Raw genomic sequence first — 70046 nt, 5'->3', positions numbered from 1 at the left:
AAGACAGAAAACTTGGACTTAAAGAAAAATTTTTTCTCAAAAAAGCTGACATCAAATTGCTGAGTCCACCTTTTGAATTAATAATCGTAATAATTATAATAACAATAATAATAATAACAGCTCCATTCATTCATTCATTGCTCTGGTCTTCTCTCACTCAGGGTAAGCTAACAGTCAGCCAGCTTCACTGACCCCCATCCCACCCCCTTCACCTCTCACCCACCCCAGGGTAAGACCATGGCTGGTCTCTACATTTGGTCTGTCTTCACCTTTCAAATTCAAATATGAAATGTGCAGATTTTAATCCTATGAGTTCACAAGAAAATGAAAGGGAAATCATTTAATGTGGATTCTATAATTACTGTTAATAGGACTGGGTATCGCAAAACAGCATCAGTGCTATGCTGATAAATGGTCCAAATGTATTGATTTTAAGGCTTATGGTTGCATTGAAAAACTCTTGTGTTCTTATTTATGAAATGAGTAAATCGACTCAGTGTTATGTTGTTTTAAGCAAAGAAGCATGTGCTTTCACTTTTGAAAAATGAAAAATGATACCCAGCCCTAGCGGTCCAGCCTCTGTATTTTAAAAGGGTGATGAATGAGTTGGTTTGGGAGATCATTCACACTCAGTGGTTGAAAATCTGTCCGCAAACACATTTCTTGACGCTTTAAATGTGATTCCGCACTTTCAGCTCTTAAAGTTTTGTGTTGAATTAATATTTGGATGGTTTTTTCTTTTTTTTTTTTTTTTTTGGTTTGTTTGTTTGTTTGTTTTTTTCATTCAACCTTCAGTAACTTTGTGAAAATGTCACCCTTTCTTCTTCGTTTGTGTTAATGTCTCTCATTTCTTCCTGCCACCCTCTTGTTTTCAGGACTGAACGGCCAGCTAACTATTCAAATTTCATCATTCTCTCCTTCGCTGCTGTCCAGGATCCATCGTCTGCGTTTAAATGTGACACTATATGTCCGTATATGCTGTGTATACTGTATATATGTTTGCATTGTACATATATACACATACTCATCGGAGCACTAATAGTAACTGTGCGGATGAATAAATATGTACACAATGCACACACTGTATGGCAGAGTAGCAGATCTTCCATTATAATCTGTATTTTTAGCTTTTCCAACTCTGTTTCTCTTCAGTAAATGTATTTTATTGCCTCATCCGTCCTGTTTTCTTTACATTTCTTCCTTCCTCCTTCCTTTTTCTTCCTCCACTTTCTTTTTCATCTGCTGTTTTTCTCTATTTTCACACTATTCCCTCATTTATCCTCTTTCTTACCCCATCTTCTGATTCCCTGCTTACTTTCCTTGCTTCGTTCCTTCTTTCCACCTTTCCCTCTGTTGTTGTTTTTTCCCTCTATTTGATGTCCCGTCTTTTCCAGCCCGCTCCCTCGTTCACGGCTGTCTCTTTGTATTACTATCCGTACCATCCAGGCCCGGAGCCTCCTACCAACCTGGTGTTCAGTGAGCTGACAGAAAACTCCCTGACGGTGTCCTGGACCAAACCCAGCAGCGCCGTCAGCGGCTTCAAGGTCACCTACACGCACACGGAGGACGGTGAGAGCTCAAACTCCTGGCCGGCTTCCCCGCCTCGCCACTTAAACCTGCAGACATTTGGTGTTCGAGCTGCACCAGGCAGCTTTGGTGGTTTGGACTGTGTGTTTGACTCTTTGAAGGTTTGAAGAACTTCATTTCCCAGAATCAGCACGATGACACCAGAGAGCTGCACATCCCACGTTTGTTTTTTGAGCTTTTATTTCACCAGGATAGTTCCAGTGAAACTAAAAATGTAAACAGAGATGTATGGCACAAATTAGCAGCAGCGCATGAGGTTTCAGACAAGAGCAAATGAGTTACAGGATCCAAAAGTACAGGAACAAACATGAACGAACACCGCTGTTTGATCCGTTTTTGGCTTGACTTCTCAGTTCACTTGTTTGCAATCCGATTTTAGGAACAATTGTTCTACATTGAAACAATTTAAGTTTGTAAATCACTACTTGGATCAATGATTTAATTCTTTTTTCGGCCAGAATTTAACATCCATCCAGCAACATGTGCAAAAATGTAAGAATATCAGTTTTAATCCAAAATGTGAAATAAAATCTGACAATAGAATTACTTTAACATTTAAAAAATAATCTGTTGACAATTTGTAGTGTTTCTTTAGATCAATGCATTCAATCTTTAACATGAATCGATGCAAAGCATTTCATAACCATTCAGCCAAAAGTCAGCGCGATGATGTCTCTATATTTTTTTTATTTAGTTATTTATTTATCACAGATCGATGCAGTTGAATCAGCAATTTATAACCAATACATCAATGCAATGAATACAGTCTATCTCTCAAAGTCCTTAAGCACTGACTGAAAAACTCCAGGGACAGTTTGATTAAGTTTCTTTTTCTTCTTGGCAAGTTTTAGAAAAAAACATATATTTTCTCAGCAGGTTCAGGTGTGGTGAGTCCAGCTTCCTATCTAAGGAGCGTTCAATATGTTGTGTTTTGTTCCCAAGTTAAAAGAGGATTTTCTGCCTGAGACCACAATGGACTGAATTCAGCGTGGCTTATTAAAAAATAATTTCGATTTATGGTTTAAAATGTCATGACAGGTGTGTTTTCATGTGAACCTCATGGCTGACGTCAGTAAGCCGCTGCAGCCTGAGACGGATTAAGCTCTCAGGGAAAATGAATGATGGATAAATGACTCATTCCTGGTTATTTCTGTGTTTCCTCTGTCCCGTCCCTGCAGGGGAGCCGGTGTCCGTGTCCGTGGACTCGCAGGACTCCACCCTCGGCCTATCACGGCTCGCCCCGGGCTCCTCCTATGAGGTCAGCGTCATCTCCGTCCTCGGATTGGACGAGAGCGACCCGATCAAAGACTTTGTCATGACTCGTAAGTGTGCGGGCGGTTTTTAACCAGTAATACCTTGTTTGGTTTTACTTTGTTGTGTAAGGCTCGTTTGAGTTTTAACAAATTGAGAATGACAAACACGCATGTTTGGGAAGTCTAATTTAATACTCGACAGGCCAAACTGCGGCCACTTGACGCCTGTTTTGAATTTTAGACTTGGAATATCTGAGCTTTTGCTTGACTTTGCCCAGACCTTTCCTTTGTGTAAACCAATTTTTAAACTCATGCAAGGAAATAGTATTTATAATCACATTTACCCCCCTTCACTTGATGTCTCATTTGCCTTCTCTTGGATCCCCAGTAACCACCGGCTTTTAGTTTTTAAAGAGTTTAAACTGTTTTCATGAATATGGACTAATATCTTTGCTCTGCAGAGAAACTGAAGGCTTCTGGTTTTCTTTTCTTTTTTTTTTCTTTTCTTTTTTTTTTTGCATAGAGCTTTACAGAATTAATTTTTGGGGCTCTGTGTTTGGGTGTCCAGTATCAGAACTCTGACCCGTGTGTTGACGTGAGTGTCCTGCCCTGCAGTTTGATGTGTGTCATTTCAGCGTTTTTATGAGTTGTGCGCTTGCATAATGGCCGTAGCAGGTGCAGGATCTGGAAGAGCTCAGTGCATTTTTATATTTTCTCTGAGGATTCCCCTGGATCTGCTCGGTTGCTCTGTGTTGTTTCAAAACATTTTCCCTGCATGTGATTCCCATCGCTGCTGATGAACCTGCACACAGAACAATAGTGTTTGTGTGTCACCATGTGATAATAATTCAGATTTCGATTTTTCCTCTCTCTCGCCCTCCCCCAGTTCCTGACCCACCTACGGACCTGCGGGCCATAAACGTCACCGAAACCAAGGCCCTGTTACTATGGCGACCAGCACTGGCCACGGTCGACAAGTACGCCATCGTTTACGGCACGGGGAAAGGTGAGCGGTGCTGCGACGGTGTTTGTTGAGTATCCATAGCTGCAAGGCCTCATGGGATGGCTCGATGTCCCAGCTCATTGATAGACACTTTATTTTGCCCCAACACAGTTAAACTTTGTGTTTCTGAGAGTCTCTTGCTGTGATATTTTGTCCCTCACTTGCTCCTGTGCACCAGCTAGAACTTTATTGAATTGGATGGTAATATCTGAACATTATTTTCCCATATCTGAAGCTGCTTAAGCTGTCAATTAAACTAAATCTGAAGCTTTTCAAAAAGACAATCTAGACAACATGAAAATAAGGCAGCCCTCAGTCAACATTACAACTTACAAATTAAAAAATTATGAATTACAAACAAATTACAGGCAGTGATGATGATGATGATGATGACAGTGATAAAAAAAAAAAACAGGCAAAATGCAAAAAGCAAAGTTTTAAATGAGTATGAAGTGTTTGCAGAGCAAAAAAAAAGGAGAAAACAAGAGAAAAGCAACAACAAGGAAAAATCTATTTATTTTATTGTCCTCTACGCTTTTATGCTGAAAGGGACAGTAAAGTCAGTTCTCTGTGTCTCCTACTGGCAGAGCTGTAAGTCTGAGATACTGAGATGTACGATATTTTCTTGTCCCTTCAAAGCAGCATGCATGTTCAACAACACTTCACTGGCTAAATAGAAATAAAAAAAGTTAGTTGCATGATTACAGACTTTAAGCTGTGTGTCCGAAACAGTGTGTGAACATTAATCCACTCGTTCACATCGTTTTCTGAAAGGCTGCAGGCTTTTTCAGGCTTTTTCACACTCAGTACCCCGTTCAACTCTGCCAGTCCCGGGCACGGCGTCTGTTCTTATAAACTCATGTTTATGTTAAATCCTAGCAGAGATCCCGAGGTTTCCAAAGATCCCAAACGTGATCTGCTGAATTCCAGGGAAATGTGTCTGAAATGATGCACGAGACATGCTGATCTTTTCTATTTCATCTGATTCTGCAGCCATAAAACAACAGCATCTTTTGGATATTTCCCTCAGTATCAGTGTGATGGAGCTTCAGCAGAGACACAGACTCTATCCTCCAATATAAAAACACATATATGGCAAGAATCAGAGATCACAGTGGCATTAAATAATCTGTGTGTTTACTGACCTCTGCTGGCAGGAGGAGGCATGAGAGTCCTGAAAAGTTTTGTCTTCCTACACGACAAAGTCACAGTTTCCCAACAGAGACAACAGGAATGTAAACTGAAGAGGGAGTAAACTGCTGTGCATGTGTGTGTGTGTGTGTGTGTGTGTGTGTGTGTGTGTGTGTGCTGGGGGCGGAGGGACCTAAAACTCTAGTGGACGGGAATATTTAGTTCCAAAACAAAGTTTGGGGCCAGACATTGAGTTTTGAAATCCAGAAATGTCAGCAGCTGGTGAAGCGATCGTCGATCATCAGTGTTGATCAGCAGCAGTTGATCTATCAATAGACCACAGAAATCAGACGCAACCTTAAAACCACAAACCTCTGCCGAAATCTGGAGTTTCCGACCCAGCACATTTTCTCTGTGGGGAAAATACATGTTGTTTTCACATCATCATCATCATCATCATCATCATCATCGCCGTCGGCGTCACAGTGTGTGATTTCAGCTGATGTTTCAGACTTGGACGTTTCTCTCTTAAATGGAACTGGATCCACTTTCCAACACAAATCATTAAGAGCTAACATTACGGCGCACGTCATGGCTAGAATCCCTCTCCAGGTCAGCAGCGACCACGTCCACCATGTTGTCTTTGTTCGAGGACGACAGCAAAAATATTAAGAGAAGAAGAATCACTACAACTTTATTCATGTGCTCTCAGCTGTTAGTGCTTACGGCTAACGGCAAAAAAGAAAGTGTACCATTGTTTTTTGATTTTTTTTTTTTTACTTAATTTGTCAATTTTTTTGTGTGCTCAAAGCAATAACAAACATGTATTTTTTCTCTTTTTTATATACTATCAATATCAATATCAATTCACTATCAGTCTTGTAAATATCATAGATTATTTTTTGAGAATTTAGGGAAACCCCATTATGTCTCCCATATCTAATAGATTCTATGAGAAAAGTCAACAATGCCAACAAATCAGAGAAAAAAATGACAAGAGGCTGTTCCTCTGCAGGTATAGATCACTGTCTTTGTGTGTGTGTGTGTGTGTGTGTGTGTGTGTGTGTGGCTCCAGAGTCAGACCTGAGGATCACCGTGTCTGGAAACGCAGCCGAGCAGCAGCTGAGCGGCCTGGAGGGCTCCACCACCTACACCGTGACCATCACCAGCCAGCTGGGCAGCCTGAACAGCGCGCCCGCCACCACCACCTTCACCACCGCCAGCGGTCCGCACACACACACACACACACACACACACTCTCCTGTCAGCACACCAGCATCCTCCTGACGTGATGTTCTCTGCTGACCTTTGACCTCTCCAGGGTCTGGGAGAGATGGCGAGGGGCCGCGGGACCTCCAGGCCAGCCAGGTGACCCCTCGCACCGCCCTGTTGACATGGAAACCTCCCTCGACCGCCGTGGGCAGCTACAGGCTGACCTATCAGGCTGAAGGTCAAGAGATGAAGGTGAGATGTGTTTTTTTTCCCACCTGATTAAACTTAACACAGCTCTTGCTCCAGTTGGGACTCGATCCCAGGTTTCTTGGGTACATCTGGCTCCAGGGTCGAGGACAGGGATCGAGCAAACGTTGCGTTAAGTTTCCTAACCTTAACCATGGCGACAACCTCCTTCCTAACCTTAACCAGGTAGCTAACAAAAGCGACAGAGGTAATGTTTGACTGGTTAAGACAGACTGATGATAGGAACAGATGCTAACAGCTTCTAACCCACTGGATGTTGCAGTAGGGAATGGACTTACTGTGGAAAATATTTGTACTGAACTGATATAGTTATTCAGATAATACAATACACAAGCATAAGATGTCATCATTTTTACTAAATATTAGTATTACTTTTTCATTTAGGAGTGTCAATCCAAGACACCGTTATGTTGAGGATCATGCATCAGAAAGTTAGCATTGACTGCATAAATAAAAAGGGCAGAAAGGGGTCCAAACTTGGGGCCGAAGGTATAAAAGGCGACACAACAGAAGCTAAACTGAGCGCTTGTCGATCCATGGAGCAGATTGGTTTATTGTTCTCTTGCTGAGGCCAATAAACCTGCTCACTGCACCAGATTCAGAGTCGACTTTGAGTTATCACCAGAATCTATTTGGACATGACAAGTGAGGAGGAAGACCACCACCCATCTGGCCCAGGTGGGGTCTTCTACACCTCATAACCCAAAACCCAACATCCACTCAGTGCCGTGATGACAGTCAAACACATCTCAGAGCAGATATTGTGTCTTCCCTGGCGAGGCTGCAGCTGTTTATGAGCAGAAGTCTCCAAGCTGCAGCAGACGTTTTGAATCTGCCTCTCGACCTCCTCTGTTCTCCTCCGACAGGAAGTGATCGTCGACGCCACGGCGACGGAGTACAAACTGAGCCGGCTTCACCCCGGATCCAGATACACGGTGCAGCTGCAGGGCGAGAGCGGCGGACGCTACACCGCCGCCGTCTCCACAGAGTTCACCACAGGTCAAACCATCAGCTGTTTGAGCTGTTTGTGTCCCGTAATGTTTGAAGATGGTTAACAAACCGTTTCCTAAAGGCTTAAAAATCATTTGGTATTCATTCGCAAATACTTAACATCACATTATTCATTATCATTTCATTGTTTGTGAGCTGTACAAAAACTATTCACTAACGTTTAATCAGCTGTCACTTTACCATTTGTTAAGTCAAAGTCAAAGTCAGCTTTATTGTCGATTCTACAAAATGTACAGGACATTCAGAGGATCGAAATTGTGTAACTCTCAGACCCTCGGTGCAGACAATAAACATTTAAGACACAATAAACATTATCTACAAATCTAAATATATATAAATAGGGGCATACAAAAACTAAACTCAAAAGAAGGTATTAAAAAGTAGAAAGGCAAATCCAAAATACAAATCCAAAAATCTAAACAGTGCAATATGAATAACAGTAGTGTTTTTAATCAAAATTTTATTTTCATTTTCATTTTGAATAACAAAGAGAGCATGAGCGAATAACACAGAGGCACAGGGAGGTAAAATAACAAACAACAAAAAAGAAAAAACAGAGGAAATTAATAATAATAATAAAAATAATTAATTTAATAAAGCAAGGGCATTGCAGTTAAGCTTTGCTTTTAACAATCTCAAGGAATTCTATATACTTTTTATATTTTAAGTTTATCATTAGTAACAATTATTAGGGGTGTGGGACTCTCATGACTTAATTCAGATTATTGGGTGTCTAATTTGATTTAGAATCGATTTTTGATTCGGAATGATTCCCGATTGTAAACTGATAATCATCTGAGTAAATGGAAAGGAGGCACTATTTTTGTGTCCCTTATTTTATTTTATTTTTTAACCACCCCTATTAATTAATTATTAATTAGCTTTATTCCTAATTCTCTACCTTGTGTTCTTAAGTTTGAATTTGAATTTGAGAAAGCTTATAGACTGGTTAAAGTGTATGTGTGCGTATATGGTTCAGAGTTCAGTGATGATGGTTATTATTATCCGCTCACGCTCTTGGTCCTCCCTCCCCCTCCTCAGGCAGCCTGCGGTTCCCCTTCCCCACCGACTGCTCCCAGGAGCTGCTCAACGGCATCACCGAGTCGGGGGAGGCCGAGATTTTCCTCCACGGCCAAGACGGCACGCCGCTGCCCGTCTACTGCGACATGGAGACGGACGGAGGCGGCTGGACGGTAAAGAGCCAGCAACACCACTATAATATTAACATCAATAATAATAATAATAATGAAAGAATATGTTTCTCTGCACAGGCCAAACAGTGACTAACATCATACATTTAAAGGTGCAATGTGCAAAATTGCATTGAAACGAGGTTTCAGGACTTAGACTCAAGAAAAATGAAAAACAGTGGAAGAAGAGCAAAATTTCTCATCATTAGATTCCCCACAAGGACTGTTTAGACTCTAATTTAACAAAAAAAAAATAAAAAAAAAATAAAAAAAAATTGTGGAATAAATGCAGAATTTGATGGCTCATTGTACATGGTTCTCAGCATCAGTCTGACTCTCATTGATAAATTACCTGCTTTTATTTATTTTTTATTGTTTTGTCAGTTGAGTCTTAACAGTTCTCACTCCAGTCAACCATCAGGTGCACCTAGAACGTAGTATATTGATAACATAAGCCTAAGACAAATTCAGTGAGACAGTTATGTTGTATCGTATTGCATTCATATTCACATCAATATTCATCATATTCATATTATATCAAATCAATACATATTCATCATATCATATTTCTGTACCCATAGCCTTATTCATATGCATTCTTTTCCTTGTACAGCAATGGAATTTTTTACATTTTCAGTGCTCATTTTGGCTTTTTGGTTAAGGTTATCATTAGGCATTAGTTGGTTATGGCTAACATTAGGGAAAGGCTGTGGAGAATGAATGTAAATCTATTAGAAACTCCATCGCTGTCCTAGGAAATGCAAACTTCCATCCCTATTCCTAGACTGGTGGGTTTGCTGCCCCCTTGTGGAACTTATCATGTGTTGCAGAGCTGTTGCAGAGTGTTTATCCGCTCTATAAAGACAAACTCAAGTTCCCTCGTGGAAATGGGTGCACAACCCTAATCCTAATCCTAATCTGAGGTGTGAGACGTGCTGATGGCGGATGTTCGCTCTGTGCAGGTCTTCCAGAGGAGGAAGGACGGCTCGGAGGATTTCTTCAGGAAGTGGAAAGAGTACGTCAAAGGATTTGGAAATCGGAGCGGGGAGTTCTGGCTGGGTGAGAGCATGACGCTGAAACTTCATCACACACCGTCCGTCAGTGTAACACTGGAACATCTCAGCAGTTGTTACAGTGGAGGCTCTTATTCTGAAACAGCATCATAATTTAAATGCAAGTTAATTATAATAACCATTGGTATGACACCTTTCATGCTGCAAGCCAATCAATATGCCAGCTGTCACTCAAAATAAATGGACTGGAAACAGAAGATTTATTATTTCATTTCATTTTATTTCAAATCCACATGATCCACTGTGTAAGAGCTGCTGTAAGGTTTATTTTTTCACTTTGACAGAGCCAGGCTAACGACTCCTATAGACTTCAAGTATTTATGCTAAGCTAACAGGAAATGCTACCCATAAGAGCTGAACCACTGGACATACAGAGGTGAAAATGGTGTCCAACATCTGGTCTCAGTCTGGGGAAATCAGAAACATTTTGGCCAAAACGTTGGAGTATTCCTTTAAAGGTGCAGTATGCAAAATTGCCAAGGAACAGCTGCAGGCGTCAGTGGTCGACGCGGCTTGGCGAGAGCGTTTGAAGCAACACACAACACCTTCAGTGAGAGAGGCGACAGTTTGATCTGGAAATCAGACGTGAAAAACAAAACCGCGAGACACTGAGCAGGAGGCGGTGGTCCAGGGACGATTCGGCCGTCACAGAGTGAATTCTGTCTCATTCTGCAGGACCGCGGCTAACAGACACAGTTTGTCTGGGATCGCCATTTTAAATAGCAACAGAGTAATTTTGGAAAGAGGGGTAAAAATAAGTAATACCCGTCCATAGATACCCTTAAATTGTCATTGAGCAAGGCACTAAACCCCTAGAACCTTCTACTACTGACATACTGCAAAAAATGTCCATGTTAAGAAGTTATTTAGCCTCAGATTGAACCTTAAAATCTTGTTTGTCTTCAAACAAGTTAAAAAAAGACTAAATCTGCCAGTGGGATGAGATAATCCCATTTATTTCCAATACCATGTCACTTGTTTCATTGTTTTTTCTGGAAACAAGAATAAATGTGTTGAAATGTGTGAACCAAGGCAGAAAAAGGCAGATCAGCTCACTAGGATCAAGAAAAAAACACTTGATTGAAGAAAATTCTGGAAACAACTTGATTAGCATTGGAAACAAGTGGGATTATCTCGTCCCACTGGCAGATTTTTTTACCAGTGCATTTCTTGTCATTGATCTGTCATCTGATTCTTTTTATGTATGAAAAAGATACTTGAAATCTCGACCAGACGACCTGGTAAAGATTCAGTCACATGACAGTAACCAGGAGGGCTGATCTGTGTTCGTAGGCCTTGACGCGATCCACAACCTGACAGCCATGACCAGGATGAGTCTGCGCGTCGACCTGCGAGCCGCCAACGACTCGGCGTTCGCCAAATACTCCACCTTCGAAGTCGGAAGGAAGAACTACAAGCTGACTGTGGGCGGGTACAGCGGCACTGCAGGTGAGGAACACACACCGAGTACTACCACTGCTGCTACTGCAAGTACTACTACTACTGATACAACTGATAATACTACTACTGACACTGACACTACTACTGCTGCTACTACTACTACTACCACTAACACTTCTATTACCACTGCCAACACTTCTATTACCACTGCCAACACTTCTACTACCCTTGCCAGTACCACTACTACTACTACTGCTGACACTGCTATTACTAAGATAAGATAAGATAAGATATTCCTTTATTAGTCCTACAGTGGGGAAATTTCACGTATTACAGCAGCAAAGTGGATAGCAAGATATGAAGCATAATTTACACTATAAACAGTATATACAGATAATAAGTACCAAAACAGTACTGTTGCTCGTACTACTACTACTACTACTGGCACTGCTTCTACTACTGTCAATACTACTGCAACTAATACTACTGCCGACTCTGCTACTACTACAGCCAGTACTACTATTACCACTACTACTACTCCTACTGACACTACTACTACCACTGCCAGTACTACTAATACTACTATTACTACTACTACTACTACTACTACTGACAATGCTTCTACTATTGCTACTACTACCTCTACTACTACTATTGACGCTTCTATTACCACTGCCAATACTACTACTACTACTATTATTAAATCCCTTCTCAAAACGTATCTTTTTAAATGGTAACTACACAGTAGAGGTATACAGGTCAAGATGTGGTTTGAGGAATAAGTACTCTTCTGTGTAGTAAACCTTCCTTCCTCTGCCTCTACTCTTTCTCTCCCCGTCCCGCCCGGTCCCGCCCCGTCCCGTCCCGTCCCGTCCCGTCCCCTCCCCTCCCCTCCCCTCCCGTCCCGTCCCGCCCCGCCCCGCCCCGCCCCGTCCCGTCCCGTCCCGTCCCGTCCCGTCCCGTCCCGTCCCGTCCCCGTCCCGTCCCATCCCGTCCTGTCCCGTCCCGTCCCGCCCCGTCCCGTCCCCGTCCCGTCCCGTCCCGTCCCCGTCCCGTCCCGGCCCGTCCCGTCCCGTCCCGTCCCGCGGCTGCAGGCGACTCCATGTCCTACCACAACACCCGGCCCTTCTCCACCAAAGACCGCGACCTGATGCCCTTCATCACCCGCTGTGCCATGTCCTACCGGGGCGGCTGGTGGTACAAGAACTGCCACGAGGCCAACCTCAACGGCCGATACGGCGTCGACGTCCAGCATCAGGTATCAGTGTCGAACCTCGAAATAACACACAGTCCAGTCGGTCTTATTGATTTGATCGGTCATGATTTTAAATCCGACCGAGCTGTTACCTCAGCTTGCTGCTGTTTTCCTCCCAGTCCCCTCAAACTGATGACTGTCATGTCGTTTCCACATCCAGACAGTGGATCCAGTTCTGGACGTTTTGTTTGGGTTTGGGTTTGGGTAGTGCCGGGCGGTATACTGGTTCATACCGAATACCAGTGTTACTTTTTTTTTATTATATGAATTTTTCAGATACCCCAATACCAGTGTGTGTGTGTGTGTGTAGCATACGTAACGTTGGGAATAGCACGCGGAACGTAGCGCCGCGGGACATTGTTGGAGGGGGGACTGTTTTTGCAGTTGCACTCACTAAGTAGTGGGGACTCAGAAAATGAAGCTGAAGAACTTTTCCCAAAAAGAGGAGTTGGTCGGCTGTTTGGAAGTTCTTCGGCTTCAAAAAATCCGTCTGGCAAAAGCAAAGACACTTTCCAGGCTACAGCAGCGCACTGACATAGATTGTGTAACAAAGTGAAGAGTTGGTCACTCCGCTCTGTTTTCACTGGCTAACAGCAGCACACTGGCTTAGCTTGTCTATTCAGAGAAGAGGTATCACTTCGGCTTATTTTTCAATCTATGTTATCACAGACATACTACTGCTCATTCATTGGTAGCTGAATTGTTGGGTCTATTTGATAAGTAATTCACATTTTTAAAATAATAATAATAATTTAACATATTGTTAAATCAGTCAAAGCAGTCTGCATATTAATGCAAGTGGCCTTAAACCTGTATTAATACTAGGGGGACAACTTGGACATTAATGTCCAGTATTCATTCCTCATGACAGTAAAATAGGTCATTCTAAGTTAATTTACTGCAGCAATTCTTCTCTAAATCATTAGAAAATGTGGTTAACACCCAGCCGTGCATGAAAAAAGAAAATACCGTCAAATACCGTGAAACCGATATAATTTTGAAAAATACCGTGATATACATTTTTGGTCATACCGCCCAGCACTAGGTTTGGGTTTGGGTTTGGGTTTGGGTTTGGGTTTGGGTTTGGGTTTGGGTTTGGGTCGTGTCAGTGCTGGGATGAACCCTCTCTGTAACGTCTTCTTTAAGCTCCTGTGTACTCAGGTGTACTCAGGTGCTGACTGCGGCCGCTGTCACGCGTCTGTTTCAGGGAATCATCTGGACGACCTGGAAAGGAAAGGAGTTCTCCATCCCCTTCGCTGAGATGAAGATGCGGCCAGCGGCCTTCTATCCCCCCAGCCGAGGATAAGAGAGAGAGGGAGAGAGAGAGAGAGAGAGAGAGAGAGAGAGAGAGAGAGAGAGAGAGAGAAGGAGAGAGACGCTTTCTTCATCAACACAAAGCCTTATTATGAACATTTTTTGAACCTACAAACACATGCATGGACTGGAATGTGGACATTTGTGCGTGAATGCAAGTGCAAGCAAATATAACCATGTGGACACACACACACACACACACACTTACAGACACACACACACATACACACACGCACGGCTTGGGATTGATCCACTTTCAATCAGCTGAAAAGGAAAAACAACGGCAATATTTTATTTTATTCCAAATCAGATACATTTTGCATTTTGAGCTGTTTTTTTTTTCTTCCTTGCATTTAACATGAAACACTTTTCCTGTATTGTTTGAGCTGAAAGTGACACACACACACACATACACACACACATAGAGCTGACTACACATACACACACACACACACACACACACACACACAGATTGCAGATGTTTAACAGGAGCCTCTCACTCCTGACAAGAGCAAGAAGTCGTATTTTTCATATGTATAGAGGACAGTTATCAGTATGTAACTGTAGATTGTACAGTTTCTAAGATTCCTTTGTCATGTTCCCCGTTTGGTTTTATATATAATGTGCTTTTTCTAGCAGGGCTGCCCAATATTTTTTTTCCCTCCAGCATCTCACAGTTCACCACGAGCTACTCCATTTTCTGTAAAAGTCCAAATCCACAGCTTCAGATCCTCCACCAGAGACAGAAACCGTCTCTCCTCCGCCGCTTTGCTGTGAACGAGTGGAGGTGTGACTTGTTTTTGCAGCACTTTAGTCTTTTTTTTATTTTTTTATTTTTGTCTTCAGGAAGGTTAATGGACCAAAAGTTCAGCTCAATAAACTGGTGCAGAGGCGACTTCCTGTCATTTTTGTGTAAATCCTTTGGACGGTGGAGGGTTAAAACACGGCGAGTTATTCATTCTGTTTGTACGATAACGACAATATGAGATTATAAAGAGCTATGAAGCCGTTAGGTGAAAACCTCATATCTCCAAACTGCCAACAGCCTTGTTTTTATCTTGATAAGAGTGAAGTTTTCTTTTTTTTTTTTTTTTTTTGGTGGTTTCTAAGCCCAAGAGATCAAGGAATTTTTCAAATCTCCATGTTAGAGCAGAGATAAGGATTTCAACCCACTTAGTGCAATTTACACTGACTAATATCAGAAAATGTGTGTATATCCTTATTTCTGCTTTAATTGTCTGATCTTCCTGTGCCTTACACAGCTGGAGGCAGTGCTCCTACAAAACCTCCACGTTAACAAGTCTTATGTTTAATCTTAAAAAGGTTTTCTTCAAATAAAACTGCCAGTGGGATGAGATTATCCCTCTTGTTCTCTAGTGCAGTTTCACTTGTTTAAGGATTTTTTTTTTCTCCAGGAACAAGTAGAAATGTGTTGAAACAAGGCAGAATAAGGCAGATCAGCCACCAGGATCAAGACAGCGGATTAGAGAGCTGATTGGAAACAAGTGGGATTATCTCCTCCCACTGGCAGTTTTTTATTTTATTTTATTTTACCTTGTAGCTCTTGGCAGAAAAACAACATTTTAAGGCTGCAGATGAGACTAAATGACCATAATGTTAACATGGAGATTTGTTTTGTGCAGCAACCCACAGACAAGAATGAAATCCCTCATTTAAAATGTAATCAAGATGAATAAATCACGTCAAAGAGACCGAGGAATCATTCAAATCTCCCCTTTAACCAGTCATTTAGTCTCATATTCAGACTTAAAAATCTTGTTTTCAGTGCAGTTTCACTTGTTTTATGGATTTTTTCTGGTGCCAAAACCAGACAGAATAAGGCAGATCAGCCACGAGGATCAGGAAAATGAAACTTGATTTTTTTTTTTTTTAACCTTGTGCCTCTTTGCAGAAATACAAGATTTTAAGACTGAAGACAAACTGATTAAATGAGGCTAAATGACTTTTTTACATGAGATTTTTTGAGCTGAAACCCACCAAGAAGATAGATAGATAGATAGATAGATAGATAGATAGATAGATAGTAGAATACACAAACTGTTCCTCTCATCACCAGGAGAGACAAATAAATATCTTTAGAAAAATAAAACACAACAAAAACAACAATATAAATACAGTGCATCAATACAAAGAACATGAGAAAAAAGAGAAACCCTTGTGTGAATCTGTAAGCCCTTTGCAGGAGTCAGCTGTCCTGACTAAATCCCCTGAAAACAGCCTCAGCAGAGGAGCTGAGGCAGCCCTGCGGCGCCCCCTGTTGTTGTTCAGCTGTAAAATCTCCTCCCTGCTCTCTGCCATGGAGATTCTTGTTTGTTGTTGACTTGTTTGTCCCGTGTCTCCGTGTTCGTCCCGTGTCCGCCTCTCGTCTTTTTGTTTATTTTCCTTTTTTGTCAAGGATACAGTAATAAAACGATTGAAAATGATGGTGTCGCTTTCAATCCTTTCACAAAACAGCAGCTTGTGCCTCATTTCTTTGTCAGCTGCTGATCTGAAGTTCATTTATGTGTTTTATTTCCTGTAAGAAATTCCTCTATTAAGGAGAACTTTATTAACTCTTTACTGACACTGCAGTTATGAGTATACTGCGTGAACAATTATTAGGCAAGTGAGTATTTTGACCTTATTGTTATTTTCATGCATATTTTCCAACTCCAAGCTATATAAACTTGAGTGCTAATTGGATTGAAGCATTATCAGGTGATGTGTATTTGTGGCCTGAAGTGATCAACCATCCCCATATCAAGGTGTGCATAATTATTAGGCCTGGCACTCCTTCCACCTCCTCTGGCTCTCCTTCTGAGCTCTTTGGGCCTGGCTGACGTGGCTCAGGAGACCTTCATTCTCCTCTGTGAGGGCCGCTACAGTTTTGGTGAAGGAGGCAACCATCGAGCGTCTGAGCGTCCTCTCCATGTCCAGCAGAGAGCTCTTCTTCTGGCAGCTGTCCTCCAGGAGAGAGATCTGGGACAGCAGGTGGCTCTCGGAGGCGTTTGATTCCTCCTCCTGCTGTTTCCTCTGGTTTCCACTCTGAGTTTCCTTGTCAGCCAGACTCTTTTTGCTGCTCAGGCGTTCTTGGAGTCACTTTTTTCAGGGCCTCCTCAAGCCAGGCCATCTTTTGCTGGCAGGCATCTTCCTTTGTGGTGGTGTTTTCAGGAGCCTGCAGCGTCACGTCAGCCTGGTCCAGTTTAGCCCGTCAGAGACGGCCTGGTGTCTGGTCGCCCAGTCGGTCTCATCACGGGGCATTTTGGCCCAGTCAGGGATAGCCACTTCTGTTTCAGACCAGTCTGGGACGTCCTGCTCCATGATGGTGGCCCAGTCCATCGTTTCCTGGTCCACAGGGTCCTGGCCTGTGGCATCCTGTTGAAATATCCACATTTTCCAGACACACTTTAATAAGCTTAAGCTACTGTTAATATCGTCCAGATTGTTACCAATGCCAGAGGTGGAACAAACAAATTACATTTACTGACGTTACTGTAACTGAGAAGCTTTTCTGTGTATTTTGTGAGGGATATGGGAAGGAGGGATGTGAAGTGTGTGTGTGTGTGTGTGTGTGTGTGTGTGTGTGTGTGTGTGTGTGTGTGTGTGCAGACATGCGGGACAGGGTGCGGGCTGTGAGTCTCCAGGTAGTGAAAGAAAGCGGACTCTTGGTCACAAAATGACAAATATAAACATCAAACTGTATCTGACTGTGTTACTGTCCTGACATAAATTCACGGCATGAAAGAGCATAAAAGTGCCACAAAAGTAAATTTAAAACATGTTGAATATCTGCAAAAAGTGGAATAAACAGTGATATGAATGCAGATTGCTATGGATTAATAAAACAAACAGCATCACAACTAATTTGGTGTTTTTGTTGTGGGATAAAAAGTGGCATGTGCCCTGTGTGTCGAGTGAGAAACGACATGGTGTTCAGCCTTTTTTTAAACAACATATAATGTTCATTATAATCCAGTAGAGGGCGCTCTGCCTTCACGTATGACACCCAGGAGCCTCATCCGCTCCTCACTCCACCGACAAACACAAGAAACGTCATTTAACACAGAAATCAGGCAAAATTGGAGTTTTTTTCTCCCTGTTTGCTCTCGGTTTGACAGTAAATATGTCACAACATTCAATCTCCATCATCTTGTTTTTTCTATACTGAGCATCCAGTGAAAACAATAATTAAAAACTGACCACCAATACAGGCATTTTTTTTTTTTTTTTTTTACAAATTTGATGTTGCTCCTCAGTTGGCATGATACCCTACTTTATTATAGCCTATTTATAATATTTGGGGTGCAAAATACATCTTGTTTTATATTTTGGAGGTCTTTAGAGATGATTTATTTTAGGTTTATCATATTTAGGCTACTATGACCAACTTTACAGTGTGCTGCTGAAATGAAACTTCATGGTGATTTTTTTGTTTTGTTAAAAGTTTCACTTGAGCCGCCATTTTAAATCTCCGGGAACCAGAATCCATTTCGACAGTTTGACAAATTTTAATACACTGCAAGAAGAGTCATTAAATGAAACAGGCGATCACTGTGTGTTCCAGTCTGACCTCTTTTTAAGCAGCTCAGGACATCCAGCCGTCGGGGCGAGAAAATGCTATTTATTGCCCATATAAATTAGTTTCGTCCCTTGCTGACATGTGTGAGTTCAGTTTTTCTCAGCCAGGTGTGCAGATTGGCTTTAATTTCCAAACACACACATTCACTCTGATGTCTGGAAAAGCAAATAAAACCGAACTGATGTCAAAGGTGGAATAATCTCACTTCTTTTGGCGGAATCTCTGACTTATTCCCACATAAATCACTCTGTAAAAGCTTCAAATGAGACCAAATCAGTCAATGGGACGAACTGTTTTTTACAGTGTGCAAAGCGAGGCCATGATGCTGCAGATGTGAAAGTGAAAGTAAAAAAAAAAAAAAAAAAAAAAAGCTGACGCACTGAGCCGGGAGAGACTTTAGCTCCATGTTCATCTGAAAGCTCCATCAGCCGCAGATTCATCTTTTCCAGACATTTTTATTTTCTTTCGACAAGATGCTCAACGCGCTGAAGAGCTGCGAGTTGCAGGCCGGAGGCTTTAACTTTGAAAACTGTCGCAGGTAAGGCGGATTTAGACACTTGGACAGGTGAGCTGCTATAAGGCCTCCATTAGCCTCTGTTACACCATCATACTTTAAAATAACCCTATAATATCTCTACAAGGAGCTCATAATGATCTAATCCAACTTCCTCTGACTCCTCACCTCCTCTGGTGTTACTACAACACTTAGTTTAGGCCTATTTGCAGTTTATTACATTAGTTTATTAGTTTATTTATAGTTTGATTTGTGTAGCAGCTTTCACACACAAAGCAGCTCAAATGGCTCTACAGAGGTGGAGACGTACAGGCGGGACAATAAAACACTGAGAAAACATGAAAAGTTCAAAATAAGTAAAAGTAGAAAAACATTAAAAGAAAAAACAAAGCTGAAAAGTCTTAAACGATGAAAGCAGAAGCAAAACAAGAACAACGAGAGGCCTGTGGTGTAGCCTACTGAAGTAGAGCTATGGAAAAATGGAAATACTGCTATTATTCATGATTTTACTGTAGTGAGAATAATAATACTTGCATTATCGGGGGCTATTTCTCATTTGCACTGGAGAAAAAAAGGATTAAAGTGATGATGATGATGCGATTTTTGTTGGATCTGAACCAAACACTCTGGTCACATGTCCTGTGGAGTCCCTGTAATACTCCAGTAATATCTGTAAGGGGTTTGTGTGATGTCGAAACAGTGAAATTATGAAATTTCAAACAAAAACCACTCGGTTACTAATTTATTTCTCTTGAACGTGCCTCCATTTGTCAGATGTGTATGGGAGAGAAATGCAATGCAACAAGCAGTGTGACAAGAAATCAACATTGTCATGAGGCCTTCTGTGTGTGTCTGGATGTGTGTGTGTGTGTGTGTCTGTGTGTGTGTGTGTGTGTGTGTGTGTGTGTGTGTGTGCTCACTCATCGTTCACAGAAATGCAGTGTTGGAGTCCAATTTGTCAGACTTTGGCTACAAGGCTCCCAACGCCAGGAAGACGGGGACGACGATCGCCGGGCTTCTCTACAAGGTGAGAACAGCCGTCCGAAGGAGCTGCACATTTCATTTTTACTCAGATATTCATGTGTTCATCATCTTTACTGTGACATCTTTTTGTGATCAAACCGGTGAGATCATGAGGCAGCCGGCAGTCAGCCTCTCACCTCACACCAGTGTGTAGTTAGTGTGTCACACTCATTAAACATGAGATGCACCTGATGCACCGCCGGCAGACATGAAACCCCAGTTTCCAAAGTAAATCACATCTAAAATCAGAATCACGATCAGAAATACTTTATTGATCCTTGAGGGGGAATCTGGTTGGTTGCAGCTCTTCAGGTTCTCAAGAGAAGAAATTATAGAAAAAATATGTGCATCCTACAAAAATATTACAACCATAAATACAGAATTAAGAAACTGAGCATATGTAAAAAAAAAAAAAAAAAAAGTCTCACCATGCACTCAGTGGCCACTTTATTACTGCACTAAGTAAAATAATCTAATCCAGCTGTTATGCCATAAAGTTTCCTCTCCTGCTGCCCATAATGCTCAGCTTGTCTTGTTGTCACGGTAACAGAGGTGTTCATTCACTTCTGTGTTTGACATTGAGCTCATAGTTAGTGCTGCACTTTACTGACAGCTGTTTCCACTATTTTGTCCCCCCTCATTGAATATAAATAGGGAGGACAAAAAACTGGAAACACCTCTCAGTATAATGTAGTCCAGTAGCAGACCTCTGCAAACTACAACCTCAGTAATAAACACAGAATTAAAGTGACACATTCTGCACAATATCAACACAAACTGAACATTTTAAACTTTGTTAAAAGTTTACAGGTGGAGCTGATAAAGTGGACGCTGAGTGGATATTATGGTTTTTGTGTAGTGGGGACCAAAGTATTTGCACTCTTCAGAAAGCCTCTTCTCCAAAGAGTGTATGGCCGTAAATTAAAAAACAGGAGAAAACAAAGAGGAGTTGGTAGATGACCTCTGTCTTGAGTCTGCCGGTGCTGCAGCTGCTGAGTGTTACTGTCCTCTGTCCCGTCAGGACGGGGTGGTCCTGGGCGCCGACACCAGAGCCACAGACGACATGGTGGTGGCCACCAAGAACTGCATGAAGATCCACTACATCGCTCCCAAAATCTAGTGAGTCCAGCCTCTGACTCAGTAACATGTTAAAGTTCAGACTGCACATTAACTCCGCCACTGTGTTATGACGACCCACACATGTCAGCATAGACATAGACTGTAAGTAATGCATTAATTACCTCAACGGATGACCTTGTTAACGTGTCATTATGGTCACGATGTGGACAAAATATCATCCCTCGATTTTTATGCCAAATATCCGGATAAAGATACAATATACAATATAACTGTGGGATCCCACTTATTTGAAAATTTAATTGGAGCAACGGTGAAAATTCAACTTTCTTCAAAAAACAGCATCATAACATCAAATGGATGTAGAAAATGCAGTTACTTAACATGATCAACACAGACCAGTCACTGTCTTAGAGTCACCCTAACCCTAAATTTGATATCATCCATATTGTTTCCGTTTCGTATATTAATATCTTGCATGTTCATATCTATATGATGATATGATAGCCCAGTAGCCATGGTGTTGAACTTTTTTTTTCTCTGTTGATTCTTGTAGATCAGGGGAACCTTTTCAAAATACAGTAGAATGCCCGGTGATATCCCTTGAGCATTTTCAGTGACCATGGCTGATTAAACATTTGGAGCTGTGCCCTTCAAAAGAAAGTGAAATCCTGAGACCCTCACGACTGAGGCGATATCTTTTTAAAAGCTCAGTATCATTTAATGCTTCAGAGATATTAACGTGATTACGACGTTAACCTGCATCGTAATTTAAGAGTTTCTCCTAAATCGGCAAGTTAGGAGCTACTTTTAGCCTTAAAATGTTTTGTGAATGCGGGGCCTGGACGATGATTCCCACCAGGTGACTCTCCTGTCTTGGTGGATGAAGAATAATAGAGAATAATAACAATATTAAATAATTGGGTTTACTGTCCCTTTAAAGGAAATCTTTTCCACTTCTACAGTTAATGACAGTTTCTTACACTAAATGATTATACTGATGATGTTGTTGGCTGAGTTGTTGCTGTGTGTGTGTGTGTGTGTGTGTGTGTGTGTGTGTGTGTGTGTGTGTAGCTGCTGTGGAGCCGGCGTGGCCGCCGACGCCGATGTCACCACCCAGATTATGTCATCCAACGTGGAGCTGCACATGCTCAACACCGGGCGGCCGCCTCTGGTCGCCATGGTAACGAGGCAGCTGAAACAGATGCTGTTCAGGTGAGAGCCGCAGGTTTGGCGTCAGAGAGACGTCGTCTTGTTTCTGACGGCGGCTGCTCGGACCGCTGTGACTTCAGGGCGTTTTGACTCTTACTTTATAGGATTTGATTTGAGTTTTTGTTTTTTACGTTATTTTCATTACAACAAAACCGCGCTCCACACTGCATTGATCTCCTGGTGCTACATACAAGTTTTTTATGTTTTACCTTTCTTTTCTTCACACACACTCATTTTCAGTCGTACATATTTGTATATGGCCTTTGCTAGATTTTAAATTCATCCATCACTGTGTCTTACAGGGCTGTGCATTATGGACAAAATCTTCTATCACAATATGGATACGTTCATATCTTGACAATGATATATGTCATGATACAGTATGTTTTCTGTCAATTTGATGAAACAATTGTCCATACAAAATAATGCCCGCACTTCAAGACTACTTTTTGATTTTTTTCTGTGAACTAAACACAAATGAAAGGCACTTTGTCTTTTCTCCTTTTTATTTGGAAGTGACGTAATTATGCTATACATACTGTAAAGCCTTCGTGTTTTCCTACTTCTCCTGCACAATCACTGCCTTACCTGGTTTTATATTCTTTTTCTTTCACTTCCTTTGTGCTAAGTCAAACTAAACAAAGACATGGAACAGAGGAGGTGCCGAGGGTTTGTTGTGCTGCAGGCTGACGGGGGAATCGGTGCTTTGTTTTGTGGCCGGTGTCGGATTTCTTACATCCAGTCCACGTCCAAAGAAAAGACTTCCTGTCAGATTGAGAGGCTGTTCCCACCTGGTCTTAACAACCGTCCTGAGAAATCTGAATGCAAGTGGACAGCTGCCAGTCCGTCCGTACACACCTGGCATTAACGTGCGTCTCCACATGTGTGTGTCACCTGCCCACTTGTGTTTCGGATCTCACTTTCCCGCTCTATATGCAAATAAGTACTCCAGCCTCATTTTAATGCAGCTCTCAATCGCTGAAGACGCATTTGACAGTTGTTAAAGCTCGACTCGATCACGTTCAGCCTCAGATTATTGAATTATTCCAGCAGTGTGAGAGGGTCAGGTCCTCCGCTCCTGTAATATTTCTGTGGTTTTCCTTTAGTAACTGCAATGTGCACATCCATATAGCCACTATAATATTTCTGCAGTATTCCTATAGTAACTCTGTCATGTCGAGGGTTAGAAAGAATGTGTTTAATCGCGTCAGGGCATGAAATTTAAGAACTGCCACCGCCTCTGGATTTTATGTGGAAGAAAAAACCCTGTATGTTGTCAAAACATATTTTAGAGACCGCGCAAATTTATTGCACCATGTGTTTAGGGGAGCTCATGTCTCATTAACGTGAGTTTTTATTCATTAACCAGCTGCTTTAAAGCCAACCTGCACCTCAGTTTGTGTTTGATCCATCCACTGACAGTTCAGAGGACGCACTGCTGCTGTTTACACCTGAACTCAGAGGCGTCGGCTTGTGTTCGGATTTCCCAGGACGGATGTTAATACTTGGTGGGAACAGGCCTGAAGACAGCCGTGTGTGTCCTGACCTCATCCTTGTCTTTCAGGTATCAGGGTCACGTCGGGTCGTCTCTAATCATCGGTGGGGTCGATGTGACCGGAGCTCACCTCTACAGCGTTTACCCACACGGCTCCTACGACAAGCTGCCTTTCGTCACCATGGGTGGGTGTCGGGCCTGTGTTTGTGTGTGTGTGCGTGTGTGTGTGTGGTTGTGCATAATCAGTCTGCAGTGAAATTTGTGAAAAATAATGTCAATGTCAAGTGTGATGACAAGTGATCAGAGCCCAAAGTCATGTCTTCAAATTTCCTCCTCAGTCTGATTAGCTGCCTAAAAAACCCCAAGGTACTAATTTTGTAATATAGATAGATAGATAGATAAGTAGCATAAGAGAATTTTATATATCCCCAAAGTGAAATTTCAATGTTACAACAGCAATTTACATAAATGACAAAAAAGACACACATAACCTATAAGAACACACCCAGTGAGGTAGCACTATACTACTATACTGCTAATAAAAGAATAAAAAGTAGCTTAAAATTACTTGAATTGAATACAAAACCGTTTGGTTTGCTTTGGTTTGTTTATTTACACATATAGAAAGAACAGGGCAGAGCAGAGAAATGTGAGGGAAAACTGCCTGAAAAGCCTTAAGGGACATGAAAAGTGGCAGGCAGCAAACCACTGGAAATAATTTTGGCAGTAAAATATACACAGTTTGCATGTGTCATACAAATAATGTTGCATACAGTAAAAGAAAACAAACAAAAAAAAACATTATATAGGTCTAGCATAGTGCTTTGAGAATAATTCATCCTATAAATACCCATTTATCATGCAAATATAATGAATTAGCCATAATTAGAAGACACACAGGAACTTCAGTGATCTTAGAGAAGCTGGAATGAAACAATGTTCGGTATCTTTACTTGATAAATGTGAAACAATTTATCCGTCATCAAAATTGTATTCATTGAATTTTTTGTTTATTTGCTAATCAATTAATAGACTAAACTGCTACAGCAGCAGAACATATGTGTTGTGAGATTTTGAGAAAAGCCTATTAAATGAAGCTTTAGTGAACTAAAAAAAAAAAAACCTGTGCTGTTGTTTGATTGTGTTTGCAGGTTCAGGAGCTGCGGCTGCTGTCTCTGTGTTTGAGGACAGATTCAAACCAAACATGGAGGTGAGACGTTGTATGAACTGAATAATGTGCATAAAAGTGTGGAGAAGCTTATATAGACTGTATAGGGACCTTTAACACGTTTTATTAGTTCATTCATTTTCTCTCATGTTTGAATTGCAGTCCACATGTGTTCTTGTGGCCTGTTGTAAAATGGTGTGTGTGTGCAGACTGGGGCCTAAACAGTCTTGGAGCTGCATCAGTTGGCTTTGACTGGAAAGCTGAGACTCTTGTGGATTCAATGAGCCACATTTGATTCCTGTGTGATGATGTTGGCCCCCATAGCAGCCATTTCACTGCAGTCAGAGCATTTCTTGAAATTGGATCCTGTTGACCCTTTCTTGTGTTTTTTCTTGCCACTTTCTCTCTCTCTCTGTCTGTCTCAGCTGGAGGAGGCGAAGCAGCTCGTACGAGACGCCATCGCTGCAGGGATTTTCTGCGACCTGGGATCGGGCAGCAACGTGGATCTGTGTGTGATCACCGAGGCCGGGGTGGATTACCTGCGAGGCTACGACAAGCCGGCGGAGAAGGGCAAAAAGTGAGCCATGTGTCCTGTGTGATCAGGATAAAATAAAAACTCTACCTTTGGCAGTCCATATGGTCCTCCTCTTCTCTGTCTCTGATATTTCTAATTTTCCTCTTCTTCTCCCAGAACTTCTTTCCTTAAGAAACACTAGATATCAATATGTGATGTTCATTAAATTCCAGTAATTACTTTTTGATCTTGTAATGTACTTTTTGCTTGGTTCTGGAGCATACTTTACTTCAACCTGCCTTATCTGCCTTAACTTCAGTTAGTGGTTTCCTACATTTCCCAGAATGCATTTTAATAACCCCCAAAAATTATTGTGAGCTTGGTGTTTTCAGTCAGAGGAAGGCAAACGGGCATATGGATTATTGAATGTCATTGTGAAATAGCACCTTTGCACTCCTCCAAATTAGAGATGAATGTGATTTCAATCATTTTTTTGCAGTCTTAACAATATTTCTCTCCCTTTTTCCTTCTTTGTTTTCCAGGGAGGGGCAGTACAGGTACAAGCCGGGCACCACGGCCGTCCTGACCAAAACCGTGACCCCTCTCACCGTGGATGTGGTGGACGAAACAGTTGAGATCATGGACACGCAGTGAAATGCATTATTTAAGAACACAAATGCTTAAAATGCAGTCGATACAACATCATCTGAAATAAAATGGTCCTAAGAAGACGGAAAAAAGCATAGCAGCATTTTTTTCTGTTACAGGAAATAGTGTCTGATATCACGTTTTTATTGTAATAAAAGCTTTTGTTTTGTGTAATTCTCCGTGTTTTCAAGCTGTTATTGTGACTGCATGAGGTGAAGCGGAACCTGCGGTTAATTCACTGCTTGGCTCTTTAAACTGAACTCCAGTGGGTGTCTATGCAGTTCACGGTGCGTTTCATGCGCTCACCCGGAGCGGCGCGGCGGCTCACACACACAACTGAACTGGCTCATTTGAAAACAGCCGAGACCCCGCCCAGCTAGAGAATTCTCTGTAAACAAGCTGAACGCTCCGGTAGTGGTGGCCCCGCCCACTCGGCCCAAGCTGATTGGTCCAGAGAGCTGCCAGCAGAGAGGGCGTCGTTTGAATTTCATTTCGGTTAGTGCTGTGACTGCGAGCTGCGGCAGTTCAACGGCCAAAAGTCGATTTTTATTAAATATAAAATCCCCTTCGGTTGGAAATACTGTTCATCTCCACAGGTACTGTTGAATACCTTTATTTTGTTGTGGTTTTCTGAAAAAATAGCGTGTAAATATGAAGAACGTTGCGAACATTTAACGGTAAGCACAGTAACGCTGCGTAAAAATTAACCTGGCTGGTTTCTAACGGTGACACTTGAATAAGATAACGACTTATATCGTTTCCTCTGTCACGGAGCTGATAACATTATTCATTTAGTTAACTAACTAAATTATCAGTGCAACAAGGACATTGCCGTCACTGTAAGAGGAAATGCCAAATTTACCTAACGCTCATGTGAATGTAAAGGTAGGTAGGCAGGTAGATACTTTATTCATCCCGCAGGAAATTCACATTTTCTTCAGCAGTATCCACAGATTACAGATTAAGTAAATAAAAAAAAAAATAGAAATAAAGAATAAGATCTAAGTATGACAGAATAAGAATAACCTAACAACAGAACAACAGAATAACCTAAGTACAACCCAGTGTGCAAAAAGCGATGTGCAAAAAAAAAAAAAAAAAAAGTTTAATGTTATCGAATTAGATGTTGTAAAAGTTATGGTTGTATTGATTAGTATATGATTAATCCTCTTGTTATTTTGGGGGACAATTTGAGCTCGGGGTTAAAAACAACAACAACAACAAGGAGCCTCAGTGTGAGGTGGCTGAGAGCTGTGAGAGACACATGCGTCTTTTAAAGCACAAGTCAATAAGGTTTAAATTGTCCATTTGCTCCAAGTGCAATAAATGCACTTACTTCGCACTAAATCCTGTCTGCAGGCTCTCTGGGTGTTTGCTGTCGCTGATGTGATTGGTGTGTCGTGTTTTCTTGCCCTCTTCTGCAAAGCATGTTTCCTCTTCAGGAGCAATAGAAATGAATTGAACTGAACGATTTTGGACCCAAACAGCAACACAGATAGAAGAAAAACTGAAATATGGTTGCCCAAATCCCTGCCAGCTGCAGGGTCCCTGACCTCTGACCTCCCTGTGGAGGAGAACAGTGGAAACAAAGAGGATTTTGTACACTGGGAGTCAATAGGGTGTGAGGATATAGCTGAGTGTTGAGGGCTGAGGGCTGCACGATACACACAAAATTTCATACCTCGATATTTATGCCAAATATCTTCATAGCAATATGATACTCAGTGTCACAATGGGATCACACTTATTTGAAATTGTAAGTGCAGCAAAAGTGAAACTTAAGCATCCTTCAAAAAATAATAATAAAAAACAGCATTATAATGATACCAACTGCAGAAAATGCAGATCAATAAAATTCAAGTATTCGATAAATTTGATAGCTTCCATATCATTGCCTTTTGATATATTAATATCACACATGTTCATGTCTAGATAACGATACATCGTTTAGCTCTATTGATGATGTGTACTAATCACCATTACTATACCTTTCTGTGGTAACAGCCACAGCAGTGGAGCTGGGTGAGGGGAAGACCGTCAGTCCTGTTTCTGCTCGACAAACATTGTATTATGATCTGTGTTCAGAGCCAGGGCCCTGCTGCCGTGTTTTTCCTGGTTGTGGTGCTGACTGGTGTCGGAGACGATGCGGCACAATACGTCTGCCAGCCGACGGAAAGGTGCCACCCCTAGACGCCGGCCCCCCGCTGCCCCTGCAGCCCCGCGGCCCTCCAGGTCCCCGAGACGCAGCGGAGAATCAGGTGAGGAGAGGCTGGAGTCAGTCATCACTGTGGTGTGATATATAATTACAGGGAGCTGGTACCTGACCTGAGAGAGGCAGTCCATCACAGTGAACACCCTGCAAAGTCTGCAGGCCTGTTGGTGCATTCACAGACTGTGGGAAACTCCAACATCTGGTGCTTTCTGTCTGCTTCTCCTTATATAAAAGGAGAAGCAGACAAATCCACTTCAACCTTTTCATGATGTCTGTGTTTGAGTATTATTTGTCTTCTGGGTTTGATATTTCACAGCTGACTTTGCAATCCCAGTTGTTGGAGCTTCCCACCTGTGCATGAATGCACCAAACTTGGAGAAAAGAATATTGTGTGCATGGAGTTTATTCTGATGGATCACCTAGTTTCAAGTCTCTGGAAGCAGATTGTCATACCTCAAAAAGAAAAAATGAGTGGAAATGAATTTCTGCCTGGAAGTTACAAATTGTTGCAGCATCGTTATTCATTTGATTTTGACTTGAATGGATAAAATTTCCAGTGACGATCTGCCTCTCTGTTTTTGCAGCACGTCCTCCCAAATCTCCCAAGAAGAGAAGGTTTCGTCCAGGAACCAGAGCCCTGATGGAGATCCGCAAATATCAGAAGAGCCATGACCTGCTGCTCAGGAAGGCCCCGTTCTCTCGCCTGGTGAGCCAAATGATCACAAAATCTGAAGTGAACTGCTCCGTCTGTAGTCTGTTTCAAGGGTCCTGCAGGTCCTTAAATTAGTTTGAGTAAATATTAGCCCTGAAAGGTCATTAAATAATCTTAAATTTGAATTTATGAGGCTGTAATTTCCACATAAACGTGTTGCATGCCTGTTGTAGATTACTTGTTTTATACTTACTGTTGTACATGCACATAACAAACCACATTTTTCACTTTTGCATCTGTAGGGAGAAATCCACAAATATCCTTGGACTTACCTGTTCCAAGTTCTGGGACAGGTATTAAAAAAAAAAAAAAAAAATCAGCTTGTGTCTAAGCTAAAGGAGTCTATAACTGAAGTCAGCACAAGATCAAATATATCGTACTTACCTTTACTCCTACCTGCAATGCTTAATTGAATAAGAAAAAGATGATTTTTGCAAAAACTAGTCTTACATTTTTGTAAACATTCATCTTGAAAAGCTCTTAAAAATTTTTTTTAAAAAAGTGGAACTCTGACATCCTGTTTCACACGTCCTGTTGTTGATGAACGCCGTCTCTTTTTATTCCAGGTTCGGGAAGTGTGCCAGAACTTTTCCAGAGAGGCTCTCAAGTGGCAGGTGTACGCTCTGCTGGCCCTGCAGGAGGTGAGCAGCCCGCCATCGCTCTTTCCTCTGTTCATTTAGCCGAGCGGCCGCCAAGTTAGCATCGCTGCCGTTTTCACCGGTCACGCTGACGCTGAGGGGTTTTCAGTGCAGTGAGACTCCAGGACCCACAGCTGGTCATTCAAGTTGGTCCCCGATAAAATTTGTAGTGTTAAACTCGTGTTTGATGTTATATGGTTCAGAGCTGTGCCACATCGTATCGTTCACAATAATACCGGTCTAAATTTGTGCGCTAAAAAAAAAACACACACTGTCTTAAACAAGTTGTCATTACGGCACCTTGAATAACCTCACGACTACAGATTATTGGACAAAGGAAGTGTCTTTGAGGTTGTTTCAGTGTGTCTTTAACAACAAAAACAGCTCACCTGGAGGATGTGAAAATGGCAGGCTAATGCGTCCCACCCCCCTCATCACATTTATTTTTCTGTGACTCAGCTCTGTCTTGGATTTGCTCTTTATAAATATGTGCTGTGTAACACACGGATCTGTGTCTGCTCTCCGTCTCTCCCTCCTCCCAGGCGGCGGAGGCGTTTCTCGTCATGTTGTTCTCCGACGCCAACCTGTGTGCCATCCACGCCAAGCGGGTCACGCTGTTCCCCCGCGACGTGCAGCTGGCCAGGAGGATCAGAGGTGTGGAGAACATGTGAGGAGGAATGGCGAAGAAAAGGACAGTCGGACGTTTAACAAATGAGTGTGTTAGGAAAAAGCCCAGACCTGATCGAGCGGGACGGCATTTCTCCTCCAAAAGACCGAGACGATGACACACGGCGACTTCATGTCTCTAAAAACACTGAGGACTGTGACAGAATCTCTCTCGGCCCCAAAAATCAAAAATCATATGTCAGGTGGGGGAGAGAAAGGCGCTAAAATTCAAAGTGCCGAAGTAAAGTTTTAGTCTCTTGAAACCATCACTCTTTTAACTCTGCCGTGGATTTTCATAGTTTGGTTCTGTTTAGTTTTCAGTGGCGTGCTGTAGGAAGCGTGAGGCGATTTAGACAGAATGAAATACCATATTATTTTTGACCAAATGGTTCTGTCACCAAGTATTTACACAATGAGTTTTTTGGTAAATATTAACAGAAGGAGATTTTTGACAAATGGGCACTTTGATAAATGCCAGTGGCTAAAGGCAAATAAACAGCTAGAACAGTCAAAAATGACATCAATTTACTGAACTGCCGCTTTTAAAACCAGAAGAAGAAAACATTTATCCAAAATCCCAGACAGTATCTGGTCTCTTATCATGATGACGGTATAATATGTCGGCCTGCCCTGGTTGCAGGTAACCGCCTCTACCATCAGTTTCATCAGAGTCAAAATTACACACACACACACACACACACACACATACCACAAAAAGAAATGAAGAGAGGCAACAATGAAAACATTCCTCATCAAATCTTAGTGTTTCTGGACAAAGTTGTGATGTTGTTCATAATATACAGCAAAGACACCTGCTCGTACTGAACTTCCTGTTCAGTTGATGTTTTACTGATGTGTATAAAATTTAATTCTTTATGTAGCTGAATTTGACTTATGTATTTTTTAATAAACTGCAATTTTTTTTTCTATCACGGCTGCAAGATTTTCTCAAGGACAAAAGATTTAACCTCTTTATATTGTTGCTGCGAATCAACATCAACAAATCAACAAATTTTCCCTTCTTTCAAAAACAGGATTTTTTTTTTCCATTTGAAAAAAACTCCAAAACTGCTAACATAATTTTAACAGTGGCTGCTGAAATAAACATAGGGATTGTTTTGTGCGATAATGTGGTCTAAGATGGTCTGTCTCAGAAATGTCAGAGATACGACTCACACGATGTTTTTGAGCAACATGGGGAAAACAAACATTTTAAAATGATTTTTCTTTTCTTAATTGAGATATTTGCATCTGTTTTTTATCAGCTCTGTTTAATAAGTAAAGTAATAGGTTTTCATGATATGATAAATTAATTAGACCTGGCATTACAAACCTGCACTCACTGCTTCTGTGTTCTGTTAGTTAAGCCTTCATAACAGCAAAAGGTTGATGTGAAATATAGAATTTTTCATGAAAAATGGACAGAGCAGTTGTTTTCTTTTCTTCTGGGAGGTAAATGACAAACCTGTCTGCTATGTATCTGTTGGATTTCTCTCCTGCTTTAAGTAATTCTACATTATCTGTTATTTTCATGAGCCAGCATGAAAGTTTTCAGGGATTGGTCGGCTACCAATTGATTGATTTAAATAATAAATCTAAGTAGCCTAAATAATCCATGTGTCAACTTGAGTCATACTGATGTTAGCAAAAAATAATCTGAATGCAGCGAGTGGGGCCCAATGCCTGATATGAGTGTATGAATGATTTTGAGTCTAATTATTTTGCATTATCATGAGTGCTCCTGATGCTCTTATCTTTGTGGAAACTAAACTGGTTTGAAATGCTCCCTGGAAGAAGCCACTTGGCGTGTGATCAGACGGCCCAGGGAGCGAGGGAAGCCCTGAGTCCCCCGCCGTCTTCTCAGCCTCCACTGAAGATCCCAGATGTCCTTTTAAACACCTTTGGCTTTTAATTGGTCCCCAGGGTGTGGGGGAGGGGCAGCCTACCGCCATCCTCTCACCAGGCAGCCAATCAGAGCTGTTCTCACCTGTCCTCCAAGGCACCTGGGGTTCTTGTTTACAGGTGAACCAGGAAATCACCTGGGACAAAAAAAATAACAGCTAGGCGGGTGGAGCTGGCTGACAGCTGCTGGTCTGCGGTCAGTTTGGCTGTTTTTTGTCACGGATGAGGACGGGGAGGCAGATTTGAGACGAGCCCTGGACAGAGGCGACACATCCGGAGGAAGTCTGGATGCTGGGGAAAACCTGAGAAAACTGGACGGAGGATGGAAAGAGCATCTGGGTGAAGAAGGATTCCAGATTCTTCCACAACACAAGCAGGCAGGCGGGTTGTTGGTGAGCGGAGGTTTGCTGGTTTGGAAGAGGCCGGGGAGACTCTTCTGTTCCAAGGATTGAAAAGATCACACTCAGGGGAATCGAGCCCGGAGCCTCAGCTGCACTGGTAAGAACTTATTTATCAAATCAGGAAATTGCTTGAATCCTGGTGAAAGGCTTCGACTTCTTCACAATGCCATTTCTTAAATTTCCTTCATTCAAATCAATAGTTTTCTTTCTTTATCTTGCATTTTCCCAGCTCATCCTGGGACCTCAAACGTTGCATCAGGCGGGGTGGCCTAAGCCCCAGGCCCAGAGACTGCAGGTCCACAGAAAGTCTGTAAATGGATTAAATTCAATTTTCATAGATATTAGGCTTTAAACATCATCAAACAGCCTTGACTATGAATTAATGAGGTCTTAATTTCCACATAAGCATTTTATCAAGTTTCATTCATCTTTTAATTTCTTTTTGTCAAAATCAGTCGAGCTGCTCCTGCGTGATAGTCAACATTTCCTGTGCTTTTTTAAATCTGACTGTCTGCACTTGAACTGTTTGGGAACATGCCTGCTGTAGATGAACCTGACTCACATTATACTTCATTACACTGCCATGTACTAGATTTACATGCACACCTGACACCAGGCGTTTTACTTTAACACCTGTAGGGAGAAAATCACAAAAATCCTTGGACCTCCTCGTCCCAAGTTCTGTGTTAAAAAACAAAAGAGAAAAGAAAAGAAACAAAGTCCTGGTTGGATTTATTCCATCAGCAGCTGCTGTCCTTCACTACATTTTAAATCAGATCCATTACACAGACTGTGAAACCTTTCACAATAAAAGCTCAGTCATCAAAGATGAGAGGAGGAACCTGATTCTACTTTGTTGGTACTACTTTTTGTCATTTCCAAATTTCACAATAAAAGCTGCACCATGAAAAGCTGCAACAGAGACCATTTAGATTCAATTGGCACAAAAATTTGGAATAAGTGTGGACAATGAGAGCCATGTAGACTCCAAATTTTGTCAGTTGAGTCTAAAGGGTCCTCACTTCAGTTTTAGTGTAATGTCCCTTTAAAAGCATGTAGTGTGCAGCGTGTTCTCTCCTCCTTTTCTAACTGCATGGAAAAGATCCCAGCTAACACAGTTACTGTTTGGAAAAAGGAGCTCAGTCACTTTTACTGCCAGGACATTTGACATGAGACACTTTGGACTTTTACTGCAGGACATTTTTACTGCACTACTTCTACTTCTACTGCAGTCACATACCAGCAGAGGAACAGTACTTCTACTTCTACTGCAGTCACATACCAGCAGAGGAACAGTACTTCTACTTCTACTGCAGTCAGATACCAGCAGAGGAAGAGTACTTCTACTTCTACTGCAGTCAGATACCAGCAGAGGAACAGTACTTCTACTTCTACTGCAGTCAGATACCAGCAGAGGAACAGTACTTCTACTTCTACTGCAGTCAGATACCAGCAGAGGAACAGTACTTCTACTGGAGGAGCAGTTAGTTCTCTGTCCACAAATAAATCCTAAAGAAAAAGATTTCACCACTGAAATCTGTGTGAAGATTATTTTTATTTATTTATTTAGTCATTTGTGTATTTATTTATTTATTTATTTATTTTTCTTTTCTTTCTTTTTTTAATAGTCTGTTCAAGTCCAAAATCATGAACATCAGAAACATAATTTGCACTGATTTACAAGCTGTTTTCATTGGAAAAATTTGTGGACACACACAAAAAAGTATTTATTTATTTGTTGATAGAACAGTCGATTTGCAAAGAAAACGGCGGGCCACCTACTCATAAAAAGCTAGTTAACTAGATAACAAGTTAAATTAACCTGGTTACTCTTAACAAATAACTACACATTATGAGAAAAACTGTCTATAGAGACTGATATAAAAACACACAGAGGTGTAGCGTAAAGCTGGACGTGAACTCACTGCTGAAATCAGCGTTTTCTTCTGATCAGATACTCAAACTCCAACCTTGGTGTGGCTCTTGATGTGTGCATGCACTTAATTTACCTGGTGGAGCTGCAGTCGTGACGTCGGGGTCAAACACTCAAAATAGACAACAAACTCATCTGCCGCCTCTATTTTGAAAGCCGTGATTATGAAGTGGCCAGATAATTACCCCCCCCCCCCTCCTCCTCGTCCTCCTCTTCTTCCTCCTGTCTTCTCAGGGACAATCATGACGTCGCCAGCTGACCAGACCCTCGAGGACCTCATGTACTGCGGTGACCTTGGAGACGAGCTGGAGGGGGCGGAGCTTGGCACCGGCCTGCCAGCAGAGGAGGACGGAGCGGCGGCTGCAGATCAGGTGACAAGTCAGGTCCAGTTTGTCCTGAGGAGAGAGGGAGCAGCTTCTCACTCCAGCATCACAAATAAATGGCACATGTTGTCACTTGTGAGCCTGTGTATTAACACCTGAATAAAACTTGTTTTTCATTGATCCCCGGCACGTTTTACAGGTAAACCTTGAAGAATGTTTCACAGGAAAGATGCTCTCACTTGTGAGGCTGGGCTGTTACAGTCTACAGTAAAGCAAGCCCTACCATAAACAGAGCCTGACCCTGCCACTCCAGAGACTGTTAGTGAAAGCAAATGAAATAATGGAAGCTGAAATGCAGTACAAAAAATGAATAAAAAAAAAATAGGCTTTACAAAAAAGGAAAATTGGGAGTTTTGCGAGTTTACAAAACTAAAGTTAGAGAGAAAATGTCTTTTGTTTTCTTTGTCAGTACATTTCACATGTAAGCCCACAGTACTCTGTCTTCCAGCTTTTTGCTGTGGCAGTGACATAAATGTGGCAAAAAATTACAAAAAAATACTTAAAACTAACGCTGAAACTAATAAAAACGCTAAAAGGTGAGTTGTACAGGTTAATCTAATGGGAATTGAAACCCTCATGCAATGCATTTTGTCCAATTATAATGCATTATTGAAACCAAATGTATGAAAACATGTAAAAAAGCAAATTATTGCACGTGTTGTGTTAAGATTCTTAACAGTCTCAAGCCACAACTTTCCACAACTGGTGTGCTCTGAGAAATATGTGACAAATATTTTTCAATTTATTTTTAATAAAGATATTATCCATGGAAGGAGAAGTGTGACATTCTGAAATCAGATAAAACTTCATTATTTTTGTTGTCTAATGAAATGCATCGGTAAGAAAACACTCAGCATCTGTCCTGCACCTTTCCCCCAGTGTGACAGAGATGGCTGATAAACAATAAATAAGTAAAACACTAAATGTATGAGTGTTCCAAGCCAAACTCCCTCACAGGAGCGCTAAACTCTGTGTGTGTGTTTGTCTCGTCTTTGCCGCAGACTCCGGCAGCTCTGTCCACCCACGAGCCCCTGATGTGCGCCGGCTGCGGCGAGCAGGTGTGCGACCGCTTCTTCCTATTGGCCGCTGGCCGGGTGTGGCACAGCGGCTGCCTCCGCTGCAGCCAATGCCACTGCGAGCTGCAGACACACCCCTCCCTCTTCTGGCGAGACGGGAACATCTACTGCCAGCAGGACTACTGCAGGTGGGTGGACATCAGTCTTACACTGCTACCATGTGCCTCAGGAATCCCCTTTAATAACCTCACAGCAAGCACCAAATTTACACAGTGGATCATGTGGATTTAAAATACACATCTTGGAATTTAAAAAAAAGGAGAATTAACTTGCGCCAGACCATCCTATACCTTCAGTTCCACCATCTAACTTCTCTTGTTTTTTAATCCCAAGACTTCTATTTCAAATCCACATGATCCTCTGTGTAAGTCAGACAGCTTCAGAGCTGCTGGAAGGTTTATTTTTGCACTTTAAGAAACGTAGGCTAACGACTCCTCCACCTGGACCTTTATCATGTGCAAGAAAGACAAAACTCCCCACAGAAACACAAAAACAAGAGAAAAGGGGACATGGTTGAAGCTCACCACTTAACAAATAAGCGGCGTGTGTGTTTTTGCTCCTGGTCAGGATGTTTGGCGTCGGTCAGTGTGCTCGCTGCTCCCGGCCAATCCCAGCCTCAGCTTTTGTCATGAGGTCGGGCGAGCTGACCTTTCACCCCCACTGCTTCTCCTGCCAGGTGAGCCATCTACAGTATCTGTCTGTCTATCTGTCTTTCTATTTATTTCACTGGTAAGCTTGTGATTCCACATAACTTTAATGACCAGATTATTTTTTTTGTGATTTGTTTGCAGGAGTGTGACATCAAATTGATGCCTGGCAACCTGTACTGCATGCAGGGCCCAAACCTCTACTGTCAATCACATTACTACGGCAACAGCGGCGTCCCACCCTCCCACGATCTCCACCAAACCAAACCACATCTGAAAGAAGGTGAGAGTGTGGGGTGGGGTGGGGTGTGTGTGTGTGTGTGTGTGTGTGTTTAATCATTAATAACAAAAAAATATATAATCAGTGTGTGTGCTGTCCAGCTCCATCTCCACTTACTGTTTGAAATCCTGAGGCCTGGACCATGAAACAGGATTGGTTGGTTGGGCTGCTAATTTGGGGTTTTAATCCAGATTATCCGGCAGACAGTGGAGGTGATTGTGAATGCTTGACCTGTTTACTGCAATTTACCCACATTATACATCGCCAATCCAAATGTATCAGACGCGGTGACGTCTCCCAACACAGGAGAGGGGGAGGAGTCTGTCAGCAGCCCGGAGCCACGATTGGACGACCGGGCGGCGGGCGGGCAGGTGCGCAGGCGGTCCAAGCGAATCAGGACGTGTTTCCGCAGCGAGCAGCTCAGGGCGCTGGAGTCGTATTTCGCCCAGAAGCACAATCCCGACGGCAAAGACTGGACCTGCCTGGCCCACAAGACCGGCCTGCCCAAGAGAGTCCTGCAGGTAAAACTGAGGAGGGACTTCAGATGTGACATGTAGCGTTTTGTCATTAATAAATCATCACCAGATTCATTTTGAGACATTAAACAAGTCACACCATCATGTATTATAAAGAATCTCCATAAACACTTCAGCTTTGGAGAGATTTGACCCTGTTCTAGTAGCTGTGTTTGTATAAATCACTTTGAAAAAGAGCTATAAAATGAATAACTGTTTTGACTCTGAATTACTTCACTATTTTCCCTTAACAAGCATCAAGTCAAATTCATTCTTGGGCAAAGTGTGAAATAAGTTACTTTACTGCAGACAAAGCACATGTACAAAAATCAGCATAATAAAATGCTGCTAAAAAAGAACAAATGATAAACAAGTACATAACAATTTACAGAATGCCAAAGTAATATTATATCGTTCACATGAAAGCTGCTATTGTGACAATCGAGAAAAGATTTTAAAAAATGAAAAAATGAAAAACAGATCAGGAATTTAAAAAAAAAAAAAAAAGAATTAACCCACCATAGTTGACAAATTGTCTTTTGTGTCCCTCTTTCTACTATTTTTTTTCCGTGATGCACTCACTCTCTCACACACACACCTGCATACACACACACTTCATCACCTATGATGCATTATTTATGCATACACGCACTTAAACACATATAACACATAAATGTACGCTTTTTGTTTTTTTTTTAATCACTTATTTGGTGTCGCATATGTGCACACACACACACACACACACACACACACACACACACACACACACACACACACACACACACACACACACACACACACACACTCTTCCAGGTGTGGTTCCAGAATGCGCGGGCCAAGCTGCGGCGTTCCCTCACCGCCGACGACTCTCAGGTCGGCTCGCCCGCCGCCGCCGCCCCAGGATGCAAAACTGCACCGTCCAAATCCCCACCCCCGACCTGCTCTCCCAACCAATCACAGGCCTTCCTCACCAGCACCATCGACCAGCTGCAGCTCTCCCTGCTGACCTCCCCGCTGGGCGACCTGCCCCAGGACCCTGCCGGCGACCAACCACAGGGGCTGAGAAGCTCCTCCTTCCTGCTGGACTACGACTCCCAGCCTGCACCTGGGTGTCCCTCTCCCCTGGAGGCCTACGGCGACTTCAGGGAGGCAGACGGAGGGGAGAGAAGCGGAAATCCCGGCTTTGATTTTAGGCCATATTACTGTTAGGCAGAATAATCATCCAGTCAGCAGAAGCCCGTCCAGCTCCCTCAGATCTGAGCGAACAGCAGGAGACCTGGAGCGAGCGAGATACAGATGAAAAGGAGCAGTGCCACTGGAAATCATGAGGGCAGTGCAGCCAATCCTCTGTGACAGTAAACTAAATACCTCTGGGTTGTGGACGGTTTAGTCTGTTGGGACAAAATGAATCATCTGAGGGTGTCACCTTAGCCTGCGGGACAACAGATCGACATCTTTCACCATTTACGGACAGTTTACACACCAAAGAACCAATCGATTCATCAAGAAAATAATCAACAAAATAATCTATAATGACAATAATCGTTAGTTGCAGCTCCATGTAGAGGCCTCAAATCCTCTCTGCGATGGTCTTCATGGTTATTATGCTAATGTATTAATTAATGTGGTTGTTAATATTGATATTAAAATGCTGCATGTAGCACCTTTAAAGCTCTTGTAGTCAGAGGATGAGAATGACAAGAGGTCAACGTTGAATTGGGAATAAATCTCATTGGCTCCCATTAATTCACTCCATCTAACACTGATCAGGTTCTTTCATAAGCTCAGTGATAACCTGCAGAACTTGGTGGCAAATGAATGAGGGACTTGTGTTTTTTTGACTAGAAAAATTGTTAGTGAGCTGTATTTGGACTGTTAAGAAATCCTCGAAACAGAGCCTTTGCTCTTTGTGAGTGTCTCCAGTGTGTGTTGTGTTGCTTGTTGTGCGCAGTGTGTAGCGTAGAGAATTGTCTTTCAGTAACTCAGCTGGTCGTGGAGAGACTGAAGTGGGTCGCCAAGTGGGGATTCGAGTTTTTAATCGCAGCAACCCAAACATAAGATCTGCAGGCTCATTAAATGCATTTTAAGAAGCAATTTAACATAATTAGCTCCCGTTTTCCCCTGTATTTTCTTAAAGATTTTAGTTTGCCAACACTCGACTAATAATTCATCACACCGACCAAACAGTAACACCTTGTCAGTCATCATTTATCACTCCACCTGTCCTGCAGATATTTAGCAAATAAAAAGTTTTCCACTTTCATGCTAAATGATATGAAATCATTGGATTTTGCTGCACATTTTGGTGTTAATCCACTGACGGCCCTAAACTGTAATCCCAATAAACTTATGCATTACAGAAAACACAAAGGTTGTTTTTTCTTTTCTTTTTTTATTACTTTACAGCCATGATTAAAAGTAAAAAAAAAAAAAAAAAAAAAAAAAAAAAAAAGCTCTGCAACAAGAGCAAAACCAGCAACAACAGAGAAAAAAACAAAACAAAACAGATAAACTAGAATGATTCAAAAAGGTAAAAAGAGAAAGAGGAGAAACATGAGAGAGCATGAGAGGGAGGATGGTGCTTTAATTATTTAATTATAATTCAGCCAAGTCTGTCTTCAGGGTAGATCTTATTTATTTTTTGTATGTCATCTCTAATTGTTAATTTTTCTCCATCTACAGTTTGTTGAAGCTCAGTGGTGTTTATTGTCCCCAGTAAAGTGATGCCCAGGTCATTTTCTGGTCTGAGATGTTATTTCTACTCAAATAAATTTCATAACAGCCTTTTCAACCTCCTCCCAATAAGGTGTTAAAAGTGGACTCTTTAAAAAATACAAGAATAATTTGCTTTTTGTTCTCCATATCCTCAACAAAACAAGTGGTCCCTCCTTGGGGGAGACATTTTCCATATTTGCACGGTGTATGTAGTGAAGTGGCTCATGCTGACTTTCCAAGCAAATTCCCTCCAATATTTGGGCTGTGATAACATGAGGAGCTTCTCCAGTCCTCTGCTGCTGCATTAACATCTGATTCTTTTGTTCTTGTTTGCTCCTTTGTGTTGTTTTTTCATGCCGAGCAACACAGTCACCAAGCTTCAACACTCTGAATGCTGCAGTCAGTCAGAAAATGAATTGCACAATAAATGAAAAGGGTCTTGTGTTGTTCAGGCTTGGTGTATGACGCGTGTTTGTTTGATGAAGCTGAAGTTTGAGCTGTTTGTCAGGGTTTCATGGCTGAGGATGATGGACAGAGGCGTGTTGAGGGCAGCAGAAACTCAAAAGCAACACACCGAGGTTTGGGCAAATGTGTTTTTTTCGGTGCAGAATGACGTCCTCGGGCGTTTAGTCAGTGATAAAATTCCATGAAACAAAACCTCTTGAATGGCATTCTTGCTGCAGTGTCTGTGTTTTCCCGGTGCGACGGCCTCCTTAATAACGACACCAGGAGCAAACGTTACTGTCCTCTCTCTTTCCGTGAGACTCTCTCTCCTCAAAAATCTTAATGAATTGGCTGCTTCCTCTGGCAGATTGCCTCCTCAATCAAGTGGCATGGTAATTGCGACACTCCGGCCTCGTCGGTGAAGTGGGCCTCGGTCTCCCAGCTGGAAGAATGTAATGAGCGCGGGTTCAACCCCACCTGTGCGTCACAGGGCCGAGGGACCAATGGCTGACGGCACCGGATCGGAGACTCTGCGGGGGTCACTGATGGGGTATTTAAAAAAAAAAATCAGAGGTGAGGAGAACTAAAGGAGACGTGGCAGGTTCACCCAACAGCAAGGTAAGCAGCGGCAAATCGGAAAAGTGACTCTGTTGTTTTTGATTTTGGTTGAAACGTTTGTAAGGAACAAGCTGGTCGTCTTTCATTTCTTGTTCTCATGTCTTTGACTTTGAGCTCTGACTCAACTGACTCTTGTGCATGTTTTTTATTTTATTTTATTGCACTTACAGTTTAAAAAATCTCCATTTTAGCAAGTCATTCAGTCTCATCTTCAGTGTTCAGACCTTGTTTTTTCTTCAAACAAGGTTAAAAAGGTTAAATCTGTTAAAACCAGGCAGAATAAGGCAGATCAACCTCTAGGATCAAGGAAATGACACTGGACTCAAGAAAATTCTGGAAACAGGTTGATTAGCGTTGGAAACAAGTGGGATTATCTCATCTCACTGGCAGATTATTATCTTTTTTTACTTTGTTGTAGGAAAAACTAAATTTTATGCCCGAAGATGAGACTAAATTATTTGTTGACACTGAGATTTGTTTTGTGCTGCAGCCCAGAGAGAAGCATGAAATCCTTCAATTAAAATGTAATTACTGAAAATTCTGAAAACAAGTTGATTAGTGCTGGAAACAAGTGGGATTATCTCACCCCACTGGCAGTTTTTTTTTTTTTTTTTTTACCTTGTTGGAAGAAAAAACAAGATTTTAAGACTCAATACGAGGCTGACATTTAAAGATGGATAGATTTTGCGGTGATCCCAGGGTTTACTGCAGGACTGAGCATCAGAATCTGATCTGGCACTCTAAATGCTCAGCAGCAAAAGTTGTTTATTTATTTATTATCTGTGTATTTATTGTGATGAGAAAAGCCTGACTGAATGCAAACTGCTTACTTGCTGGTGCTCAGTAAATCTGAAGGTCTTAGCTGCAGCCAAAGTTGGTGTCTGGTAGTAATTAAATTCCTTTTTTCTAAGTGTCGGCTAGAAGCATAAAACACTTTTTCTTGTAAACAAATTGCGGAAATTGACATTTCTGTTCTCTGTGCTGCAAAGTGCTGATTCCTCCACACTGAGCGCTGAGTTTAAAGTGTGTAACTTCTGCTGGAGTGACTCCCAGCCGCCTGTTACCAGCTGCTTTGTCTTTGTGTTGAGGAGATCCCGGAGGGCTTTGCTTTGTCAGCCTTTTTTTTTTATCCTTTCTATAAATGAGCGAGTGTTTCTGCTTTACTTTAATATTGTTATCCTTACTGGGAGGTCGAGGGCTGAAACAAGTCCGTTCATTGACAGACAATTAAACAAGAAGCCTGTATCCACCCATATTGTGTAACTCCACTGTCAGAAATAGCAGGAGTCTAATTCTGTCTCCCAAGGTACAATCTACACAAATGTCCCCCCTACAGGGCTAATTATCGGACCTCAAGGTGATCATGTGAACCTTTTTCACAGCCAAAAAGCTCTATACCAGGAGACAGCGTTTGTTTGGCCAAATACAATGAATGAATAAATAAAGTAATTGATAAACAATTAAAATATGGCATAAAAAAACATTCTATAGATTTGTGGATATTAGAAAGAGGAAATACAATTCTCCAGTCAATACTGAAGTGATAATACAGGAAGAAGACTGGTTTCTGTGGGGTACAAAGCAGAAGGAGACAAAAGCTACAGGTTAGATTCCCCTGTGAGCAGCCGCTGGACTCCTAAAGGTACAATAATGTGCTTTATTTCCTGAGAGTGTATGAGCAAAAGCCTTCAGCACGCTCAGGATCCTTTATTTTATCCTCTCCATTGTGCTAAGGGTGTTCAGTTGTTAATGCACTGTAGGGCTGTCGGCTGGACCAAAACATTTCATTCATATATTGCATTCCAAAAAATAAGAGATTTGAACATATTAGAATATTTATTCGGGGGAAAAAAAATCATTTTCAGGCGACTCCTGTTGTACATGCAACGTCCACAAGGGGCAGCAAGAAGGATAGTTCAATCCAACATTAGGCACATCAAGTGGCTTTGATAACATTAAACTTCTTTTTTTTTTTTTTTTTTTTTTTTTTTTTTGGCAAATCTTGTGACAAAATAATAACTCAGTTGTCTGACCCCTATTTTACATTACAAGTGCACTGACGGAAGACTATAATTAAATATTAAATGTATAATTAAATAAATAAATACCATGTTGTTTTGAAGCCGGTGCCTCGTCACGTATCTGTGCGTCGGCGGCTGAGTTTGCAGATGCGCCCGTTCCGAAGGACATATTTTCAGAGTTGGGTTACTGTAATCACATTACATTCGTCTGTAACACAGTGATGTAACGCGTTACCGTCCCTTAATTCAGTAATCACATTACAGATACAAATCAAACAATTGCTACTTGCGGTACCGGTACCAGTGCCTTGCGCCCTTCCATGCCTGATATTTTCACCTGTTCTTCACGTGACATGAATTATTTATTTCACTTACGGGGTAAAGGTGTGATTCTCCTCTCTGTCTGCGTGTGGATGGGTGCGCGACTGTGGTGTGATTAGAGCGGAGCCCCGCCCTCCTTCTCACAAGACAGCAGAGCGCATTCCCACCTGAAGGCCCTATACTGAAATTATATCAATTAGATTAATAACCAACCTCAACGTATTTAGTTTATTTGATAAAAACACGGTCTAGACGTTAAATTATTTCTGTTGTGATTTTAGGCGCTATTAGAATGAAAGGGGAAACACTGGTAACGTAAACCTTACATATGACCACATGTCAGCACAAATCCCCATCCTGACATGAAGGAGTTTCTCTTCAAAAAAAAGTCTAATGTGTCTTCATGGTTGTGCTGTAGTCGCCTGACCTCTGACCCCTCGCGGGTCCTCACCTCATTCTGGCTAGAGTTGGTTGACAAAACAGCAGAGCAGCCGACAACATTTGAGCGGTGGAGATGTAATAATAATAATAATACATTTTATTTATAAGCGCCTTTCCAAAACACTCAAGGACACTTTACAAAAGATGAAACAAGCAATAAAGCACAGGTAAAAAACTAACTAAAATACAATGGACAACAGTGCAATTACAGAGAGTATGCAGTTTTAAACAGATGAGTTTTGAGTCTAGATTTGAACAGAGGGAAAGAGTCGATGTATGATGTGAACATTACTGAGAAGAATGTGCCGGTAAAGTGCAAACTGTGGCCAGAAACAACTCTCAGCACCCGCTCTGCTGTCGGCTTTGTGCTATAACTTTATTAAAGAGCAGAAGAGTAACTCCTTCATGTCAGGATGGGGATTTGTGCTGATGTGGTCATATGTAAGGTTTAACGTTTTATTGTTAACTGGCAGTTACGGGACAGTGCTTCTCAGGCCATGTTGCAGAGTAATGCATTAGTAATGTAACAAGTGGTGTAACAAATTCTCTCCACAGGGAGTAACCGAGTAAAGCAATGCAGTACTTATTTAAAAGAGTAGGGTGTAACACATAACTTTTTTGAGTAACGACTCCAACGCTGCATATTTCACACACCACTTTCTACTTTGACTGTATTTCTCTTTCAACTGACCAGACACAAAAGTATCGGCAGACGGCACTTTTTAAATTTTCTGCAGTGACTTCAGTTTTCCCTGCATGTGGTTCCTCTGACCTTTAGGCTTTTTGCCCTGTGATGCTGAGCTGTGTTGGTCAGTGTTGTTACTGTCGCTTGTAGCGGCTGTGTGCAAATGGAGAAAAGAGCAGAGCACAAGTCAAGATTGTCACCTTATATCATTACACATTTCAATGTTAATTTAGTAATTTGAATGTAAATAATTTTTTCACATTCAAACAATATCAGAATATCAAATGTAATGTACTGAACTGTTTCTCTTTTCAGATGAGAGTGTCTTTGCAGCCGTGTGCCTCACAGCCTCTGCTCGCCCTCCTCTCCCTCACCCTCCTCGCCCCATGGAGCGTCACCTCGTACCCCCGCGTCCCCGCCCCCGTCGCCGCCGTCCTGCCCACGCTGGCCGGCCCCGACTGGGAGGCAGCTCTGCTCCAGCTGCACACCGCACTGGACGTCCCGCGGGAAATGGGCCACCTCGTCCATCCTGACCCACAGACGGCAGGGACTCAGGACCCCCAGCTGGTCCAGCCGGAGCCCAGCACAGAGGAGGAGGAGGAGGGGGAAGGGGAGAAGGCAGGCTGGGGACAAGAGGAACTGCTGAGGGCCCAGAGGGGGGACCTGATGACCCGGCCGCTGTCCCCCTTCCCAGGCAGCCACTCCCTGGAGAGCCTGCACTATCAGGAGGGAGGAGAGCAGGGCGAGGGGGGGAAGAGGAACGAGGCCCTGACCTCCATCGCTGGGGGGCTCCAAGCTTTCAGCCGGGAGAAAGGCGGATTCGGGTTTCGCTTCGGGAAGAGACGGATCGACGGGGCGTGGAGGGGCGGGTGCAGGGGCCGGGGGGAGGAGGAGGGGCGGCACTGATGGCACAGGGTTTCACAGAGGGAAGGGAAAGGGGAGCAGGAGCGAGAGAGGGCTAAATGACAAGGAGGTGATTTAGTTAGAGGCAGCATTCGATGAGAACGGCGTTGATACACTGATACAATGTTTGTTTGTTTTTTTCAGGCAACACAGATTAGCAACAGGCAGCACACGGAGGTTCAGTCCAAATCTCCTTAAAGGTGCACAATGCACACCTGCCGCTGATGTGAGGACTGTTTAGACTCAGCTGACAAACAGCGGAGCGGGTCAGCTTTTGGACATTAGTCTTGGTTATTCTGTGCTGTGTAGCTTTGTTATTGCTACTGTCCTTTTTTGTTGTTGTTGTTGTTTTTTCCTTTTCTTTATTTCAGTGTCATTGTTATGATTATTATTAGCATTATCTAAATGTTATTGGTAATATTTTTGTTAAAAACATTGATTTTAGGAACGCACTTTGTGATAGAAAGCAAATATAATCGATATATTTGCTAAACTGATACAGAGAAAAAGTGCAATAAAATGAATTTTTGAAGAAGTGACATAAATATGGAATGAGCATGTAATCTGTGATGAGAACCATGTAGACTCAATCATCCAATTATGTGCTGATCACGTTTTTTTTTTTTTTTTTTTTTTTTTTTTTCAACTGTTGGCTGAGTCTAAACAGTCCTCGCTTCAATAAACCAGAGGCAATTTTGCATCAAGCACTTTCAAGTGAGTCACGTGTGTTGCCTCGTGCATCACTTCCTGGCAGCACTGGGGATTTTTCTGCAGAGTGCAAAAGTTCACAGTTTAAAGTATTTTCATAAGAGACACAGGGGAAAAGAAAAGTCAGACAATATCACAGCGGACAGTGAGCAGAGCGCAGCGACACCACCACAGGAAGTGACAAACCACAAACACAATTCAGCAAGAAGGAAAACAAACTAACAGAAATACAAAGCATGTGTTTCTAAGTAGCTTCAGTTCAGTGTTGTAAGAAAAACAATGTGGAATTATGTGCCAGTCTTTTACATTTCTAGGGGGAATGTGTCATTGGGGATAAATAAAATATTGTAATGCCACCACCTGCTAACTCCAGCACACACACACACACTGTAATGCCACCACCTGCTAACCCCAGCACACACACACACACACACACACAAAATAATACACTGGAGGCATGGTCCAAAGGAAGAGCGAGACACTTTCTGGCAGATGAACGGAAATGCAAATGTGAATGTAAATGTTAAAGCATCTGTGTCAAATCCAAAGTCTACCAACATGTAATAAAATACATACAGTAGAAGTGGGCCTCTGTGGTTATTTGTGGTTATGAATGTTAGTGAGTCTGAGGTGACTCTTTAGACAAAACTGTGGCTCAGCTCCAGCATCAAATTCAGCCACTATGTGTGTTTGACCACATGTCAACCCAAACAAACAGGGAGATATCACATTGTCAGAATTCATACTGAAGCAGCTTTGGAAACATTCATCTGGGGAAACACTGAAATGGTTTTCAACATTCACTACAAAATTATCCATTTCTTTTTGCTCCTAACATCTGCGATTCAAACCGAACACACACATATTATTACCAAACATGTTCAGTGCTTTCTGCTTGAACTAACGGTTCCAGGGTCGAAGCGATCTGACCTCAACTTCTGACACTACGACCCTTGAAAGCCGGCGACATTATGTTCAACACAGGATTTGCAAGCAGATACCCACAAAAACATTTTTGCTCTCCAAGCTCTTGATGTGAGACTTCATTCCCACATTTTTAAACAAACATAAACAAGTTAATACATCAAAAATGTTCAGCTTTTCCTGTTGAATCTAATGATGCCTGGGTGGAAACAGCTGCAAAAATAGCTGACAGATTATTATTTTAAAGGGTATCTGACAATCAGTACATACCGTATGTTACATTACATCAACGCAATCCTTGTGTTTTGCATCCGCTGGTATTGTCATACAGTTTTCAGTTATGATTTGATGGATTTTGGGATATAAAATCTTTTTTTTTCATCTGCTGAGGTGCTACGTGCTGAAATAACTGTCCTCCATCCTGATGAAAACACATAAACGTGCAGGACTTCAGGGTCCTGGTTTGTGGGTTTGAAACAAGGTTTTTATGTCCAAATTTCACCAGAGTTGGAAAGACTAAAACACAAGTGATAGTGCTTTTACTGAGTTGCTACTGTGCAACATTGCTCAGAATTAGACGACTCTTTGGACTTGGCAGACAAAAAACAGGGACCCTCTATCAGTCAGTTTGCCTCAGCTATCAGATTTAATGCTTATCCTCTTCAGCTCGCTCTGTCAGCGGGTCGGTCCACAAAAATGTCCCCGCCTCTTGACAGCCACAGTTTTTGCCTCAGGAGGCTGAAGTTTGGCATGAAGGTAAAGTGTTTGTGTTCATACCAACTGGCAAAACGAGGCGTGGCAAAGGGAATGGCCTGTTGCAGAAAAGCTCATAACTTCCAAATGTATTCACAGACTTGTACAAGATTTTGTGGAAACGTTGGTTATGAGGCAAAGGAGCCTGACTGAGGCTCCTCTGGTGCAAAGTGCCTCCAAGCACAAGTGTCTTTTCCAGTATATTTCTATTTTGTTTTAGTTTGTTTTAGTGTTTATTTATTGTTTATTTATTATTTATTATCTGTATATTACAGCCTAAGTTAATATACACTCACACTGTTTTTCAGACTGGAGGGGAAGTGGATTCCTTAAGAGGCTGAATCAAGGCGGTTAGTTCCTTGTCCCAGTCCCGGGCGTTCAGGTTCTGCCACTTGGTTCTTAGTCTCCTGGTTTCATACTAACTCTCCTCATCTATACAATCTATACAATCATGCATATACTTCAGCGCCATCTGTATATTGTCATGCTCATTCCATATGTATATTTTCACATCTCGTATCTCCTTTCCTTAGGTTAGTCCTTATTGTATTTTTTGAGTCTTTAGTCTTTATAGTCTCTATTGTATATTTTTAGCCTTTATTCTTTTTTTAGTTAACTTTATTGTATGTTTCTACTGTTGCTGCTGGAACACCAGAATTTCCCTGGTTGGGATCAATAAAGTATATCTATCTATCTATCTATCTATCTATCTATCTATCTATCTATCTATCTATCTATCTAGTTAGTTTTGCAAGGATATAATATCGTGTCAGATTACTTTTGTAAAGTTTTTATTCTTGTTTCAGTTGATTAAAATGTTTTTTTCACACCAAGTTTTACTGCTTAGTATCGTTTATTAATAACCTCCCCACCCAAACACACACACACACACACACACACACACACACACACACACACACACACACACACACACACACACACACACACACACACACACACACACACACACACACACACACACCAGCCTAACGTTCGTTATTTTGGATGAGAGCAAACCTGTCACAGTGTATTCTGCCTAGCAACCAGCTCTGCATTATCTGATTGGACGGTGCGCAGCGCAGACACGCACAGGCATCAGGCTGAAACTCCGCTTGCTCAAACGTCGTTTTTGGCCACAACTGACCCGTTTTACACCAAGAATCAACGGACAATGTGGTTATTTCTATTTTTGCCATTAATGTGGCTCCAATTCCACCCTACTGGAAGCGGTGAGTCCTTGTCCTTGGCCACGTTTCAAAAGTGAAAGTAAAAACCTTTCCGCTGCACCATTTCTTCGGATAAATCTTATTTATTCATCATGTACTAAAGTAAAATGTCGTTTTCATGGTATTGGGTTAATACGGATATTAACAGTAAACGGTGTTTATAGAGGCTCTAGCGTCACTTTGTCTCTTTTTCTGCTCGTTCCTGTTTCGGGCCTTTTCGCTGTACTTCCCGTTCCGTATGGAGAGGCACTGCTGTGCTCTTTATTTAGTCAGGACAGTAACAGTTTAACTACGGGACTTGATCACTATACTCCCAAACTGTTTACGTGTGCTTCTGACTGACTAAATAAAATTTCACTGAATAGGCAGTCAAAAGGTAAAAGTAGACAATTTTTAAGCAAGCTGAAGTATTTAAGTATTACTAAAATGTCTTTAGAATTAATATACAGTAATAATATAAATAATAAAAATACAGATCACCAAAGTAAAGTCAGAAGGACAAACTTTTTTTTAAATGGCATTTTTTTTTATTCTGTTTTATGAAAACGATGGTAAATCGGTCCTTCAAACACCATAGAATAACCATAATTCACAAACGATGGTTGTACCAAAAAACAAACAAACAAACAACAACAACAACATATTTACCATAGCTGACCATAGTTTGTTTACCATGGTAAAACCATGGTTAATTTTTGTAAGGGATCAAATGTAACCTTAGCTGACTTGTCAAACTCCTGAACTTCACTGATTAGGATACTGTATTTTTTTCAATGCAGGTGTGCGTTTTTAATTGTGCTCAATAAGTAAAGCTTATTATAGTTAATATTATATTCAGTGCAGCGTTAACAACCTGTAAGCTCTATGACTTGAAGATACCAAATGAACCTAAAATGGTAAGGTAAGGCTGAGTTGTCCATGTCTCGGCAGGCAGGTTGTTTTATTGACATGAGTTGCCGCAGGTTGCAGCAGACGGTGAACTTGGTCATAAAGACACCAAAACACCCCTGCTGCGTTCAAATGATCCTTGACAACTGGAAAACCTTGCGACTCTGTGGCGTAGCTTTCCACCTTTACCTCGGGAGCAGCCCATTGTGTGCGATGAATGGTTAAATATAACTCCACCCCATCATTTGTTGGTTATATTATTATTATTATTATTATTATTATTATTATTATTATTATTGATATTAAACTAACTTTTGTCTGCCTTTTAACGAAACGCGCATTATTTCGGGAACATAGTGTACTAAGTTGCTGATTTTACGAGCAGCACTCGAATGCACCACAGCAGACTACAGGAAGCAGCCGAGCGGGGCAGGCAGTCTAGCCAGGGTGTCGGAGCAGGGCGGCTCGGTGTCCGTCCACCGTGGACTTTGGGTTCATTTTGCCTGGAAAGAGACGTTGACGTAGTCTGCTTCGTGTTCAGAAATGTTTTTCGTCGTGGCTTTCGTCCTGCTTGGGACAGCACTGCGGGTGAACAGCGGTAAGTTAGGCTCCGTTTCACACGGCCTCGCCGAAGCGAACGTCAGGGCTGAAATCGAAAGTCAAAGTCGAGTTGTGACGACTTTGAATTTCCCATTGCGTTCGATATATTTTAGCTGAAATCATCGAAGAAACCTTTTCATTTCTGTTTTAACCCTTTTCAGAAATTAGAATTTGTCATATTATACAAACAGACTCGACGAAGAGTGGCCTTAGCTTTTAGCTTAAACACCTAAAATTAGCTAATATAACAAATAAAACCTAGCTAACGTTATTTACGCTACGTTAGATGACATTCTAACCTAAAACAGTGTATTTGGGATATTTTTCAGACATTTATGATATAATGCCAATAGCATTTGAAAAATGAATTTCGTATTTTTGATACCCTAATTGCTTACTAAGGCAGAGAAAATGTACATAAGTAAAGGGGACCTCTCAAATAAGTCGCTCAGTGTTGCTGACAACGTTTTACAACAGTAGAAATAATAGAAAATTGTGTCTAAGCAACAAAAGGAACAGACACAGTTTATCACTGTCCTCAATGGGGAGTCAGGATATGAGAACATTAAACATTTACTTTTTATGTTTTACATTGAATTTCCATCATTAACATTGGTCTAAGAAATCAAAGTGAAAGTAATGTAAGTTCTGTTCTTTGTCATCAGTATACTCTGTATGGCTTGGTTTCTGCCTGGCAAACATGTATGACTGATCAACTTCCTTGTACTTCGCTCCATGGTTTATTGCAACACGATAAGATTGTAGGAACAATAGATTAACCTGTTGTGAAAATGGATTTTTTTAAAATACAGAGTGCTGCTTTGTGGATTGTATTGTTTATATCAGTTGGACCATAATGTTTGGGGAAAGATAACCTATATTTTGTGAGCTGCATTTATATGTGAACAGGCAAAGAGAGCTATAAATGTGCCAGACGTCATCATCATGTCATTGTCATGTAGTTGGTGTTGATCCTGGAATGCCATCTGTGAGTGGTGTCATCGGGCTGGATGGACAGCATTGTTTGAATATTTTTGAGATGTAATAATACATAGACTGTCAGAGTTGATAGAGAGTGTTGCTTATGGACTGTAAACTTTCATATTACAATCCCAAAAAAAAGACGAATTAGTTCCTATATTTGAAGTTGTGCAACATGACCTGTGGTTGCGCCTATCTAATTTCTGTAATGATGATGGCCTTATAAAATTGTGTTGAAAAGAAAAACACAGATCTACATGTCAGTTAAAGTGAAAGATGTTCATGTAGCGTTTGTCTCTGGTGTTGGTGTTTGTTGAAGGCTGTGACTTCCAGGACGTCTGGCGAGTCTGAAGTAAAACATAGACATCACTAACTTATGACTCTGGAAATACATTATAGGGTTTACACTTTTCATGGGCATTTTTAATGACAGGAAAAAGAAAGATTACTCCAGTGTTTTTTCAGGCAAACTGACTGATCTTTTCCCTTGAGTCAAAAGTAAGAAAAATGTTGTTTCAGAGCATTAGGTTAAAACTTTGATATTAACAGTAAAGAAGGTGTGTCGAGGCTCCAACGTCACCTCTTCTTCTTTCCTGGTTATTCCTGTTTGGGGCCTGTATGCTGTATTTTCTGTCTCATATGGGGAAGTCACTCCGGTTTCCTGTGTTTTTTTTTTTTTATATATATAGTTAACAGTTTAACTATTGTACTTTATCACTATACTAATATCACACGGCTTGCCTATGGTTCTGATTATCAAAATACAGGAAAAAAAATAATTAAACAATTGCTTAACAACTAATATTAGCCTATTAAATATATATATTTTTTAAAATTAAAGAATGAATTCCCAACACACATTAACATATCACTCTAATTATTAACATAATAGAGCAAAAGTATATTAAAAATGACTAAAAAAACTAATATTTTCAAAAAAATATGAAAAATTAATTCCCACAAAATATTACGGTAATATCACTCTAGTGATTAACAAAATAATGCAAAAACTTCAAAAATAAAGTTGCATTAAATGGGCTATTAAAAGGTAAAAGTAGACATTTGATTTTTTTCAAAAAAAGATGAAGTAGGCCTATTGCAAAAATATTTTTAAAATTTATATATGCTAATAATATATCTAATATGACTCACCAAAATAAAATTAAAATTGCATAAAAACTTAAATTAGACAATTACTATGGTGCTTAATGGTAGCTGTTGTATATCAGTCAGAAGTAAGATCAGAGCGGTTCCGTCCTTTTAATAAATGGTTCATTGCCTTTGTTGATGTAGAGAATAATGAATTGTCTTTGTGTCTGCAACTCAGAGCTCCACTCGCTCACCTACATCTACACGGCCTTCAACAAACCCTACGAGCGCCCTGGGATCCATATGTTCACCGCCATGGGTATGCTGGACGGCAGGATGATCGACTACTACGACAGCAAGACGAAGGAGAAGGTTCCCAAACAGGAGTGGATGCGGGAGAGGCTGGATAAAGAGTACTGGGCGAAAGGCACCCAGTCCCGACAGAGCAAAGAGCAGTGGTTCGGAGTCAACATCGGCATCCTGATGAAACGGATGAACCAGACTGACGAAGGTGAGCGGTGTGGAGCCGGGCCGGGCTCTACTGCCTGACTGACCAAGCTCGACTCGACGCCTGGCAGAGGGGGGGGGGGTTATATTCTGAGAAAAAAAAACTCAGGATTTCCAAGATTAAGACATAGATTTACGAATACGATATTCTTTGAGATTAAAGTGGTAAAGCAATGAGAAGTAGCTCACAAATTAATGAAAAAACCGCCCACAAAAATTCTGATATTACAAAGTCACAAATTTGGTATCATATAGGATATCTTTACTAAATTTTAATTCAGTAATAATAAAAAAAAGATTAAAAAAGTCATAATTTATCTGGTAGAATCTTTTGATTATGTGTTTTTTCTAGTTTTTGCTGAACAGGAATTTTGTGCTAAAGGAAATAAAGGCAGGTGCAGGTCCCAGATATAGGCCGGTCGCGATTGACGATTGAGGCAAATAAAAGCCCGGGCTAATAATTGAAACTTTATGGTGTTCAGTCGTTCTCACTCACCACTGCTGTTTACCAAGCTACCTGTGTATCCAATGATCTGTTTTCAGGCCATCACACTCTTCAGTGGAGGCACGGCTGTGTGATTGAAAATGGTTTGACCGTCCCTCCCCAGTTTAAGAGCGGCATGGACATGTACAGCTACGATGGAGAAGACTTCCTGTCCTTTAATGATGCTGATTCAAACTGGATTGCCCCGGTGCCAGAAGCTGAACTGACCAAGAGGAAGTGGGATGGGGTCCAGGTCCTGAAGGAATACACCAAAAGCTACCTGGAGAAGGAGTGTGTCGATTGGCTGACCAAGTTCATGGTGTATGGGGAGAAGGATCTCAAAAAGGCCTGTAAGTTTGACAACAAAACATCTTTTAGCTACTTGAGTATTTATTATTAGCAGAACTATTCGTATTAATAATGGTGGTATGGATATTATTGGGGTTTGGAAAGTCTTGAAATGTTTGTAATTCATGCAGGAAGTCTGAAAATATGGAAAGCTTTTGTTGCTCAGACCCTGTACTGTTTGCTAAACTCTGCACCTGCAGGCTAACAGCTAAGATAAACCAGGCGCTAAACGAAGCTATGATGCTTTCATGTCACTGGTTTTGTTTGGCCATACATACCTTCACCATAGCAACACCACTTGCTTTGGTTGTTGACTTCATGGATTCCCTCATTGTGTTTTTTTTTTTGTTTGTTTGTTTGTTTGTTTCTGTATTATGACTTGAAGTACTAGCAATGTTACTGGTAAATGGTAAACTGGGATTAATTAGGTAGCTGCTGCCTAGCTACAAGATAAGGTCAGCATTAACGCAGTTTTCATTGTTCTTTTTCCAGCTCCACCAGATGTGTATGTGTTTGCGAGGACGTCCAAAAAGAACAGCGCAAACAACATTTTGACCTGCATGGCCACAGGTTTCTACCCAAAAGATATCATCATGAAGGTCAGGAGGAATGGCCGTGTTTTAGACAAGGACGACGGGCTGCAGTCGACGGGAATCCGCCCAAACGATGACGGCACCCACCAGATCAGGATGAGCGTGGAGATTTTGAATTCCGATTCTGCCGAGTACATCTGTGAGGTGGAGCACCGAGCAACTAACATGAAAGAAACCAGAATCTGGGGTGAGAGGCTTTGCTTACTGATCACATTTGAAAATAAACATATAATATTTTTTTTAATGTTTGCATTCAGTTATTAGCAGCTATGGGTAATAAGCAAAATAAGAGGTTTCTATGATAAATGGATAAATTAATGATAAATTAATGATAAATTAAGTAGAATCATCTGGAAGGAAAAACCACCAGGCTAGTTGCTGCATTATGTTATTTTAGCAAACCTCCTGTCACAAAAGCAGAAGGTTGACATGCAACGCAGGATTTTTCATGAAAGATGGAAAGAGCAGTTTCTTTCATGTGGGAGTTAAATAACAAACCTGTTGGCTGTGTATTTGTTGCATTTCTCTCCTCTGCTTGGCTTGACTCTACATTATGTGTTATTTTCATGAGCCAACATGCAGTTTCTCATTGATTGGCAGGTTATAAATTGATTGATTTTAAAACAATAAATCCGAAAGCAGCCTAAAATATCCATGTGTTGACTCGGGTCATATTGACATTAGCAAAAAATAATCGGGCCCTCGTGAAGGTCTCATTTGGACAAATGCAGCTCCACTACCTTGATCTGAGTCTTACAAGCTGTGATTCCTTTTGTACTCAAATTAATTTGGAAAGAATCAATATCGAGATTCAGTAAGAATGCAGTTTGATCAGCTGAATCAGAATCACAATCACTAAAATCCTCTGACTCGCCCCTCCCACCCCCTCAGGAATAATTTTTGGATTAATAGGGAATAATAATGATAACGATAATTCAGGCAACACCAGTCTGGCAACACTTGACATAAAAACAAATACCTGTGCAGACATGAGCTTTACAAAGGGACCTGTTTACCGCTGAAGTGTGTGTCAGTAAAAACCTTGAACCCTGACCTGCTCAGTGTTAATCCACCTGGACATGAAGATTTAGGGCTGCATGATATGGACACATTTTCATACGTCGATATTTAGGCCAAATATCTCTAGTGATACGATGCACACTGTGACTGTTTGTTCATGCTTACCTGAAATTTGAGAGTGGAGCAACAATGAAAATTGAGAGTTCTTCGAAAAACAGCATAACGATACCAAATGGATGTAAAAAAAAAAAAAAAAAAAAATGCAGTTACTTTGCAAAATATTTTTTGATCAGAACAGACCAATCGCTGTCTTAGGCCCCTAACCCTGAATTTGAGAGATATTAATATCATACATGTTCATATCTAGATAACGATATAATAACGATAGATCGTTCAGCCCTAATAAGAACGGTGGCTGTATGTGTAAACGGTTCTGCAAATGTTTTTGGCCTGATAATGGTTATAAAGCCCATCACCCATCAGTGGTTATAAAGCTGATCACCATAGGTAGATTCCAGTGTCCCCTACAGGGAGGTCAAAGGTCAGCTACAGACGAGTGACCCTGGGGCTGGTTGGCATTGGGAACACAGGGAGTTGAATCCTGATGCTGGGACTGATGTGACTGTTTTCTTTGTGTTTTAGATCACGAAGTTAAGTGTGATTGTACCGGTGGAATCATTGGAGGCGCTCTCGGTGGACTGCTGGTTGGTGTACTGCTGGTTGGTGCGGCTGTATTTGGAGTGTTGATGTTCATGTACGTTAAGAGGAAGGGACCATTTGGTAAGTTTAACATAACAGCTGTTTTCTCTCAGCATTCTGTCAGTACATTGAAGGACTTGTCTATTTTTCCTTAAACATATTTTTTAAAATCATGTAAAAGATTAAACACACAGGTTTCATTCCAAAATGACATCTGCGCCCGTTGAAAACGTGGCGTTCGCTGCTGCAAAATGATTTCAGGCTGGATAGTTCTTTGTCCTCTGCTTACAAAACACTTTTGTTTCCCAGGTTTAAATCATCTGCGTGTCTGAAATATTGAGAGATGTGTTACATGCAGCAATACTTTGCCAAAATAAATGTGTCGCAGTTTTGGAATGAAGTGATAGAATAATTTGATATACAGTAACATGGCTAATACAGTCTTTTTCTTTACTTCCTGCTGACTTGATTACTTAAGACTAATTTAGATTTACTTTTTTGGGCAGACAGAGATTGAGCACAAAAAATGCCTATTCATACCATCCATGTTGCCTTAGCCTTGCTCTTTGTAAAACACGGGTAGTGGCCAAGTGTGTATGAAATTATTGCAGGATATTGAGTGCAAAGGTGGCTTTTATTATTTTATCATTCTATTTTGGACTGTGCAAGGTGTTCATAGGTCATATCTGACAATCATTTAGGAAAGTTTTTTTCCTCAAGTTGGCTAAAGGAAGTGAGTTGGCTTCTTCCTGATGGACATTTACACAGTAAAACACACTGACACTGGCACCCGGTACCACCACAGTCTCCCTGTGACGTGGTGTTTCCAGTGCCTTGCTCAAGTGAAACACCAGCGTGCCAGGTAGTTACACCTTGACTCCTGTAACCTCTAATGGCTGAGTAACAACAAGCAAACAAAAAGGAAAAATACGGTGATAAAGAACTTTCAGAGGGTCGTTTTTGTGCAAAACTCTGAACAGAGAAGGAAGAACAGAAGAAATGAACTTACTGCAAGATGAGAAACTAGATGTGTCAACTCCACCATCTTCACATAATTTGACTGAAAAAAACTGTAGTTAAAACTATAGCTACTGTAGTAAAAATAGGGTTGATGTCAAGTGTTTGGATGTTACCTTAAATAATGCTTGTTTTTGTTTTTTTGTTTTGTTTAAAATTTCCCAGCGAATAGAGGCAGAGCCAAAGCCGCAAACACCCCCTCAGGTAAGAAACCTTTACTGTAGTCTGTTTTATTTGTAGCCTCCATTTTAGTTTTAATGAAGAAATAAATTGAAAGCAAGCAGATACATTGAATATATAGGCCTACTTATATACATACTGGTGCATACAGACATACTGTCCATACATTTACACATACTTAAACACTTTTGTCTTGTCCTTGTATTGACAGCACCGACTCCCATCTACAAAGGTAAGTATTTGTCCCTGTGTACCAGGATTCTTGTTGAATGGTTTAAAACTGCACTGGTCAGGTTCAGTCTTTGGCGCCCCCAAGTGGCAGCAAGAGATAACAGTTTGAATGATTGAAAGTTAAAAGGTCTTCATCACTCAGAAACCCTGTAATGTGACCTCAGTAAACTGGACAGTCCTTGCATAGAAATTTGGGCCAAACCTATGGGTTTTCTGAAAATAATACAGCTGGTGTGCTCACATCTGTTTTGTTAAGCTGAAGGAAATATGTGGACATCCAGCACTTGTCAGTAAGACAGTTCTTTTTTTTTTTTTTTTTAATGATCTTGAGCCAGTCTTAAGAGTCGATGGTCAGATGGACTTGTAGATACATCAGAATCTGTCAGTGTTAAACCTATCCTTTTGCGTTTTTCCCTCAGGCAGTGTCGCAGTTCCCATTCCTTCAGTGACCGCACCACTCCTAGCACCCAATGGGGCAGCCAATGGGACAGGTAATGGGACAAATTTTTGAATTTTGCTATAATGGTGTTGATTTCAGTTACCAGCCTATAGCGAGGTGTCGTGGCGGTCGGTGGAGTCGGTCATCGGGGTGTGTGCAGCGGGCGGCATTCAAAAACACACTTTCTGAAGCTGCTATAGATTAAATATCCACCTGTTTGCTTATCTATTGTTCTTCAGAGTCATCTGCTGAGACAATTTTAAAGCTACAAGAAGCATTTGAAATTATTCAGCTCAATCTTAATTCTTTAAAGTAAGTTCTTTAAGAGAAGACAACTAAAAACATTTTTACCAGAACCCTGCCTGGTTTCATTCCTCGCCCCAACTCCATACATTACAGGGCAGGCCAGTAGAATTAGTTTGCTCGTACAAATACCTGGACTTCATGTTGGAAGAAGACCTGTCTTTTAAGTTTCTGGTTGAGAATTATTCACCAAAATTGAAGTTAAAGTTTAGGTTTTACTTGAATTTTTGCCTATTTTAGTTGCAATCTTTAGATTCTGTGACATTCAAGGAATGAATTGCAAAAAACAACTAAAGCTGGAGGTTTTTATTTCAAATACTGAACTCAAGACCTACCTCGACTAATATCAACCTGTTCTTCTATTTAACTTTTTTTTCCAGGTAAAATAAAATATATAGTATAATCTGACAATATAAATATAATAATAAAAATAAAAGTAAAATACTATAATTACGTATAAGAAACTACTAAAGATTCAACAAGGCAGCTAACTAAAATAATGAAACAGCATTAGCCTATTTGGTGCAAAGCTTGCATGCCGTATCAGAACACCTAATTTTACGTGGCTTCCTGAAAAAGAACTCAAGCGCCCTACTTGCGGTCGGAGTTGCGGTCGGGTTGGTTGAAAACGTCGGGCTAGTGCAGGTCGTTTATAAGTGTACCCGCGCACCACTGGCATGTATGCACGCATGTCTGTTTGTTTGTGTGAACGAGAATGACGGGGAGAAAGAGCGCTATGCAGAGATGAATGAACGGAGCGATATTTACATTTCAAAATCGCATTGGGGGAAAAAAAAGCAGAATCAGTTTGTGGCGCTTGGTGATGATTGTGTAGCGCTGCGCCACACATTGGTCTGTGTGTGGGAAAAACACTTGACTTTTGTCTTGTCCTTGTATTGACAGCGCTGCCTCCAATCAGTACTAATGGGAAGTATTTTTCCCTGTGTACCAGGATTCCTGTTGAATGGTTTAAAACTGCACTGGTCAGGTTCAGTCGTTGGCGCCCCCAAGTGGCAGCAAGAGATAACAGTTTGAATGATTGAAAATTAGAAGGCCTTTGTCACTCAGAAAGGCTGTAATGTGACCTCAGTAAACTGGACAGTTCTTGCATAGAAATTTGGGCCAAACTTGTGGGTTTTCTGAAAATAATACAGCTGGTGTGCTCACATCTGTTTTGTTAAGCTGAAGGAAATATGTGGACATCCAGCACTTGTCAGTAAGACAGTTCTTTTTTTTTTTTTTTTTTTAAATGATCTTGAGCCAGTCTTAAGAGTCGATGGTCAAATGAATGTATAGATGCATAAGAATCTGTCAGTGTTAAACCTATCCTTTTGCATTTTTCCTTCAGGCAGTGTTGTAGCTCCCATTACTTCAGTGACCACACCACTCCTAGCACCCAATGGGGCAGCCAATGGGCCACCCAATGGGGCAGCCAATGGGCCACCCAATGGGGCAGCCAATGGGCCACCCAATGGGGCAGCCAATGGGCCATCCAATGGGACAGGTAATTGGACAAATTTTTGAACTTAGCCATAATGGTGTTGATTTAATAGTTACATAGTTGAGGCAGAATCATTGCTGTGTCACATGTCTGATGACATGGCAGTAAGACTTGTGCATACAAACGTACATACATTCACACATACTTAAACACTTTCAGTGTTTCCCACAGACCAGGTAGCAATTTGTGGTGCCCCCCTGGCACCGGTGGGGGAATCGAGTGGCGTGGAGTCGGTCATCAGGCTGTGTGCAGCGGGCGGCATTCAAAAACACACTTTCTGAAGCTGCTATAGGTTAAATATCCACCTGTTTGCTTATCTATTGTTCTTCAGAGTCATCTGCTGAGACAATTTTAAAGCTACAAGAAGCATTTGAAATTATTCAGCTCAATCTTAATTCTTTAAAGTAAGTTCTTTAAGAGAAGACAACTAAAAACATTTTTACCAGAACCCTGCCTGGTTTCATTCCTCGCCCCAACTCCATACATTACAGGGCAGGCCAGTAGAATTAGTTTGCTCGTACAAATACCTGGACTTCATGTTGGAAGAAGACCTGTCTTTTAAGTTTCTGGTTGAGAATTATTCACCAAAATTGAAGTTAAAGTTTAGTTTTTACTTGAATTTTTGCCTATTTTAGTTGCAATCTTTAGATTCTGTGACATTCAAGGAATGAATTGCAAAAAACAACTAAAGCTGGAGGTTTTTATTTCAAATGCTGAACTCAAGACCTACCTCGACCAATATCAACCTGTTCTTCTATTTAACTTTTTTTTCCAGGTAAAATAAAATATATAGTATAATCCAACAATATAAATATAATAATAAAAATAAAAGTAAAATACTATAATTACGTATAAGAAACTACTAAAGATTCAACAAGGCAGCTAACTAAAATAATGAAACAGCATTAGCCTATTTGGTGCAAAGCTTGCATGCCGTATCAGGACACCTAATTTTACGTGGCTTCCTGAAAAAGAACTCAAGCGCCCTACTTGCGGTCGGAGTTGCGGTCGGGTTGGTTGAAAACGTCGGGCTAGTGCAGGTCATTTATAAGTGTACCCGTGCACCACTGGCATGTATGCACGCATGTCTGTTTGTTTGTGTGAACGAGAATGACGGGGAGAAAGAGCGCTATGCAGAGATGAATGAACGGAGCGATATTTACATTTCAAAATCGCATTGGGGGAAAAAAAAGCAGAATCAGTTTGTGGCGCTTGGTGATGATTGTGTGGCGCTGCGCCACACATTGGTCTGTGTGTGGGAAAAACACTTGACTTTTGTCTTGTCCTTGTATTGACAGCGCTGCCTCCAATCAGTACTAATGGGAAGTATTTTTCCCTGTGTACCAGGATTCCTGTTGAATGGTTTAAAACTGCACTGGTCAGGTTCAGTCGTTGGCGCCCCCAAGTGGCAGCAAGAGATAACAGGTTGAATGATTGAAAATTAGAAGGCCTTCGTCACTCAGAAAGGCTGTAATGTGACCTCAGTAAACTGGACAGTCCTTGCATAGAAATTTGGGCCAAACTTGTGGGTTTTCTGAAAATAATACAGCTGGTTTGCTCACATCTGTTTTGTTAAGCTGAAGGAAATATGTGGACATCCAGCACTTGTCAGTAAGACTGTTCTTTTTTTTTTTTTTTTTTTTTAAATGATCTTGAGCCAGTCTTAAGAGTCGATGGTCAAATGAATGTATAGATGCATAAGAATCTGTCAGTGTTAAACCTATCCTTTTGCATTTTTCCTTCAGGCAGTGTTGCAGCTCCCATTACTTCAGTGACCACACCACTCATAGCACCCAATGGGGCAGCCAATGGGCCACCCAATGGGCCACCCAATGGGGCACCCAATGGGCCACCCAATGGGCCACCCAATGGGGCAGCCAATGGGGCAGCCAATGGGTCACCCAATGGGCCACCCAATGGGACAGGTAATTGGACAAATTTTTGAACTTAGCCATAATGGTGTTGATTTAATAGTTACATAGTTGAGGCAGAATCATTGCTGTGTCACATGTCTGATGACATGGCAATAAGACTTGTGCATACAAACGTACATACATTTACACATACTTAAACACTTTCAGTGTTTCCCACAGACCAGGTAGCAATTTGTGGTGCCCCCTGGCACCGGTGGGGGAATCGAGTGGCGTGGAGTCGGTCATCAGGCTGTGTGCAGCGGGCGGCATTCAAAAACACACTTTCTGAAGCTGCTATAGGTTAAATATCCACCTGTTTGCTTATCTATTGTTCTTCAGAGTCATCTGCTGAGACAATTTTAAAGCTACAAGAAGCATTTGAAATTATTCAGCTCAATCTTAATTCTTTAAAGTAAGTTCTTTAAGAGAAGACAACTAAAAACATTTTTACCAGAACCCTGCCTGGTTTCATTCCTCGCCCCAACTCCATACATTACAGGGCAGGCCAGTAGAATTAGTTTGCTCGTACAAATACCTGGACTTCATGTTGGAAGAAGACCTGTCTTTTAAGTTTCTGGTTGAGAATTATTCACCAAAATTGAAGTTAAAGTTTAGTTTTTACTTGAATTTTTGCCTATTTTAGTTGCAATCTTTAGATTCTGTGACATTCAAGGAATGAATTGCAAAAAACAACTAAAGCTGGAGGTTTTTATTTCAAATGCTGAACTCAAGACCTACCTCGACCAATATCAACCTGTTCTTCTATTTAACTTTTTTTTCCAGGTAAAATAAAATAAATAGTATAATGTAACAATATAAATATAATAATAGAAAAAATAAATTAAATACTTTAATTAGAAATTAGAAACTACTAAAGATACAACAAGGCAGCTAACTAAAATAATGAAACAGCATTAGCCTATTTGGTGCAAAGCTTGCATGCCGTATCAGGACACCTAATTTTACGTGGCTTCCTGAAAAAGAACTCAAGCGCCCTACTTACAGTCCGAGTTGCGATCGGGTTGGTTGAAAACGTCGGGCTAGTGCAGGTCGTTTATAAGTGTACCCGCGCACCACTGGCATGTATGCATGCATGTCTGTTTGTGTGTGAGAACAAGAATGACATGGAGAAAGAGTGCTGTGCAGAGATGCATGAACAGAGGGACATTTATGTTTCAAAATCGCATTGGGGGAAAAAAAAGCAGAATCAGTTTGTGGCGCTTGGTGTTGATTGTGTGGCGCTGCGCCACACATTGGTCTATGTATGGGTAACAATGACTTTTGTCTTGTCCTTGTGTTGACAGCACTGCCTCCCATGGGAAGTATTTTTCCCTGTGTACCAGGATTCCTATTGGATGGTTTAAAACTGCACTAGTCAGGTTCAGTCTTTGGTGCCCCCAAGTGGCAGCAAGAGATAACAGTTTGAATGATTGAAAGTTAACCCTCTGAACCCCAAGCAGTTTTGGGGCGTTTTCTGCTCCCCTCACATGTTGGCTCACTGTGTGCTTGTTTTTCACTGCAATTACAAGTGCTGCACCTCTATGGAAACAACACAGCTGTGGCTATCACCTGAAGCCATTCAAAAATGTCTTTCACACAGTATGAAAGAGTTATAGTGCCATAAATAATAAAAAAAATAATATAATATTTTACAAAAATCGAGAAAAACTGGAAAAAATGTACAGAACATTTTTTCAGGTGCCCACAAATGTCACTGATCCAGGAAAAAAAAAGAGTAGGGCTTCACATGATGTATTTCCTGAAATATTAACATTTTTCCAACCTGTATAAGCTTAGGCGTTTTTACTGCCTTGCCCCCTTCCATGTTACTACTGCTGCCTACACACTGAAATTCAGTGAATTTTTGTCACACGACTGTTGGGCTCACCTGAATCAATCAAGATGTCTCCAATCCGCTGAAGGCCGCAGAATTTTCTGTTTTTTGAATGATCTGGATTGAGTAAACGACTATTTTTTGGCGAATTGTTGAATGAAGCATGTATAATAAAATTATTCGAATGAAAATCGCTTTTTTAGCCTTAGTTTCGTCCTTTTTTCTACCGCTAAACCGAAGTCGGACATGTTGCATTCAGGGACCGTCGAAAAATTCAAATTCCGACAAAAAAATAGGTTTTTAAAGCTTCCAGCTGTGATAAACGGTTGAATTTTGGCGATTTTTTAAAAAAATAAATGTCTTTCTATCCCGCCCGCGGGTTTGGGGTTCAGGGGGTTAAAAGGCCTTCATCACTCAGAAACCCTGTAATGTGACCTCTGTAAACTGGACAGTCCTCGCATAGAAATTTGGGCCAAACATATGGGTTTTCTGAAAATAATACAGCTGGTGTGCTCACATCTGTTTTGTTAAGCTGAAGGAAATATGTGGACATCCAGCACTTGTCAGTAAGACAGTTCTTTTTTTTCAATGATCTTGAGCCAGTCTAAAGAGTTGATGGTCAGATGGATTTATAGATACATCAGAATCTGTCAGTGTTAAACCTATCCTTTTGCTTTTTTCCCTCAGGCAGTGTCGCAGTTCCCATTACTTCAGTGACCACACCACTCCTAGCACCCAATGGGGCAGCCAGTGGGACAGGTAATGGGCCACCCAATAGGGCACCCAATGGGCCACCCAATGGGGCAGCCAATGGGGCAGCCAATGGGGCAGGCAGTGGGCCACCCAATGGGCCACCCAATGGGGCAGGCAATGGGGCAGGCAGTGGGCCACCCAATGGGACACACAATGGGGCAGGCAATGGGGCAGGCAGTGGGCCACCCAATGGGACACCCAATGGGGCAGGCAGTGGGGCAGGCAGTGGGCCACCCAATGGGACACCCAATGGGGCAGGCAATGGGGCAGGCAGTGGGCCACCCAATGGGACACCCAATGGGCCATCCAATGGGACAGGTAATGGGACAAATTTTTGAATTTTGCCATAAAGGTGGTGGTTTAATAGTTGGATCGTTGAGGCAGAATCATTGCTGTGTCACATGTTTGATGACATGTTGCCTCTGTGTTTTGCTGTTAAACTTTGTTTAACCATGTTAAGGAATCTTGAAACACGAATACATGTTAGGAAGTTTACCTATGTAAGCTAGTGGCAAGCTCCCTGAATCACATGATACTGGAGTTGCTTTTTTCTATAGAAAAATGGATAATAAAACAGAAACTAATGAACATGGGCACAAAGTGCTCCACTGAACATGCAAGGACAAGTCAAAACAGTCAGTAATATCATAGCGATGCTAAAACTGCAATGATTAAACCAACATATAATAAGTTAATAGCAGCTGTGGAAATGAAGATAAAATAACTATCACCAAGAAAAATTATAGTGATCCATGGAAGCACAAAAATGTTTTAAAATGAAGACACTGGAACGTGGCTTTATTTTCAAATTTAAAATATTTTTCACTAAGTGGTGTTTGTTTATTTATTTTTATTCCCAGAAGGAGGACCCCCAGAGCAGGAGGGCCCAGCAGCCAAACATCAGACTGGTAAAAACATTTCTGCCTCTGTACTACCTGATGTTTTTCTCCACTCAGTTACAACTACAGCAAATAAAGAATTCCAAAATGAGGAATCCATAGTTGAATAATATCATTATTGATGATGATGCGCATGTATGAATGAGGAACGAACAAACAAACAAAAAGGAAAAATAACTAATGGATAATTTATTTCAAGTTATTTTCTAGACAAGAAAACACTTGAACTTGAGGTAATGATTTGTTTTCCATTGTGAAAAAAAAAAAAAAAAAACACTCATAAAAAGCAAAATCCTGCTTAATCCTGCAAGTGTAGCGGTGACTATAATCACCCACTGTTTATTGGTGTATTAACTGTCTTTGATTTCTTTGTAGATGCAGCTGGTGACAGGCAGAGTCAAGGCTCTGGTGATTCTGGTGAGTTCTTTACCTCTCTGCTATACAATGATTTAAAGTCAGACACTTTACGCATCTAATGACACAGATTCTCATTTTGCAGAAAGGATGTTAATACAGGGTATCCGCGGGGTCTTGAAAAGTATTAAAAGGTGATAAATCAATTTTGGGAAAATTAAGACCCTTAAAAAGTATTAAAAAGTCTTATCACGGTTTTATAAAGTCTTAAATTTTGAAAGTATTTTTTCTGAATTAGCTGTCCAAGAGTTTGAGTCCCAAAAACATCGTAAAAGTATGTTAATTTATTCATTTTTAGTAAAAAACAAAGATGAACAGGTACATAAAAAACTAGGCTATTATGGGTGCGTTTGTAAATTGTCTCTGAGAGCGCCAGAGCGAGCGGGCGGGTGGAAATTCAGAAGCACAAAGTACGCTCTGGTGCTCCCAATGCATATTACGAATGCACCGAAATGTTACATGAATCCATGCGTTCAACTTAACTAGGGCCGAATCGCGGCCGGAATCGCGGAATTTGCCAAATAAAAAGGAATCTATTTTTAATGCGGAATCTGACATAATTTGAATGAAATGTTGTTTTGTGTGGAATATGAACGTATGTCTGGGGAGAATTACACGGAGGGAAGCAAACCTGGGTGGCACAACCCCTCCAGTGGTTTCGCCTGCACCGGCACCGTACGAGTCCAAAAAGCAAAGCAACTCTCCAGCTACAGCAGCGCGCTGACATAGTTTGTGTAACAAAGTGAAGAGTCGCCACTCCGAAATATTTTCACTGGCTAACAGCAGCACACTGGCTTAGCTTGTCTATTCATAGAAGAGGTATCACTTCGGCTTATTTTTCAATCTGTGTTATCACAGGCATATTACTGCTCATTCACACAGGCATACTACTGCTCATGGTAGTTGAATTGTTAGGTCCGTTTGATAATGAATTTACATTTTTAAAACAAAAAATAATTTAGCATCTACTCCTGCAAGATAATTTATTATGTTCCACAACTCATAAACATACACTAACACTACATACCGAGTGTTTGAGCAACATATCTCCTCTGGGCTACAAAAGATCTGTGGTAAAAAGTACTCTGTTGTTGTGCGGTGAGGTATTAAAAAATATTGAAAGGGTCTTGAAAAAGTCTTAAAAAGGTATTAAAATTAACTTCAAGATTCCTGCATATACCCTGTAATATAAATGACCAAAATTTCCCCCAAAATTCTATTCATGTCACAAGTCTGCTGTCAGGAGAGAAACAGCCCTGTCTTGGAGAGCTAAGTGATGTAATAAATAAAACGTCAGTGACAACAAAGCCACTGGACCTAATTATTGTATGTTTATTTCTGAGCCACATTTTTTTAACAGCAGGGAAATTGGTTGGCTTGCTAAAAATGTCACAACAAATGGAGAACAATATAATTTTGATGGTTGGCTTGTGATATTGTGATGAGCAGCGTGTCATTTGTGATACGTACAGAGGAATAGAAAACAGTATTCATTTTCCTGCCCCACAAATAGTTTTGTTGCATTTTTAGTTATAGATACACCATCCAGTCCCTACAAATTGCATGAAAAAATATCAGATGGTCCTCTATCTTTGCAGTATGCATATTAAAAGAAAATCTTTGTCCCCTTGCAGGCCGTGGCTCAGACGAAGACATCGTTAAAAGTTCAAGTCCCCCAGAGGCGAATGGAGCATCGGTCCAGCCAGTGGCCTGAGTTGTTTGCGAAATGAAATTCAGAAGTGAAACTATGCTTTACTATCTTTTCTTGTCGCGAGTATTTGAATTTAAAGGCGGCCAAAAAATTTTAACAATAATCGTAATGATACAACTGAAAAACAAAGAGTAGAGACAGTAAAACGGATGTCAACAAGACACATTAAAGATTGAGATAACACAAATAAAGAAAAATCTGTAGAAACAACAAAAGACAAAATATGTAACAGAACAGAATAAAAGAATAAGACAAAATAATGTGACAGTTAAAAGAAATGTTGAGTAAATAAGTTCTCAGTTGTGGTTTAAAAATATTCTCAGAGTTTGTTGCATCTCTTAGAGCCTCGGGAAGGGAAATCCATAATTTTGGCGAGTATTTTAAAAAAGGCTGAGCTGCCTATTCTCTTACTTAGGTGATAGTTTGTACCTAAAAAAAAAAACAGCGGCAGAGGATCTAGGAGGCCATTCAGGATTATACGACGACAAAAAAATTGCGATGTGGGCCCGTCCTAACCCACCGAGAGCCTTATACAAGTGTTTTCTTCTATTCAGACAAATGAAGAGAATGAGCTGTTCATACCTGCTTGACAGTTTTGACTGTGTCTCCAGTCTTCCTCAGAAGCATCCTACAAGAAAACACTTGTATATTGCAATAGAAGACAAAATTAACTTAATCAGTTGGCCACTGAGAGCCTTATAAAGAAGTAGAAGTTTAAAATCAATCCTAAAAGACATAGGGAGCTGGTGTAGCTTCACTAAACCTGAGCTGAGCTCTATTTCTTGTTGTAGTTGAATGTCTGGCAGCAGAGCTCTGAATTAATTGGAGTTTATCAGTGGATTGTTTTAGAAGACCAGTGAAGAGAGCATTACAGTAGTGTAGTCTGCTTGAAATAAATCAGCTAGTTTTTCAGCATCGTGTTATGACATGATGCCGGTGCCTTTGCAATATTCCTTAAATGAAAGAAACCGTCACCATCTTTTAAGTTTGATTTAAAATTCTAGTCTGAATCAAGGATAGTGCCCAGGCTCGTGACCTTCATTCATGACTCTGAAAATCAAAATGTAAGAAAAAAGGTCAGCTCAGCGTGCCTTTGAATATGTAAATATGAAAGATTTGTGTTTATGTGATGTCTTTGCTGTTTTGAGATATTTACACATTGTACGGCGTGTTAAATGAATATAATGAAAGACTCCTAACCATCCATCTGACCTCACGAGTCAAAGTGTGAACATGTTTTTTTATTTTAATTAACTACTGTAGTAACAGGAATGCTGTTCATTATTTTCGGTCCTCATCTTCACCTGAGATAGGTGAAAACATGAAGGAGCTGCAGCAAAGAAAGTGACAAATTTGCCGTGACAAACAGGTATAAGAATATATGGAAAATGAGACAGAGCTATGATCTGAGCACAAACTAATTTATCACATTTTCTGTTAAGAAAGGCCCAGATGTGCGTCAGATGTAACTGTCCTGCCAAATCCAAAATCAGAGGCCATAGCATTCAGTAAATTGAATCTTGCTTCCTTCTTGTGGTTTTAATGCTCCTGACCAAGAATTTCCAGTATTGCAGATGCATATCTTACGTAAAGATATCTGACTTCTTTTTTTTTTTAGACTCCCTCCTGAATTTAGGACCGGTTCAGTTGTGCTCTGAAATTGGGGACTCATAAGTTTGGACGTGTAGTGATTTGGGGACACTTCTTTCACAATGTCCAAATCTCAAATGAACTCAGGAAAAGACAAACATAAATTAAGGCAGGACACTGTTATGTCTGAGGCTCTGTGCTAAATATGAATAATTCAGTTATACATTTTTTGTAGTGATAAATGCAATCGTATTGCAGCTTGTAAATAATCACTGTGCACTTAATATACATGATTCAGTTTCATTCATTATTGAAAAATGTAACCTGCTTCTGAATGCTTGGTTTTTGGAGTCCCTGTCTATAGACTCCCAGTCTAGTGGGTGAATGGTGTTTGCAGGCTCTGTGGTCACGTGGGCTTTTGTAAACTGAATTTTCTCAATAAAGCTTATTTTTAAAAAGTCCACAGGATGCTGTTGGAATGGTGATGCTGTTTTGTTTTTTTTTGTTTTTTTTTTTTGGGGGGGGGGGGGGGGGGGGGGGGGTAGATTGGTGACAAAGGTGGGAATTTGATATGTTTGGATCCAGTAATGTCAACAGTTTTGAAGCAGCCTGGACGTCCAGCCTGATCACAGCTACAAAGTACTGGTGTGGATCCACCAGTACAGATGCAGACATGACTATATTCTCTGTCCAGTTGTCTTGTGCCCAGTCATGACCCCGAGGGGCCCAGCCCTGTTGTGTTGGCTGTGGGGTCACTGGACTGGACGTTGATAGCAGGACTGTCCAAACAAAATAACTCCAGGGACTGTAGAATGAATCTGGAATAATTTCAAAGCAGATAATTTTTGGAAGACCAGGTAGAGATCACCAGCTGGGCCAGAGCGATTAATTAATGAATAATGAATATGTACTTAGGAGGACTTCTTTCATTTAATTAGAGATAATGCATAGTATAGGCCTACTTTGTTGCCAATCGAGTAGTGTAACTTATTTATTTAATC

The 70046-nt window shown here is 41.2% G+C and overlaps 5 protein-coding genes and 1 long non-coding RNA gene across 17 annotated transcripts in view; 5 read left to right on the top strand and 1 right to left on the bottom strand.

Moving 5' to 3' along the window:
* Positions 1-13756, top strand: part of tnxbb (tenascin XBb) — a 55211-nt gene extending 41455 nt beyond the window's left edge. The window contains exons 12-22 of the mRNA XM_030063887.1: positions 1447-1569; positions 2766-2909; positions 3727-3864; positions 6056-6199; positions 6296-6438; positions 7320-7452; positions 8506-8657; positions 9617-9713; positions 11021-11176; positions 12223-12386; positions 13591-13756. Of these exons, the coding sequence (XP_029919747.1) occupies positions 1447-1569; positions 2766-2909; positions 3727-3864; positions 6056-6199; positions 6296-6438; positions 7320-7452; positions 8506-8657; positions 9617-9713; positions 11021-11176; positions 12223-12386; positions 13591-13689 (1493 nt within the window). The 3' untranslated portion in view covers positions 13690-13756. The remainder of the gene's footprint in view (positions 1-1446; positions 1570-2765; positions 2910-3726; positions 3865-6055; positions 6200-6295; positions 6439-7319; positions 7453-8505; positions 8658-9616; positions 9714-11020; positions 11177-12222; positions 12387-13590) is intronic.
* Positions 13757-18634: 4878 nt separating this feature from the next.
* psmb10 (proteasome 20S subunit beta 10) lies at positions 18635-26036 on the top strand. The gene is made up of 8 exons (XM_030063093.1): positions 18635-18814; positions 19724-19817; positions 20835-20932; positions 21965-22105; positions 23667-23782; positions 24749-24807; positions 25191-25342; positions 25822-26036. The coding sequence occupies exons 1-8, from the start codon at positions 18750-18752 to the stop codon at positions 25931-25933; spliced, it is 837 nt and encodes a 278-aa protein (XP_029918953.1). The 5' UTR covers positions 18635-18749; the 3' UTR covers positions 25934-26036.
* A 338-nt stretch (positions 26037-26374) lies between these two features.
* cenpa (histone H3-like centromeric protein A) lies at positions 26375-31084 on the top strand. 2 transcript variants are annotated; one of them, XM_030063097.1, is made up of 5 exons: positions 26375-26523; positions 28013-28185; positions 28724-28845; positions 29418-29492; positions 30032-31084. In XM_030063097.1, the coding sequence occupies exons 2-5, from the start codon at positions 28071-28073 to the stop codon at positions 30158-30160; spliced, it is 441 nt and encodes a 146-aa protein (XP_029918957.1). In that variant the 5' UTR covers positions 26375-26523; positions 28013-28070; the 3' UTR covers positions 30161-31084. The 2 variants fall into 2 exon arrangements, with proteins under 2 accessions (XP_029918957.1, XP_029918958.1); XM_030063098.1 differs by having other exon boundaries at positions 26384-26523; positions 28019-28185.
* A 3582-nt stretch (positions 31085-34666) lies between these two features.
* On the top strand, positions 34667-38712 carry LOC115367384 (LIM/homeobox protein Lhx9-like). Its single transcript, XM_030063091.1, has 6 exons — positions 34667-34762; positions 35776-35978; positions 36418-36526; positions 36642-36798; positions 37084-37298; positions 38106-38712. Exons 1-6 carry the CDS (start codon positions 34670-34672, stop codon positions 38499-38501), a joined length of 1173 nt encoding a protein of 390 aa, XP_029918951.1. The 5' UTR covers positions 34667-34669; the 3' UTR covers positions 38502-38712.
* Positions 38429-43562, bottom strand: LOC115367390 (uncharacterized). 4 transcript variants are annotated; one of them, XR_003928905.1, is made up of 4 exons: positions 43466-43562; positions 43178-43298; positions 38661-38724; positions 38429-38568 (listed from the first exon to the last, which is right to left on the bottom strand). It is a non-coding gene; the product is annotated as an uncharacterized LOC115367390 (long non-coding RNA). The 4 variants fall into 4 exon arrangements; XR_003928904.1 differs by having other exon boundaries at positions 43178-43277; positions 43466-43560; XR_003928907.1 differs by lacking the exon at positions 43466-43562 and adding an exon at positions 43392-43454.
* Positions 43563-48895: 5333 nt separating this feature from the next.
* LOC115367377 (major histocompatibility complex class I-related gene protein-like) lies at positions 48896-69506 on the top strand. 8 transcript variants are annotated; one of them, XM_030063078.1, is made up of 14 exons: positions 48896-49054; positions 52848-53120; positions 53660-53950; positions 54441-54728; positions 56204-56341; positions 57443-57481; positions 57669-57689; positions 58108-58179; positions 59779-59934; positions 61677-61856; positions 64366-64437; positions 65295-65339; positions 65706-65747; positions 67379-69506. In XM_030063078.1, the coding sequence occupies exons 1-14, from the start codon at positions 48997-48999 to the stop codon at positions 67456-67458; spliced, it is 1755 nt and encodes a 584-aa protein (XP_029918938.1). In that variant the 5' UTR covers positions 48896-48996; the 3' UTR covers positions 67459-69506. The 8 variants fall into 8 exon arrangements, with proteins under 8 accessions (XP_029918938.1, XP_029918937.1, XP_029918935.1 ...); XM_030063077.1 differs by having other exon boundaries at positions 65292-65339; XM_030063075.1 differs by having other exon boundaries at positions 64366-64749.
* Positions 69507-70046: the final 540 nt, after the last annotated feature.

This window comes from Myripristis murdjan, chromosome 11, assembly GCF_902150065.1.
Source record: "Myripristis murdjan chromosome 11, fMyrMur1.1, whole genome shotgun sequence".
Classification (NCBI taxonomy): Eukaryota; Metazoa; Chordata; class Actinopteri; order Holocentriformes; family Holocentridae; genus Myripristis; species Myripristis murdjan.
The sequence above is the reverse complement of the archived record's forward strand: the minus strand, read 5'-3'. Positions and strand labels throughout refer to the sequence as shown.

What these genes read in the sequence shown, in the direction of transcription:
- psmb10 (XM_030063093.1), top strand. Translation starts at nt 18,750, where the DNA reads ATGCTCAACGCGCTGAAGAGCTGCGAGTTGCAGGCCGGAGGCTTTAAC. An exon ending in TACATCGCTCCCAAAATCTA is followed by an intron (nt 20,933 to 21,964) that starts GTGAGTCCAGCC and finishes GTGTGTGTGTAG; the next exon opens with CTGCTGTGGAGCCGGCGTGG. An exon ending in GCTGCCTTTCGTCACCATGG is followed by an intron (nt 23,783 to 24,748) that starts GTGGGTGTCGGG and finishes TTGTGTTTGCAG; the next exon opens with GTTCAGGAGCTGCGGCTGCT.
- cenpa (XM_030063097.1), top strand. Translation starts at nt 28,071, where the DNA reads ATGCGGCACAATACGTCTGCCAGCCGACGGAAAGGTGCCACCCCTAGA. An exon ending in GAGACGCAGCGGAGAATCAG is followed by an intron (nt 28,186 to 28,723) that starts GTGAGGAGAGGC and finishes CTGTTTTTGCAG; the next exon opens with CACGTCCTCCCAAATCTCCC. An exon ending in CTCTGCTGGCCCTGCAGGAG is followed by an intron (nt 29,493 to 30,031) that starts GTGAGCAGCCCG and finishes CCCTCCTCCCAG; the next exon opens with GCGGCGGAGGCGTTTCTCGT.
- LOC115367384 (XM_030063091.1), top strand. Translation starts at nt 34,670, where the DNA reads ATGTACTGCGGTGACCTTGGAGACGAGCTGGAGGGGGCGGAGCTTGGC. An exon ending in GAGCGGCGGCTGCAGATCAG is followed by an intron (nt 34,763 to 35,775) that starts GTGACAAGTCAG and finishes TCTTTGCCGCAG; the next exon opens with ACTCCGGCAGCTCTGTCCAC. An exon ending in TGCCCAAGAGAGTCCTGCAG is followed by an intron (nt 37,299 to 38,105) that starts GTAAAACTGAGG and finishes ACACTCTTCCAG; the next exon opens with GTGTGGTTCCAGAATGCGCG.
- LOC115367377 (XM_030063073.1), top strand. Translation starts at nt 48,997, where the DNA reads ATGTGGTTATTTCTATTTTTGCCATTAATGTGGCTCCAATTCCACCCT. An exon ending in TAAGAGGAAGGGACCATTTG is followed by an intron (nt 56,342 to 57,442) that starts GTAAGTTTAACA and finishes AAAATTTCCCAG; the next exon opens with CGAATAGAGGCAGAGCCAAA. An exon ending in TGGGCCATCCAATGGGACAG is followed by an intron (nt 64,750 to 65,291) that starts GTAATGGGACAA and finishes TTTTATTCCCAG; the next exon opens with AAGGAGGACCCCCAGAGCAG.